Source organism: Neopsephotus bourkii, unplaced genomic scaffold (assembly GCF_033783945.1).
Source record: "Neopsephotus bourkii isolate Nb327-2 ecotype Australia unplaced genomic scaffold, CSIRO-AGI_Nbou_v1 NB_1388, whole genome shotgun sequence".
Classification (NCBI taxonomy): Eukaryota; Metazoa; Chordata; class Aves; order Psittaciformes; family Psittacidae; genus Neopsephotus; species Neopsephotus bourkii.
The window spans coordinates 298,806-369,878 of NW_026901866.1; the positions used below are offsets into that span (position 1 = coordinate 298,806).

The 71,073-nt window shown below is 40.7% G+C and overlaps 3 protein-coding genes across 4 annotated transcripts; all 3 read left to right on the top strand.

Moving 5' to 3' along the window:
• Window positions 1–6,400: 6,400 nt before the first annotated feature.
• On the top strand, window positions 6,401–36,685 carry SNX6 (sorting nexin 6). Of its 2 annotated transcripts, none has more exons than XM_061367592.1 (14): window positions 6,401–6,565; window positions 6,723–6,773; window positions 12,402–12,506; window positions 13,252–13,362; window positions 14,980–15,101; window positions 17,105–17,228; window positions 18,229–18,324; window positions 19,681–19,786; window positions 22,129–22,204; window positions 23,506–23,545; window positions 24,725–24,811; window positions 25,727–25,886; window positions 26,934–27,019; window positions 34,809–36,685. In XM_061367592.1, exons 1-14 carry the CDS (start codon window positions 6,560–6,562, stop codon window positions 34,860–34,862), a joined length of 1,224 nt encoding a protein of 407 aa, XP_061223576.1. In that variant the 5' UTR covers window positions 6,401–6,559; the 3' UTR covers window positions 34,863–36,685. The 2 variants fall into 2 exon arrangements, with proteins under 2 accessions (XP_061223576.1, XP_061223577.1); XM_061367593.1 differs by having other exon boundaries at window positions 6,726–6,773.
• A 247-nt stretch (window positions 36,686–36,932) lies between these two features.
• Window positions 36,933–43,127, top strand: EAPP (E2F associated phosphoprotein). The gene is made up of 6 exons (XM_061367579.1): window positions 36,933–37,051; window positions 37,511–37,692; window positions 39,054–39,152; window positions 39,496–39,619; window positions 41,024–41,140; window positions 42,529–43,127. The coding sequence occupies exons 1-6, from the start codon at window positions 36,978–36,980 to the stop codon at window positions 42,791–42,793; spliced, it is 861 nt and encodes a 286-aa protein (XP_061223563.1). The 5' UTR covers window positions 36,933–36,977; the 3' UTR covers window positions 42,794–43,127.
• Window positions 43,128–45,715: 2,588 nt separating this feature from the next.
• Window positions 45,716–49,417, top strand: SPTSSA (serine palmitoyltransferase small subunit A). Its single transcript, XM_061367600.1, has 2 exons — window positions 45,716–45,898; window positions 48,916–49,417. The coding sequence occupies exons 1-2, from the start codon at window positions 45,796–45,798 to the stop codon at window positions 49,017–49,019; spliced, it is 207 nt and encodes a 68-aa protein (XP_061223584.1). The 5' UTR covers window positions 45,716–45,795; the 3' UTR covers window positions 49,020–49,417.
• Window positions 49,418–71,073: the final 21,656 nt, after the last annotated feature.

Sequence of the window (71,073 nt, forward strand, 5' to 3'; positions counted from 1 at the left end):
TTGGCTGGGACTGTTGATCTCAGGAAGGCTGCAGAGGGATCTGGACAGGCTGGACTGATGGGCTGTGTCCAATGGTATGAGATTCAACAAGGCAAAGTGCTGGGTCCTGCATCTGGGCCACAACAACCGCATGCACTGCTACAGGCTTGGGGAAGAGTGGCTGGAAAGCTGCTTGGTGAAAAGGGACCTGGGGGTGCTGACTGATGGCTGCTGAACATGAGCCAGCTTGTGCCCAGGTAGCCAAGAAGGCCAACAGCATCCTGGCCTGTATCAGCCATGGTGCGGCCAGCAGAGCCAGGTCAGTGATCATCCCCCTGTACCCGGCACTGGTGAGGCTGCACCTCAAATACTGTGCACGGTTCAGGGCCCCTCACTACAAGAAAGACATTGAGGTCCTGGAGGGGGTCCAAAGAAGGGCAGAAAAGCTGGGGAAGGGTCTGGAGCACAAGTCTTATGAGGGAACTGGGGTTATTAGAAAGCTCAGGGGGGACCTTATTGTTCTCTACAGCTACCTGAAAGGAGGATGGAGAGAGGAGGTGGCTGGTCATTTCTCCTAAGTAGCAAGTGACAGGGCAAGAGGTAATGGCCTCAAGCTGCACCAGGGAAGGTTTATACAGGATACAAGATAAAATTTCTTCACAGAGGTGATGCTGAGGCATTGGAACAGGCTGCCTGGGAGTGGTGGAATCACTGTCCCTGGAAGTGTTCAAAAAAAATGTGTAGGTGAGGCCATCAGTGACATGGTTTATTGAACTTGGCAGTGCTGTGGTAAAGTTTGGACTTGATGATTTTAAAGGTCTTTTCCAACCTAGTTGATTCTATGATTCTATGATAAGAAGACAGTGAAGAGCACATGAGAAGAACAGAAGACTGAATGTAAGACTGAGAATAAGAAAAGACAAAAATGTAACGAGCTGGGACTGATTACAGAGGACCTGAAGGCTTGGGAGTGAGGGGAGGGGTGACATTTTTTGATGAGCTAGAGAGAACAGTTATACTCAGGCAAGACCAAAGGAAACTGGGGCAGGGAGTGGGGTGATCAAACAAAGAGTAAGGAAGAGACAAGTTGGAAGGGGAATGAGAGATTAGGAAGGGAAAATGCTAAATAATAAAAAGAGGGGAAAATAATTGAAAAGCAAACAAAAAAGTAGTAAAAGGAAAGGAAATAAGATAACAAGGAGCAAAAGACAAATAATAATGACTAATAGTCCCCAACAATAGGTATCTACTGAATTAGGCAGAAAGTGTCATTCAGTCTGTTCTGGCAAAATAAGCAGCATTGTGCAGTCCTTCCTGATACCCATTATTGTACCAGTGACAAGACATGACAAGAGCTGCTTTGTCTGCCCCGCCTGGCGCTGCCCTGCTGGGGCAGAGCTGGCCTTTGAGGAATGACGTGTAAGAGGTCAGTGTTAGCAAATCTGCTTTTTATCCTTCTTGGCCACACTTTCATCAACAAGGCCTTATTTATACTGAGGTTTTTTCCTGAATTGATTTTACTATTCCCTAGCCCTGACAAGAATCATCAGTGCTAGCACTGTAAATGGCCTTCCATATTGTTACCTCAGACTTGTCCACATCTGATGTGACAAGATTAATACGACTGCTTTGGGGAAGTTCCCCATAATGCTCCTACCACTGCAGTTACTGAGGCTGGTGATGTAAACAGAAAGGTTTTTGTTTCTGTTGTAATAATAAATTCTGTTGAAATAATTTAAAGAATTTTGTGCCAGTACTTGGTGCAAGCAAAACCCTTAGACTGAAGCAAAGGTGAGGCCAGTAGTTCTGGCTTTTTCTTGAAGAAAGACGTATTAAGAATTGGGAAGAGTTTATATTGGAGAAGGGACTGGAGTTTAGGAAGAGATGAGTTCAATGGCTTTAAGTCCAGAGTAGGCAGCTGAAATGCTGATCAGTCTGTGAGTTTATTTGTAAACATCTTTGTGCATCCCTGTGTGCCAGGGAAGGAGAAAGCTGCTTTATAGGCTCTTTCCTAGACAACCCTATAGGGGCTATGGGAGATGCAGTTTCCTTGTGCACCCATTTGCAATGAAGTATTTGTGTAGAGCAATGATTGCCTACAATCTGTTTATAGAAATATGACAGGTTAATAACAATATGCAATCCAAAGAATGAAAAAAAAAAGGTTCAGAGCTCAGAATAAGAGATTTTTACCTCTCTTAACTGGATAATATATTCTTCCCCTTACAGCTTCTCGGCATTAGTTCATGGCTTTGGTGAAAAATGAGGCTTTACATAGTTCAGCTTTCTGCATCAGTGTAGCTGTATACGGGCATTAAGTCATTCATGGCAGACAAAGACAGAATGTGTCTATAATGCCATGCAAATGAATTTTAAAAAGGCAAAAAGAAAAAATCTGATTCTTTAGTAGGGAAGAAGTGTGCTGAATTGCATTACAATCTCTATGCATACGTATAGTCAGCATCTGGTACAAGGAGGCCAGGATTTTTAAAAGTGCAGAGTGAGCCTTTTCAGGGTCCCTGCAGTCTGAATAGAAACCCACACATCCTTATTATTTGCATATGGCCCCATTATGCTCTGGAATTCACAGAAGTCTATTCCACACTGGGAAACAGATTATTTTTTTTTCTTTCTGATGGAAATTATTGTTCCTCAGAGTAGCTAGAAGTTACTTGGCACATAATGTACTAAGCTATATTTTGCTTTCTTCTCTAGAATATCATGATTATTTTTTCCCCTCTCTGTTCTTTTAATCCTACAGCTTATATCCTCTTTGTGTTTCTAAAGGAATGTGATCGCTTTGATAGTAATTTTCTGCTATGAAGTGATCTATCTCCATATAACTGGTAAAAAGCCTCTATTGCTAACTGATCTTTTCAGACGGGTTTTATAATAAGGTTTTGAAGCCTTTTTCTCCTTCAGTCTTAATCCTCTGAAAATATTACACTTTAAAGCTCTATTTTTCAACAGAAGTAAGAGGTAAATATTGATTTATCTTTTTAAAATGTAATTATCTGCTCTGCCACAAAAAGCCTTGCAATGTGGCTTTAATATGGTTGGTTCCTTAATACAGTTTCAGTTAGCAGCACTAGAGAAAATTTAGATGAAGTATGTAAGGGAATAAAAATTTTTCATTTCAAAGACAAGAAAGGAGGAATCAATCTGGCACAGATACAGGAAAGCTGGTCCTGCTGACCACAGTTTGTCTGCAAGATGTTGTATTTGAGCTCCATATTAACAACACATGACGTTGGTTGAGGGAAACTGAGAGTTAATTAGGTTTAGAGGGGAAGGTCGAGAGACTTCTCGAAAGAGAAAAGTGCATGGAGAATAGTTCCTCAGGCTTTTTAGAGATGCATATCAGCTAATGAAATATCAGAACTACAGCACTTGCAGGCATCAAATGCATTTGTTGAATCACTCCATAATTAGTCACACAGTACAGGTAGTGCTATATGACGTGATGCCATGGTGTGGAAAGCCTTTAGATTTCTGCAGTGACTCTCTGATAAAAGCCAAAATATTAAATTGTGTGGCTTCTGGGTTTCCAGGGATATCACACTCAAACACAAGGGAATACTACTTGGGTAAAAAGCCGGGAATCATTCCTAAAAATATGTATATAGCACCATCTACTGACGTTATGAGTCTTTGCAGGAGAATGTTTCTAAACCTGAAGACCTATGCATTACAATAGCGCAGCAGTTTTCCCCTAATTGGTGCAGGATCAGTCCCTCTTTCTGCTTTTGTCTCTGTAAACTCACATTAATTACAATCCCTGCCTCAAGAGTTTAGCAGCTAAAAAATGTGATAAAATAAAGCACAGCAGCTGGAAAGAAAAAATGAGGAAAACATGGAGGAAAAAATGAGACAAAAGATGAGTAGCCAAGTGAATCAGAGTATGTCATGGGGCAGAATTTGGTGTTGCTGCTAAAGGGAGTAATTTCTCAAGATGTCCTTTGAAAGTCCCACAACTTTCCTTTCTTCTGGCTTCAAGCTCCTGCATCCTCCTCCGAGCCAGGGCAACTCACCATCAAAACACCTTCATTCATCCCGTGTAATTTGTCTGCTGGTGTGACAGACTGACTGGAGTTGGGGGCTGCTGAAGACCAGAGCTGGTGTAACGTAGACAGCCAGGTGTGTGAATAAGGATGGGAGGAATGTGATGGTACCAAAGTTCTGTAAAGATTGCCTCAGTTACAATATGCAATTTCATTCTTGCTGGGTTATATTTAGTTCAATTGACCTGGCTTATTATTGTTATGTGGACATCAAGGTCAGTGTGTAAACAGCCAAGATGGCAACTCCTTAGGTGGGGTGGGCTCAGCTGTCAAAGGAACCTAAATGTGACCCTGCAGCCTCAGAGCAGGCTTATTAAACTGAGTGTTGACCAAAAGAGCACTGAGAAGAGGTAGTGCTCATCACCCAGCTACCAGTTAGGGTGTCCCCATGGCATATACGACCTATCTACCAGCTGCCGAACCAGAAACAGAATGCAGCTAGCATTGCTCTGCCAGTGGAGAGGAGCATGGGGACAGAAGTAGGACAAGACATGGAGCTGGGATAGTTGATCAAGGCAGTATGAAAGATTAGGATCATGGATAGTATTGCTGTTTGGCAGTTTTGGTATCATTTGGTACAGAGCACCTTTAGAGCCACAGCACTGCTGTTGTTTTGGAGTATGTCCCTCCTGAGCCATTCAAAACATGACTGAACTGATCTCAGAACCAACTGGACACTATATAACCTTATTTTTTGTAGATGCACCTCAAATTGTCATCCTGCCAGATTCCTGCACATCAACTGGATTACCTAGTTGTTCCCTGGAAGAAGGACTTGTGTCTATTACTTGTGAATCCTTTTCTCAAGTCTTTGACTTAGGTTGTTTGGTCCTACAAAAATGTATTAACAATAAATAATGAACGTTAAAAAATCACACTCATTCTGTCGCTGATTTTAGTTTTCCTAGGAAAGCAGATGCTTGCTAGATGGAGTGGTGGTACGGTATTGAGCCCAGGCTGTGCACCGAACAGGATGCTAATGCATGCAGGACAACCCCCGAAATAATTTCCTGCTTGCCTCTGTCTTTACCCTTCAGCATGACAAGGTTGGTGTTTAAACAGTGGTCACACACTCTTTCTCAGAATCTTGTAAAGTATTTTTACTTCTCTTGACCAAAGTAGTAAGTCAGTACTTTGGAATGTGTTGTCTGTGTCTGTATCAAGCCAGAAACAGACTGTGCACATGAAAATTGTTTAAAGAACAGCTTTTTTAATCATTTACAAAATGCATATTCAAAGGCCTCTTTCCACAGCTGTATCAAGAACAATTTCCAAGAGGCAATTTCCATTTCTGAATTCCAAAGCCCACTTCTAAGCAGTACAACGCTGAGAAAGCTTTCCCTTCTCTTATCTTGAGGCTGCGTGAGTAGCATTTCTCAAGGTGTAGTTTCCAGATCCCATATAAATCAATGGAGCCACTGTGGCAGGCAGTGGTCCTGTTGTCCCACTAGCGCTTGCACAACTATGGGCTTGTCTGGATTATGGACCTGACTGATGTAAACTAATCATTTGTTGCAGGATTAATGTGCAGCTGGACCGATGCCCTTGCCTGTCTACTGTATGCCCGCGGGAGTGCGAGTGTCCGCACCTGTCGCCATCTCTCAGCAACGGCACACGCTTACATCAGTTTATGCTGATCATTAAACCTCACCCTGAGGCCATTTCTCGGCTGTTCTATCTCTGATTCACAGAAAAATGCTGTCCTGGGCTTGGACTCCCTGCCCTCCAGGCTTATGTCCGGTTTAGTCTGCGGATGCTGATGTTTTCCACTGTCATTAGACAAAAGTGGCATTTAGCGGCTGTTCCTTAGCCTGAATGAAAGGCATCGTCAGCCTTAGTCACGTTAACTACCCATAGACCCAAGGCGTATTATAAACCACTTAAATTTCTAGCACCGTGTAATTGCACAGTCCGTTTCACACACATGCGTGTAAAACTGTACGGGGTGAATGAAGGGCTGGTGCTGGGAAGCCCATCTCTCACAGGGATGATTGATGGACAGAAAAGGACAGCACGTAAGGCGCCGGTTATGCATACAGCTCAGGGATGGCAGCAGAGTTCTGACTTGTTATGCACGTTTTCAGAGGTTCTGCGCAGTTGCTGTCGGTGTGCAAAGCACTCGGGGTTTGCACACATGAACAAAGCCGCTCTCCGTTCTGCAAACCGCACATGACAAACACCCACCACTGAGGCGCGGACGCACTTTGAAGGCCAGGGTCTCGGTGGCCGCCACAGCCACCGAGCAGCCCCAGGACCGCGGCTGCTGCAGCGGATCGAAAGATAAACCCGAGGCGGCAGCTGCTCCCTCCTTCTCGCCGCGCCGCGGGAAGGCCCCGACTCCCGCCGCTGCCCGCCCCTCAGCAGCCGCCTACAGCCGGCGCAGGGAGGGGAGCGCCGCTCCCTCGCGAGAGGTGCAGCTCGCCGCAGCCCCGCCCCGCCCCGCCTCGCCTCGCTGCCGGGCCGCGGGCGGGCTGTCGGGGGAGGGCCGGCGGGCGCGCAGCGCAGCGCGGCGGGCAGCCATGATGGTGGGTCTCAGGGCGGCCGCGGTGCCGGGGCGGGGAGGGCGCGGGCGACCGGGTCGCTAACCTGTGCGCTTTGTCTCCCCCCGCACCGTCCCGCTGCTGGCCGTGCCCCTCCGCGTCCCCCCGGCCCGCTCCGCCTCCTCCTCCTCTTCGCCCCTAGCAGGAAGGCTCGGACGACGGCCCAGATTTCCTCTCGGAGGAGGACCGAGGTGTAAGTGCCGCGGGGAGGTGTTGGGGACCCCGGCGCTTGGGGGCTGGAGGGGGGGGAAGGCGGGTTGGCCCCTTTCCCCGGGGCCCAGTCTCTGCTGCCCGGCCCAAGCCCACTGTTGGGTACCCGGAGGGAGGTGGGATGCCTGGCGGAGGCAGGCAGCCGGGGCACGGGGTGTGTGTGTCTCCCGGGGTCTGCGGACGTGGGGATAGCACGGTCTCCCTCTGGGTCTGGTGTCCGTGTGTCTCGCTGTGAATTTTTCATTGTTCTGTCACCCAAGTTTTGGAAGGGCAGTTCTTCCTTGCTTCTGTGGGGCTGGCTTGGGAGGGGATGTTGTGTCTGTGATGAAGATTCACGTCCTTCCCTGCTCTGATGTGGGCCCTCTCCCTCTGCACACCCCTAGGTTGTCCGATCCTCCTGACCAGGCTGACCAGCCTGGTGGAGAGCACCAGGTTCCATCTTTATTCGTGAGCTAGGGCCTGTGTGAAATAGCCCTGCCCTCTCTTCTGTCTTTAGGCCCTAGAGGCTCTCCCATAGATAACAATGGGACATTTACAGGCACACACTGCATAATAAACTCTTTATTGGAAAGAAGTTCTGTCGCTGGGACAGGATGCCACGATTATGTTCCTTACTGAGAAAACCTTTTCTCTGCCCTGCTCTTTCTGGCCTTCATTTCTCTTCCGACTGCTGCATCCATCTTTCTTTAACTTGTCTGCCTTACTTAAGCAACAAATCAGCTAATCTAGTATAATTTACTCAGACTGATTGCCCCTATTGGTTAGAATCTTAAGAAAGAATGACTGAGCAAGGTAGGAGAGCAGCTTCTGGGTTGCCTAGGCTGTTGCTGGTTATTAAAAGTGTCTGCATCTAGTACATTGCCAAAAATACAAAATCTGAAAAAAACACTATGTTGGTATATCCTGTTGCCATGCATGCCATACTCAAGCATCAAATATAATGTTAAGTATTAAGCATTTTTTGACTGTATGTATGTGGTAGGAGATCAGTGTGTTTTATGTTCAGCTTACGGACAGAAATTAAAAAAGAAATTCAGGTATCGTGTTAGGCCAGTTCAAGCCGCTGTAGAGCTTTTGTCTTTAATTATACAGCTATTTAGTAAGAATACTGGATGAAAAGAGAGAAAGAGGAAATTGTTGCCCTTTGAGCATCTTCAGAACAAGGACTGAAGAACTTGTTATTTATGGAGTGGTATTTTACATAGGTCATCCCCGGTGTATAGGAACAGACACTGAAATGCACAGTTAGGTTGTCTTTTTACCTGAAGGTGCAGGTAGAACATAACAATGCAGATCTGGTCCTGTGTGAAATGTGTTTGTTTGCTTGTTAGGTTGTTAGTTTTCCCTCTAAGGCTATAGGTAGTCAGAGTGCACAAGGTACTTTGAAAGCCTTAAGAAATCTCTTAGCAGTCTTGTTTATGCTGTTGGACAACTTACATCATCTCAGTTGGCCAAGTGCAGCTCTTCATTTTCCTTCCCCTCCCCCAGCTTCATCCAGCACTGAGGAATTAAACAAGAACAGTGTCCTCCTCTTTTCACTAATTTTTTTAGGTTGCTTATTTTCAGTCACTGGGGTTTTAATTTTCTCACTGCTGTGTAAATCCCTGGGGTTAAAACACAGGGTATTTGCATGATTTTGGTAACAGAAGATCTAATCAAAAGCAATACTGTCAGTCTGTTAATGAATGGAGTTGCTGTACTTTAATCTTCAAAACAGTAACTTTTTCTTAGCCGTAGTAAAAATAAGGAACTCTTCATAAAGTGTTTCCCTCATTCTGATTTGTTGCCTTTCTCTGTTTGCAATTAAAAAAGGAGCAGGTCACGCCTTTATTTGAAGGCATGGATGGCAAGTTAGAGTAATAGAGCGAGTAATAGAGTAATAGAAAGAGTATTCTTTCCTCTCTAGAATTCAGATATTGCTATGATCGTATGCTTCTGATTCTTCAGAATCATTTTGGTCAGCTACAGTTGTGTTAAGTTTAACATGGGGCAGTGGGATAGAAGGTGGGCTGGAAATTATGCTGATGCCACATGGAACACTAATTCTCAAACAATTGTATGATACCATATGGAGCCTTTTCTGGAGAATTGTCAGAGCACTGCGAATCATCTTTGAGGAAGTAGCAGTGGGTGGTCTGTAGAAGGAACTTACTATAAATGGTCTGCATAAAATGAACTTGCTGGAGTTGCTTTTCTGAATCTCACTTAGGAAGATACTGTTGAGTTTGCTTGGAGTAACTGTTCCTGTTGGGGTTTTTTATGCTCTCTCTACTGTAAACAATAAATGCTTTGAAAGGTGGTATAGTGTTGCTCTACTGGTATTGTCCTGTGTATTTTATATAGATGTAAACTTAAGCCGGCTTGGCTAATGCTCTTGTCTAGTCATTCGGGGAAAACGAGCTACCCCTTGGAACAGGTCTGCTAGGAACTTAATGGTGTGAAGACACTGTAATCTCTTGTTGTAAAAGTATTGTTTGTTTCCCTGCCTTGTGTATTTATCTGCCTGTAAAGAACCCACTGAAGGAAGAGTCCTTTTTCTCTTAACAGTTTTGAAAGAACTTAGAGTACAGAAGTTACTGTTGTTAATGGATGACATTACCGAGGAATGTAGGGTTTGGTTGTTTCCCTTGTCTCTACGAGCTTCCTTTCATTACCATTTGAAGTGTAATTGATGCTTGAGCAAGAGCTAAATCTTCTCCCTGCATTGTGTTCTTTTAGTACTCTAACATTGCTTAGCCCTTGGCTTCTTGTGTTTTCAAGACTCTGAATAAGACTGAAACTTTCTTGGTATTGCATAGGAAAGTGTAAAGCACCTAAATTAAGTTAGCTTTTGTTTTGCAAGTTGTTCAGCATGGATGTAGAGTACGTATCTAAGCAGTTGTTGTATGTATTAGATTGGGAGGGAGGGGCAAGATGCAAAGGGACTGTATCCCACCTCCATTTTTTCCTGAATTTAAGGTACTTCCATTTCAGTTTTCATCCAGATCAGATTTTTCATCCAAATCAGGTTTGGTAGCATTTTGTATTTTCATTTTCTGTTCTTTGTGACTAGAAAACCATGGTGGCGGTTTTCTTGTGGAAGTAGTGGTGAAGAGATTGCTTAAGTTTGTTGTGTGATGATGTTGTTTGTGAATTTAATTGCTGGTAATACAGTGTGAACCATTGTGTCACATGAATACATATAAAGTCTTTCAACTTTCTGATTGTCTTTGACACCTTTCGTAAATGCTTCATTACCATTGCAGATGAAAAGGTTCCCTGTTGGCAGTCAGGCTACACAGCATAATTTAACATATGATTAAACTCTTCAGAACTGTTACAAACTTAACTAGTATGACTCAAACAAATAGTCCTTTACAGTTGTATGTCATGAGTGAAGTTATGGTCTTTTGGTTCTGATTTTCTCAGCACTGGTAAGCATGTTGTTTCTGGAGTTGTGAACAGTGCATATGGCCAGGGTGCGCTGCGCTAGAGACTGCATACACACTAGTGACAAACTCAAACAGCTGTTACACTGAAACTTAGAATTTTGTATTGTACGACTTTTAAAAAAAAGGTGGAAAAAAAGCTATTTGAGTAGAAACTTTTGTGACCTGTGAAAGGCTAGAAAATCCTTTTGGATAATCCAGATTATTTGCTGAGATTATTCGGTTCATGTATCTGGGGGGACTGGTGAAAAACAAACAGTACTTCAGACAGTGTGGCTACTGAAAACTTACTTGCAAGCTGAAAAATGTGGAGTCATGACATAAGGCAGACATTGGTATGTCAGATTATATTTTTCTTTCCTAAATTAGATGGTAAAGACATTGGAAATTTAGTAGGAGCTATGAGATTCTGCCTCTGAGAAGTGATCTGCAATGGATCGTTGCATGATAATATGCCTTTGTGTGAGGCTGTGACCCCCTAAACCTTGGAGGAACAAAACAAAAAGCGATGCCTGAATCACGTGTCCGTATATGTTACTATGCAGTGGTTTTAATGATTTCCAACTTTGTTGTTAGGAAAAGCTATAACTATTTGTGTAATAGCTATTGAATTCTTACATTTTGCTAGTTTAGCAGAATATGCTAGAGTGTATGATTTTGGTTTTACTTTAATACATTAATTCTAAAATATGCTAGTCTTGTTGCTGCTACATAAGCATTGAGGTTAACAAGAAAACTAGAATGGGTGCTGACCACTGTGATTTAAGATGAGGATTAAGATAACTAGTGGAAAACAAGATGTGGCAGTTGATGCTTCTCTTTAGTGCTGTTCAGTGCCTTGCAGAGTTACCTTCTAAATCTGCTCGTTTGTAACCTTTGTACTCTGTGTTGCCGAGACTTAACGCGTTTTTGTACTTGAGTATCGACTTCAAAATGTAGTTCTGGGAATGCCTGGGAGGAAAAAGTCTTTGTCCTTGTGTATCAAGGTATTTTTATGCTGTAGAATGTAATGTAGAATTTCTAGAAAAATTGCAGCACAGAATAAAACAGAGGGTGTCAGTGAGGAGTAGGCCTCATGAGCATGGCATTGAAACTTCTTTTTTTGACACTGAGTGGAGAAGATTTCAGAGTTAGCCTTACTACTTATAACAATATTCTGAATGTCTGTTGATCATAATGATGAAATTGTCATGGGACAGACTGCTCTAGAACAGTGAGGGTACAAAGGTGAGCGGACTCAAATTCCTGGTTGGGATCTAGACGAGATCAGTTCCACCAAATACTGTTGAATTCTTTTGTCCAGTTACTGCCAAACATTGCAGTGTTCAGTCATCTTCAAATTTTTCTGTGTTTGACCATTGTCTCTCTCTTTTTTTTCTTTTTTTTTTTTTTCCCCAATGTGACTTTAAGAATTATTGTATGAGACAGTTCAGGTTTCATGTCTTGTGGAGGAAAAAGAGTGTATTCCTTGCACTTTTGCCATTACTCATGCTGTTTTTGAAGAGATTGAAATCTTAGTTTTAGTTTTTGTGTTGGGGTGTTTTTCTGTGTGTGGGGGTTTTGGTGGGTTTTCAATATTTTTTTTCCCCCAGAGGAATATTTCCAGAGAGATTTAGGTCTGGGAAGTTCAGGATATTTTTTTATTATTATTATTTTTTTTAAGCTTTTTCAGTATGTCATGGGAAATGTTAAACAAAAGAATAGTGTTAAGACTGTGAGTAAACCATGTCTTTAGTAGCTCTTGCTTCTTTGGAATATAGGACCACTTTTCTCCCATAATTACCTTTACGAGTACATTTATTTACAGCAGGTTGTCAGTTTGGGAGAGTAGGGGGGATGAAGAGAGAAATAAATAAAAACACCTTCTGAACTTGCTGCTGTCTGTAAGTATACTTTGACCATATCATTACTAGCAAGTTAACAATACACAAATAAAAATAGTATACTAACAAGGAGTATGGTAAAGGAAATTGCTTGTATTATCAGGTGTGCTGTAAGGAGTACTACTGGATTTCTTTTTGTGCTGGAAACTATCTTTTAATGTTGATTTTTTTTTCTTTGTAATCTTCAGTCTTTTATGGATGTTCAGCATTGCAGGATCAGAGTTTTTCTCAAAGGAAAAATATGGGAAATATAATTAACTTTTTTTTTAAATTAAGCTGAAGAGATTTTTCTTTGTTTAGCTTAGAGCAATAAATGTAGATCTCCAGACTGATGCTGCTCTGCAAGTGGATATCTCAGATGCACTCAGTGAGAGGGACAAAGTGAAATTCACTGTCCATACAAAGGTAAAAGCTTGGGTTTGTACACTGAACAACTTCTTAATTATATAGAAGAGAAAGTTTCTTCATGTATTGAAACAAATGTAGAACAATGCAGGTGAAGTGAAAAGGTAGCTTTATATTGTTTTTAAGAGACTGTGTAGCTGCAGTGCTAAAGTTGGCTAAAATTTAAGGGGTTAAAAACTGTTTAGAAAAAAATGACATTCCATGCTTATAAATTGGCCTGATTGCAGGTAGAATCTTTAATATATCTTAATACTTCAGTGTAGGTTTTTTTTTGTTTGTTATTTTAGATTAGCTGTGGTTTCAGATATTAAAATGTATTTCATAATGGAATTACATGCAAGAATATTTTTATGGCTTTTCTTTCTTAGATTTGAATGTTTATTGATTGCAGAATCATAAAATAGTTGAATAAAATTTCTGGGGATCATTTAGTCTCATCTCCTCCCTCCCTCCCATCACTAAATTGGGTGGACCAGAGCTCGTTGCTCAGAACTTGTCCATTTGGGTTATGAATATCTCTGAGGGTGAAGACTCTATAACCTCTTTGGGCAGCTCATTCCAATTGACTGCTGCACTAATAAAGATGGGGGTAATTACTGTTGTATGAACTTTGCTTTTGGTCAAATCAGTACTTGGATGGTTGGATTATTTTAATTTTTACAGGGATATTCTGTTGTTCCTTTACGGTGTTTTTCCTGTAGTAATGGAAAACTTTTCATTATTCTTCTTCCTTTTTCCTTTCTAGAGTTCCTTACCAAATTTCAAACAAAATGAATTTTCTGTTGTCCGGCAACATGAAGAGTTTATTTGGCTTCATGATTCTTTTGTTGAAAATGAGGACTATGCTGGCTATATCGTAAGTATTGCAGTTCTTTTGGTTTAAGTGCACTGTTTTCTGAGGGCTGTATCTGAATTACTTGTGGCTGCTTTTAAATGCAATGGAAATGGCAGATGTTCATTCCTTCTAAAATCAGATCAGATGCTCTAATAGTTCATTTTATGCAGTTACACAAAATTAATGGTTGAAGCAGGGTTGGAGGAAAGTTAATGTAGTTGTCATACTTTCTTGCCTTTTTTTTCTACAACGGACTGAGTAGTTTAATCTGTATCCAAGTATATCTTCAGTCCACCATGCTAAAACTGTGGGGGATAGGTGAACTATGTAACTTGGTGGTATTGTTTTTGCAAGCTAATGTTTAACCTAGTTTCATGTTGCCTTTGTTTTAGCTGAAATGGCAGGGTACAGTAACTGAGTTCTAGTAATCACACTTTTCCAGTTTTCATGATGAAGATCAGAATCATTTTACCATAAATCAGTTGAAGGGGGGGGGGGAAGCAAGGCAAATACCATCTAGAACTACAGAGAACCTTAATACACAACTGAACAATTTATGTTTTGAAGTTTATTTCAGGCCTCCAGGGAGCTGAGGTCACAAAATAGCCACCTTACAATGCTACCTATTAAAAATGAGTGCTGCTGTTCATACTTTAATTACAAATAGTAATTTTTGTCATCTTTATGTGAAAGTTAGGTATTAATTTTGTTTTGGGGAGAGCGTGTCTACTGATTCACAAGGTAAACGTATTTCTAATTGATATGGGGGTACATTATGATGAATATAACCTGTGATGTGTCATACCATTCTTGAGCTAGTCTTTTTTTTTTTAGTCAGAAAAACTTGTTTGAAGTGGCTAGACCTTCAGTGTGGCAATAACTAGTTTCAGACAGTTGACTACATTGATGCCAGGTTTTTCTTTTTTTTTTGTAACACGTTAATGTAATGGACAAATAGCGGTGACATAAAATTTAAGCATAGCTTAATTTTGTTCTATGTCCCTTTTCTTTCGACAATTGAGGATTAGTTTGAATGCAGTATTTTCTTTTTCTATCTTAATATGCTGTACTACAAGATTAACATATGGACTTCTTTACTGTGTGCTTTGTTATTTCAACAGATGTATCTTTAATGTCAACAGTGCTGCAAGAAAGAACTAGTGCCTGCAAACAATATGGAATGGGTTTTTTGGTTTAAAGTTTGGGGGGGGGTTATAAATGGATGGTGTGGAAACAGTTGTGAATTTATTTTTATTTTTTTCTTTAAACAAGAAATATTCTTACCAAATAAGCTAAACCAAAACCAAGTAAAAAATAATGATTTCAAGTTTTAGTTTGTTGTCATGAGAAGGCTTGTTATCTAGGTATTATTTAGTTTCTCTAGTTATTAAACCATTGAAGCCATGAATACATTAATAAAGTATTAACTAATACTTTCTTAATCTTCAAGAACACTTGGCCAAAATTGGTATGGTAATGCAGCATGTCTAACTCATGAATGAAGTACTTTATCCATGAATGCTGTAATGACTGACGAAAAAGAGCGCCGTGTATTAAAAAGCTGCAGGCAATCCACAGTTGCTGGGTGTTGTTTGACTGAGAAGAAGAACAATTAAAAGAAAATTGATTTAATTCCAGATTCCTCCAGCACCACCCAGGCCTGACTTTGATGCCTCAAGGGAGAAATTGCAGAAACTTGGAGAAGGGGAAGGATCGATGACTAAAGAAGAATTCACCAAGATGAAACAAGAACTGGAGGCGTATGTAAACTTGATTACTACTTTATTCTCTTTTTTCCTGTATCTATCAACTTTTAATGCTGTCTGCTATTTCATGTTTCTGATTTCACTATAATGGTTCTCTGTGAGTTATAGGCTTGAGAATCCAGTTGCTACATAACCAGGGTTATCTTACTGATCATGATCAGAGCCATTAGGAAAATTGTAGAAATTTCATGGAAGATCTTCTGAAGCAGGAAAAAAAAAATCAGGCTATTCTTGAGCATTCTTTTATAAGAAAAAGACTACTTAGATCCCTTTCTTCACAGAATATGTGCAAAAGCAGGAGGTAACCTGTATCTTAGTTCTGGTGTTCCACAGTTTATAAGCAGAGTGAGACTTTAAGGTTTATACATGTAGTGACTGAACTAGGGAGTTTTGGATGTGGTTGGTACTGTAAATGTGGATGCCAACTTTCTATTCCCCCAAAAATCTGAAGATTACTGGAAAATACTTTTTTTTTTTTTTTGGTCTTCTGGCACTCCCTTTTTCTTTTTTTTTTTTCTTCTCTTGCACAAGGAGAATGTACTTCCTGAAAATAGTATTTTCCTTTACTGTGAATTTAATGTGTATTGAAATACCAGCTCTAAGGCTTTTTGTTTCATTCTGAATTACACAGTGAAGTGTCTCCTTGCTTCATTCACTTCCCTTATCATGCATTCACTTCTTTGATCTTTTCCCTGTCATTGGTTTCAGTTTTCAAATGTATATTTACACTGCTTCTAGACTACTGCTATCAAGAGCTCTGAATTGGCAAGAAAAGTACATAGAACTCTTAGAACTGCTGCTTTCTCTCCAAACTCCAACTGCTGTGAGCGTTTTAAAAAGCTCTATTACTAGTGTTACGTACACAACATAATTTATAGCAGAGTAGATATACACTTCATATGCAGAAAACTGGAAATTAGCAAAACACTATAGATTTTAAAGAATCTGTGGTTTTCCAGCGGCCCTGATCATGATTCTCTTGTGGTCTGGTTAGGGGTTGGATAACACAGAAAACTTTGGGTTTCTTCTACTGCCACCTCCATCCTCTGCATCCTCCTTTTTTGTCTTCACTGAATGACTACTACTCTCACTGAGATCAAACATCTCCCAACACTGGCCCTGCTGGTTTGCTGGTATGTAAATCTTAACCTCCTTGCACATAGTGGAAGCAAAAGTGTTAATTATCATTTCACCGTTTGACTTCAGAATGGGGAAAGAAGCCCCTTCCTCATTTCTAGACAGGTTCTATCTTACTGAATTTCCAAAGCAAAGTGAATTCTAGCAAACTTGTATTGATAAGAAAGCCTTCCCATTAAATTACAAATGCTTTAATCCTGAGTTGGCTCAACTGGGCAACTATGTGATTGTCATGGTTAAATGTGATTCCTTTGATTTTTCTTTTTTTTTTTTTTTTTGGTTGTACCTGCTAAATGCAACACTTAATTTCACTTTTAGAACCACTATGAAGCAAGACATCCATGTAAGCTTTGTCCCCAAAGGCTAGGTGCTTTAACATGGAATGAAAGACTTCCATCTAAACAGCTAACAAAACTACAAGAACATTTAAATAAGTAAGGAGGGTGCAAATAGGCAAGGGGATGGAGATGGGGAGGAAGGAATTTGCACATCAGCTATATTGTGCCTAGTGACTAATCTGTATCTCAGTTTTTTTGGTTTTGGGGAGTTGGGGAAAGGACTATCAAACGAGGTTACACTTTCAGCAACCCTATGTTAGCTAGCCCTAAAAATTAGAATGCATTTCTTGTGCTTTCATTAAAAGCCTCTCTGTAATGTGTTCAGGCTTCTGATTTCCCACTAGTATTAACATTGTACTATTTATTTATCCCTATATCAAATACTGGAGTGATAACCTCTACAACATCAGCTTGTAATTTTGTAGCCTTACTGAGGATCCTTTAAAGATGCTCACTAGGCTTACCTCAAGCTTAATCGCTTCGTGTTAAATTCTTATGTTTTGTCTTGTTTCTTGTTTTCAGTGAGTATTTGGCAATATTCAAGAAGACAGTTGCAATGCATGAAGTATTTTTGTGTCGTGTGGCAGCACATCCTATTTTGAGAAAGGATTTAAATTTCCATGTATTCTTGGAATATAATCAGGATGTGAGTATTGAAAACTGAATTGCTGGGAAGAGAAATCAAGATGTACTTTTGTGGTAGGATGGAAAATTGATTAAGAGGGATTTACCTCCTGGAGTAAATGGCATCAATTCCTTCATTCCAGACATACTTCTGTCATAAAAGGTAGAAATTCGTTTAGGCTGTATAAGTTCATTTTCCTGCCCCCTGGGGAACCAAATGCACTATGTGCTCTAACCTCAGCTTCAAAAATACTAATGATAATTCAGTATGTTTTGGGTTATTTGTTTTTTGTGGGGTTGCTAACAAAACTAGAGATGATTTCTAATGAAATGTTCTGATAAGTAGAGCCTTTTTGATAATAATGTAGGTGAAAATTTATTCCGTTTTTTTTTTCTAGATATTGGACTACTGTGGGTATCTGCATGTTACATACTGAATTGCTATCTAATTTTTGAGTTAATGGAGACTTACTGGATTCATGATGACTGGTGTCAGTTAGTGATTGCTCATATCCTGCGAACAGTTCTTAGTTGCTTTTTAAAAATCGCAGAAATTGGCATTAAATGTTGAAGAAATCATTGGAAAGACTGGCTCAACTGAATACATGCGTAACTTCAAAATATGTTACAGGGGATCCTCTTGTTTCTTGATGTAGAAATGCTTACTGGTTCAGGAACTCAGTTTACTTAAATTGGGCAAATTTAGATAGGAAGAGTCTGAGACTGAAACCAACATCTTCAGTGCACTGAGGAGTAAATGCTTTCAGAGAAAGTCAAAGATCTGCCATTTGATAAATACTGCATTATTGATAACTGAAATGTACATCTTGTACATTGGTATTATTTGTAGATGCTAGAATGTTGCTGGGTTTTATGATTTTTTTGTTGTGGGTTGTTTGGGGGGGTTCTGGTGAGTTTGTTGGTGTTAATGCAGAGTGTAAGACTATCTGTTTATTATTTTTTTTAAAGCTTCTGTTGCCTTCAGAAAATGAATCAACTTGATAAATGAATTTGTTTTTCAGTTGAGTGTTCGTGGGAAAAATAAGAAAGAGAAACTCGAAGACTTCTTTAAAAATATGGTTAAATCAGCAGATGGTGTCATTGTTTCAGGAGTAAAGGTGATTACTGCTTAATTTGTCAAGATTTAAAATATATTAACTTTGTTGTGCGCCTTTTTTAATGAAGCAGAATTTTACATATCTATATGAAATGGATTTTTCTAACAATGTCTAACTTAAATTTTAAGAGGCAGAGTATGGAAAGGAACCTGTAGCCCTGGATGCAAAATAAGTGAGAACTATCTGAGGGCTTTCAGTACTCTTTCCCCTGATTCATAAAATTAAGCAATTTTTAAATCCATATAAAATTGATAATCTGGGTGGGTTTTTTTTTTTGTTCTGGCCTGTCATTTTATATAGTCGAAGAGCTTTCCCAACTGCTGCAGCTCAGAAGTTACTAAAACAAGTGTGCATTTTACCAGCCTTGTAACATCCTTCTACTGTTTCAAAAGTAAGAGCAGTGATAAAGCTGGCACTGTTTTTCCCAATAGATACAAGCATGTAACTGAGACCAAAAAAAAAAAAAAAGCCAAAAAATAATTTTAATGAAAATTCTGTTTCATTTTGACTTTTCCAAAAGTGGAAAGGTTGGTTTTGTAACAGTCATAAATTCTGCAGAAGATTATTTTGATCTCCTTTCTTCCTAGTGCTAACTTTCAATTTACAAGCCAGTAAGAGGAGCTGAAGTTCCTAGTTGTAAAATCTTTGAGTTTTGGAGCTGCTGGATAGTTTCTGTAACTGTGAATTGTGACTTGAAGGAAAATACAAAGTCCGAATAATCAGGGGTTTTCATAAGCACGTTGTTCCAAGCCGTGTTGTAGGCTGTTCCGTGGTAATGAGCATCTATGCTATTTTAGAGGTTTTAAAAAATAAATATAAACTAAATATCTCCAATTGTAATAGAGAAAATATTAATTTTTACCTCTATTACCAACTTGAAAGAAATATGTCATCAAGATCAGCGTTCCTGAGCTAGAAGTTCCTATTGTCTCTGCTGTGACTTTAGCATCTGTGCAACTGGGTGTCTCTCTTTCCCCTGTCCCCCTTCCCACCCCCACCCCCATTTTTCTAGGTAGGTGTCCTTTTATTAAGTACTTGACATTTATTACATTTTTCTGTCATGAAAGTGGTAGTTAGCAGATAAGCTATTTCCTTCACTTTAGGTTTAGCTATTTAGACCTTTAAGACAATTAATATGAATTCTTACTGAGTTCTTATTAAATTCTGAATAAAACTTCAGATCATAACAAAATAAGTGAAGAAGAAATCAGTTTACATAAATGGTGTTTCAAACACAAAAAATAGATTGCATTTCATGTCACAGCAACAGCAATATATGCAAATTTAATCTGCAGTTGCTCTGTACAGAGTGAGTGGAATCCTGGTTTTTTTTTAAGTTGTTCTTGTTTTTTGTAGGATGTGGATGACTTCTTTGAACATGAAAGAACATTCCTTGTAGAATATCACAATAGAGTCAAAGATGCTTCTGCCAAATCTGATAAAATGACAAGATCACATAAAAGTGAGTTCTTTCTCCAGGGTGAAAATAATGCTGGTTAAAATGTACAGAAGTGGTTCATGAGGAGTAGTAAGTTTTAGGTTTTGGTTTGCATGTAAAAAGTGAATTAATTTCTCCAAATGTCTTCAAAATGTCTAAAGAAGTTTAATCTGACTTTCAAAGTTTAGCTTTTGTTGTAATAGACTAAAGGGAGTAAGAACAGCCGGATGCAGCACTGAAGATATCTTAATGCTTCATGTTGTCCCTCTGGAAGAGAAACACACTTTCAGTAATATTTTTTCAAAGTCTGATTCTTAGTCTTATATGTGGAGGTCTGCAATATAGCAGTATGTGTGATTTTACTCCCAGTGAAGTTGCGCTTAACTGGATGAGCTTGCATTCATCAGAGCACAATTTCTTGCCACACTAAGCACTGCATTACCTTGCTGAGCAACAAATTCCTATTTGGGCTATTAGTTCTAGACTGGGAGTCAGGTTTCCATTTTTCAGCTTTTTAGAATGGAGATGGGAATGTGTACATGCAGTAGCTTGATTTCCGTGACACCTTTTCTTACTGAGGCAAGATTTTCCACTTAGCTTCGTGAGCTGAGTGCTAGCTAATGTGATTTCTGGAAGCTCAAGATAGTCCTCTAAAGTGCAGTGCATTTATTTGCAAAAATGGAAAGTCTTTGTTTCAGGATTACAGTGGTTTGAGAAGCTTGGAAAGAAGCTGACCTTTGAGCTTTTAGTGTTGATAAATCAGAATTGAACAAATTCCATCTACTTTCTTGGAAGTTGTGTCTGATTCATAGATTCCATCTTTGCTATCTTTTGTAACACAGTTCACACAAAACCAGGCCACAAACCTTTTGTGAATCTTCGTTGGTAAGGGCTCTAAATGGATATTGAATGAGACATTAAACCACGAATTTACAGAGCTCTTCAGATGTTTCTCTTGCTGTTTCTCATTCATGAAGAATGAGTCTTCTGTAACTTTAGTGTTTACGTTAGGAGATGGAGAGAGTCACTTATGGCTTAATGAATTACTAAGGGACCTTGTGTCTTCATTCAGTTCCCACCCAGTGTGGCTTCTGGTGTATTGTTTGCTTTCTTGAAATGAAAACTGAACTTCATTTGTGGTAGGTAGGTGCCAGACTTTAGGTAGTGAGAGATTGTTTCACCTTGGTTGTAGAACCAGGAAAATGGTTAGAATTTAGGTTGTAGAGGATGTGATGGGAAAGGATTGATTAAACTCGTGACAAAGCTGTACTGATTTTCAAGCTCAAATCACCTAGGATGTTTACTGGTAACTTCTATCAAACTGCAGATTGAGAGAAAGGGCCTCTTTAGAAATTCTGGCTAGTGGAGTAGAGCAATGACTGGGAAACCTGTTTTGGAAATGGGCAACCTGTAGTAAAAATGTAGTAAGAAAACCCCCCGTGTAAGTGTGGATAACCTATTGGCAGAGAGCTGCAGGGCTTGCAAATACCAGCTTCCTATTTCCAGCAGAAAATCTTTTTTTACATTTAAATGGGAGGAATAGAAGGGGAGATTAATGGCTTCCTAATACCATTCTGCACTGTAACCAACTTCACTGATTCCCTTGGGATCTAGGGAGTAATGAATTGGGAGGCAGGAGACCCACTCAATCTGTTAAAACAAGGTTGTGTTATTAAAAAAAATGATTTGCTTGAAGGCATATAAACTTCAAAAAAACCAAGCCAATGTATCTTCCTGTTCATTGCTTGGATCTGTTAACGTTTGCATCATCCACTGAGTTTATACTAAGAGCTTTTCAAAAAAGCCATCTGTGCAAATATTTTATGTTTATGATTACTGTATAGTAATACCTCACTAGTCAAGTTATGCAGCCTTCTTTATGAACCCTGCTTCTAATTTCATTGAAAGTGTTGTGCATACAGCACTGTATTGTGGTAGTTAGGAGTCCGTATTCAGTTTACTGCTCTCAAGCACAGAGACTTACTCTTCATTATTGTTGGACAGTGATTATTTTTTATAATAGTTTTAGCCTTCAGATTCAGATTTAAATTCAGACTTTAGCCATTGAGTTTGTATATCTTCCACCAAAATAAAACCTAAGTTGCGCATAAATTTACCCAGCAGCTACTAGTTGTATTAAATACTCCTAAATAAATTACAGACTTCACTATTCAATGGGAGCGCCATGTTTGTTGTGTGAAGTTATTCTTCATAATAAATGACGTGATTGGAATTTTACTTCTGCTCTTCTGTTATAGCATGTTCCTTTTAGGAAAATATCTCTGCCTGAAGAAAGAGAGCAACTTCAGAATTTTCAGAGAGAGGAGGAATGAAATAGTAAAACTAGTGCTTACTTGTTTTTCTAGATGTGGCGGATGACTATAATAGAATTGGTTCTTCATTATACGCGTTAGGAACACAGGACTCCACAGATATATGCAAGTAAGATATTGTTAATAACTTACGGGGGAATTTGCTAAGTAGCGGTCTAAATGGTGGCCTGCTGGGATCAGTAGTTCTCTTGTTATGAGAAAACCAGAATTTATTATGGTTATATCACATGAAGAGATTTTCTTCTCTAGTATTTATTTTCTGTAAAGACTGCTTTAATATTTTTGCTTTACTCTTTGTCTGGAAAAAAAATGCTGGTTTTTGCAGTTTGTAGAAAATAACACAGATGAGATGGAAAAGTTCTCATAGAAAAAGAAAAAAAAAACACCACCAACTCACCAGATTTTTTTTTTCCTAAACGTTTTAAGTGCTTTGACATGTGCAGCAAGAACAGGTCTTGGGCTGAGTACACTAACTTTTGTGGGTGTTTCCTGCACCAGCATCTTGAAAAGTAGTTTTGCTGTTCTGGCAAATTTATTGCAACTTTCTTGGAAAAGAAAGGGATCTACAGAGATCACTAGAACTCTGAAAATAGAAGAGGGTCTCTATGTACAGATGTTTGTCCTTTTATCTCTCAGTGGTTTACCTGAGTATGAACTTTGATGTATCTGAAAGTAAAACTTGGTTCACTAGCTTAAAAATGCTGATGCTTGTGAATGTATATTCTTAGTAGAGTCAGTGTGATGACAGATAGGAGATCGGTATGAAAGGTAACTAACTTATTTTCAGTAATTTACCTGAATTACCATGATACAGTTCCAGATCTGGTGATAGCTTACATACCAATTACTTTGATGCCAGTACTGAGATTTGATGGGGTCTGTTAGGAATTGTGTATGACTTGTATTGAAACAGTATGGTTTGACTGTAATTGAGTCTGCCGTCACACTGAACCCTTGTATTGTCTCCTGTGATAATGATGTGCCACATTGTTGCTCAGCCTCGCTGAATTCCAAGTCAGGTGTGCATCATGTTTACTGCATGCAAAAAAGCACATTCAAATCTAAGTGAAGGACACTTGTTAATAGTATAGGACCATTAACCAGTTTGGTGGTGGTTGGGGTTTCATTTACAAAAGCATGAAGAATCCCTGAGGAGCTGTGCAATTATTCTTTTTTAAAATATATCCATCCCTTACGCTTTTTGTCTTTTATCTTTTCTTAAGTTGTACAATTCCCAGATGTTTGAAGCACTACAATTTGAAACCATTATGTTCTCTGAGTTCTGTGAATTACAATTCTGAGCAGTGCATTTACAGACTTTATTGCCAGATACAGATTATATTTTGAGTTCTAGAAAGTAATTAGGCTGTTCAAATTAATGTTGTAATATAAGCTGTTTCCTTTGTGCAGGTTTTTTCTGAAGGTATCAGAGTTATTTGACAAAACAAGGGTATGTACTGTGAAACCTTTTTAGATACATTTTTTGTGTATGTCCTGCAAGTGGCAGGACATCTTGCATCAACTAGACGTTAGTATGTGGATGTCTTATGGATGCTTCTATATGAAGCATTTAAGCAGCGTGTGGTAGGATGTGAAAAAGCATAAGATTTCTGTCATACATTTTGTAAGATGGTTGATCTTTAGGACTCTTCAGGCTACTACACATTTCTAATCAGTCTTCCTGTTTTCTGTGTAATACACTAGTAAAGCTGCTGTTCTTTTAAAATGCTTCAATACTTGTTATTGGTTTCAATACTTGTTACTGAGTTATCACAGAACTTGCTATGGAAGAAAAAAAAATCAGGAATGCAATCCTTAATCAAAAAAATGGTAGTCGTGCTGCTTTTTTTTTTCTGGAGCCAAGATCTGTTTCTGCAGTTCTTTGACTGAAAAATACTATTGCTGATGCTCCTAACTAAATTTTCAAATATCTTATTTATTAGCCTTATTTGTTTGGCTTAGTAGAGCAGGAGATGCATGCTATGTATCAGGAAGAATTTCAAATAAAAAATGTGTGCATTTCCTAAACACAAGCAATTGTACCTGTATAAGTACATACTTTAAAGAAAATGACATTAACAGAATTACTTGCTTTGACCTAAAATGTTGCCTTCTTGATTAAAAATGTACTTGCAAGCTCCGTTTCTAAATTCATAGAAATGTGTTTCAAATAAAAGCAAATAAATGGTCCAAGAGACCAGTGAACTTAATACACACAGTTACACAACTAGTCTGCAAAGGTGCCTTAAAAATTTGTTTTCCTTTGATCTCAAAAACAACACAACTTCTTGTGCAACTCTTTGTACTAGGTAAGTTTTTGTTTCTCTGCTGTCTTTCTAGTATTTGATACGTGCAGTTGAAATTTGGAGGAAAGCATTCGTTAAAATAGAAAGCTAGTTTTCAGTTACTGTTCATAAGGTTGGGTTTTGCTTACGTTTTAATACAAAATCTTAATATTGCCTCTCATGATGCATTTTTTTAAGTACTCTGTCACAAATGCATCATCTTGGTTTTTGAAAAAGACAATCTGTCATGTATTATTGTATATTTTATGTTTATTTACATCATACAATTGAATACCCAAGGTCTGGATGTTTTAAATTGATGCTTTTACTTATTGTTTTTCCAGAAAATAGAGGCCCGGGTATCTGCTGATGAAGACCTTAAACTTTCTGATCTTCTGAAATACTACCTAAGGGAATCTCAAGCTGCTAAGGTGAATTTATGGGCTTTTGTTCAGTGCAATAGTATTTATTTAAAAAAAAGAAAGGGGGAGGGGGTAGAGATAAGGGCTCATCTTGAGAAATACACAATAGGTGGGTTAAAATGCTGCCACCTCTAGCCTGCAATTTATCCCTTAAGTGTAAAACCTGAATCTGCGTTGTATATAAGGCGTAACAATGCATTTGCTGACTGGGACCGCTTGGAACTGTGTGATCCACTTATGAATGCCAAATTGTGCAGTATAATTAAAAACAATGGAAGAGCTGTTGGTGAATTTTTCATGTGTTTGCTGCTTGTAGTGTAAGCAATTTATTTTTTTTAATATTAAAAGTGTATGTTCCAGATGATATGCAAGTGCTGATATAAAAACACGTGGGCCAAAATTGATATTCTATACCTAGAGAAAATTTGATTCTTAATGTTATTTGATGTAAGGTAATTAAGTAATATGACAGAATTAGGAAGCATTTGACAGAAAATTTGTGTAGCTGGAAGATCACAGCAATAACTGTTGCGCAAAAAGTGGTACTACTGTTTCTTGGGCCCTGTGTATATTTCAAATACATAATCTAAATGTAATTGGTTTCTAATCTAAGAAGCTGTGAAATTTCCCGTGATTGCCCTTTCTTAGACTTTTTGGAGTATCATCTAAGCCATCTGTTGCTAGCCTCTGTCAGGCAAGATGTAGACCAAACAATATTAATGTTGCATGTCTCATTCGGTATGGACATTGCTGTGACTTGCAGGGTAAAAAATTGAATGCAGATAATTCAGTAGGAACTGAAACACTGCAAGAAAGACTAATATTAATCTGGTATTTTCATATATATATATTCAGTATATACCAAAATCCTTGGGTAGATTCTTGTAAACTCTGTATAACGTTTATATGCTTTTTTTTTTGTAGGATCTCTTATATAGAAGATCTAGGTCACTAGTGGATTACGAAAATGCTAATAAGGCATTGGATAAAGCAAGGGCAAAAAATAAAGATGTACTGCAAGCTGAAACTACTCAGCAAATATGCTGCCAGAAATTTGAGAAAATTTCTGAATCTGCAAAACAAGGTACTTGGTGGTCTTTAATTCTATGTTACTACTTGAAAATTAACAGATTTTAGAATATGATTAGTGAGTATTTTTTTGTTCTGTTTCCTAAGCAGAGCTATTATCTTTCAGTCAGTATTTACTTATTTTAGGAAGTTAAAATAATATTTTCCTTTGGCTCCTCATAGCGCCATTAGGCAGAGCAAAGTCTAGGTGCAGATTATTTATTAACCACTTTTTTTTTTTTTTTTAATTTTTTTTTTAGTATTTATGCATGAGATAGGATACAAAATGGTAATTGCTAGCAGTAATGGCAAACCTCATCTTTTAATGTATCATTGAAATTCCCCTTTCGGTTTTATGCATTCCACTGCAAAGGCAGCAGTCTGTCACAGAGATGATACTACATACATGATAAAATGCTACTACATGATAAAAAAGGGAGAGACATGAAATGAGATTTCACTGAAGTTGCAGATTTACAGTGGCTCTAGAGAAAAGGAACCTTATTTACGTGTTGCCCTTTTCCTGAGAACTTACTCCTTTTTTAGGCTGAAATTGTTTTGAATTAGTAGTCATCTAGCTCATTTATTGTGGCAGATTTGTTAAAGGCTTAAAGACCATGCGCTTCTGTTTTTATCATTTAAGTGTTGTTTGACCCTGTAAATCTGACTAACGATTCCTATAAATGAGTGATCCTGTTAGCCACAAAAGTATATGCATAAAGCATACGTGCTAATCTTAGCTTATTGTCTTCACTAAAGACTTTTACATAAAGCCTTGGAAGGCCAATGCACGTGGAATAAGAGAATTAAATGTTTAAAAGCACCCACATTTCAGTCTTCTTTCAAAAGAGCTTTGTGTCCACAAAAGGTTAGCTGGAGATGAGGAACTGCAATGATGATTTGCTTTCATCCAACAGTATAGCAATATCTTTAGCCTGGAGTGTGCTTGGGTTTTTTGCCTGTTGCTTCTCTAACCCTTTACTTATCCATCCTGAAGAAAGTCTGTCAGCAGTTCAGGGCACTAGCATAATACTGTTAATGAATACATTTTTATTTTCTACAGAACTGATAGACTTTAAGACAAGAAGAGTTGCAGCGTTCAGAAAAAATCTGGTGGAACTAGCAGAACTGGAATTAAAGCATGCTAAGGTAATTGTAATCTTTTTTGGCCAGTACTTAAATTGATTTTAAATATTATATGCTTGGATAACCAAAACAGTTACATTTATTGTGTGATATGCACTTCACTTTCAGGAAGGGGAATTCAAAGGTAGGCACCATCCAGAAAGGTGGGGAAGTATTCTTGAATAAGGAGGGCGGTGGGGAAGTACATAGGTGAAATATCTCTGAGGAACTGGTGTGCTTGAGGTGCATTTGGAAAACTCATCTCCTTGAAGACAGTTTTGCCTTCAATTTTATGTTTCTCTAGCTGTTTTGATACTTATAGAGGCAAAGTTTGAATACCTGCATATTTTTTAAACCCCATCTTGCCATTTTACTGTGAGATAAGAAGTGATTTATCCTGTTATCCAGATGTTGGGGACTTGGTGTATAGGATAGCCTAACTATTAGTATGAGATTACACAGGAAATACCTGAAGTCAGATTGGTGTTACTCTGTTTTTTGAACCTTTTTCCCTTTAAACTATAAAATGCTAACAAAAGAGGAATGTTGCAGATAGCCTTTTCGGTAAATTACATTTTTGCAGGAAAAAACTTAAGGGGCGGGTACTGTCCTTAAATTTCACAATGTATTTGATTCTTCTAATCCATATGGAATTATTGGTTTTGGTTAAATGGGGTTAACTGCTCTGGTTTCATAGACAAGTACAACAGTCTGTTACTTTGACAGGAGGCGGCTTTCTTTTAAAAAGGAAATTCTTTAGTGTTTCTCATTATGATCACAAATCTGAAAGTGTGTTGACTACCAGGCTTTGAATTAACTCAGAATGTATCTGTTGAAAGGACTAGGTAACAGTGTATAGTGTTGCTGAGTTAATTTGTTACTGCTTCCCACTCCTTTCAGCAGTGTTGGCAGTGTCATTCTTCGTTCTGCCAAACCCATTGTTTGTAAAATTAATGCACTATATAAAGGGTTGTTTTGGGGACACTTTTTTTGTCTTTGTAAGTATAAGTTCAGCTTGATGGGATGTTTTGCTGGTAATCAATAAGGTTTGGAATACTCTAAACCCTGTTCATCTGAGAAAGGAATTATATGCTATATCAGAAATTCAGCTGTATTTCCCCTAGAGTTTTAAAACTTCTCGTAATACTTGGCACTGTTCAGCCTTCCTGCTTCTCTGTGTGTAACAGTCGTCTTTATCCAGCCCTGAGTCTTCCGGAAATCCCCGTGTCTGGTCACGAATGTAACAGTTACGTGTTTTAGTGAAATTAATAGTCCTAACAGTCATACTTGCAACAGTTTTTATTGATTTAGTGTATCATGCTTTAATAAGGGAATGAATCCACACCACTTATGTCTTACTTCAGTTATTGACTCTTCATCATCTCTTGTAACTGACCCTTGCTGAAGTCCCCGTGTGCCTTCAAGGAGAATGTTCTAACAATGTCTCTATCTTCTGAATTATCCTTAAAGAATCATTGTGTTAACTTTCTTTACAAGTCAAAATCTCATAGCAATATTCTCTTGGATTTTGACAGCCAATAACTGCGGAAGGCAGAGGGAAAATGATTAATTTCTGTAGCTTTCAACTTCCTTGATACATGCTTCCTGATGTCCTTAGTTTACCTGGAAGAGCTTGAATTTTTTTTTTAGCCATTCTTCATTTGTCACCACAGTCCATGTTTAAGATGGAGGTCTTTAGATAGTCTGTCCTGTCTCAGTCTGCAGTGAATTTACTAACAAGTAGTATATAAGGCTATATTAGAAGTTTTGAACTGTAGTCCTGGTTTTGAAGGTGAACTTTTTATTGAGCCTTTTCACCTACTTTGTTATGGAGCACTGTAAGATTCACTAGACAGTTTTGAATATTTAAAGCTTTACAATATAAAAGACCACTTGGACTAAAAGTGATGCTTTTTGAAATGTTAACAAATGTTGAATGAAAAGATATTTTGTTTCTCACTAAGTTTGAAAGTTCTGTGTTTCCCAAGCCTGTGTTTCATATTTATTCAAGGCAAGCTACTACAGATAGATCACTTTGGTTGCTGTGCTTTTGTTTCTACAGATTCTGAGTTGGATTATTACAGAATTTACAAGTGCAATAGATCGTATTTTTCAATTTTATATAATGGGAAATTTTATTATTAACAGTATAACCAGTGTATTTGAGCACAGTCTTATGGATGGGTTTTTATTAGTCGGTACAGAGTATTGAAGGATAAAATGGTTTGACAGAGGCTTTCTGAGGTAGTTCCATGAAAGGAACAGAGAAGATATGAAAAGACTCATGGGTTATTTTGAGGTAGCATTGTGCCCTGATGTGTGAAGAGCAGTGTTAGGGGAATATGAACGTTTCTCCTTGTCCCAGAGAGGATGTTTTTACAGTTATTGCAGTGCAAATCATGAATAGTGCTCCCACTGAAAAGAAAACAAGTGACCCTGGTTTTGGCTGGGCTAAGCTGGGGTGTCTGTAGACACCCGATTCCTCTTGCAATAGAATCAAAAGAGGGCTGGTAGAAGCAAAAAGAAAGCGGTTTTTTTCATGTAAGTAATAAATTAAGACAGTCAATTTAAAAGCTCCCTGCTTTTAAGGTTCTGGACTTTGCTTGATGCTGTGGCAGTCCCTGTCTTCATGCTTTTGCAGCTACAGGAGGCAGGTGAAATTTTAGCAACCCAAAACTGGGAAGTGCTTGTCTTGTCAATGGCATGTGAAGCACAGCACTCCCAGGCTTTGCAGCATTATCTGTTACTCAGGTGTAAGTGAGCTTTCAGGCAAAAATTGTAACTGCTGAGCAGGGGCTGGGGGCAACAGATAACACTGCTGCAGGTTTTCACGGCAAGTCTTCTGTTGTGGTGTTTTCTTGGTTTTTTTGCTGGAACAAGTACCTCCAGACTAGATGTCATGCAGAGGCATCTGTCTCTGAAGCAGTCTGTCTTCTGGACTTGGGAGTTGCCTAGCACAGAAAGCATGGAGGTGAAATCTGATGCAACAGTGGGTGCTGGAACTCACCTGAGAAGCTGTCTTTGGGAAGAACTCTGTTCACAACGAAGGCTGTTACATGGTTTGCTGTTAAAAGTTATTTGCTCTGTACAGAAAGAACACAAATCTCAAAACAGAGATAGCCGCAGCAAAAAACTCAGAATGACCAGAGTATCGGCAGAAGGTTCAGAGACACAGCTTGCATATCCCCATTTTCAAGAAGGGGAAAACAGATGACTCAGGGAATTACAGACCAGTCAGTCTCACCTCTGTGCCTGGCAAAATCTTGGAGCAGATTCTCCTGGAAGGCATGCTAAGGCACATGAAAAACAGCAAGGTGCTTGGTGACAGCCAGCATGGCTTCGCCAACGGGAAATCCTGCCTGACCAATCTGGTGGCCTTCTATGATGGGGCTACAGAACTGATGGACAGCGGTAAAGCAGCTGATGTCATCTACCTGGACTTGCGTAAAGTGTTCGACACTGTCCCACACGACATTCTTGTCTCTAAATTAGAGAGACATCAATTTGATGGATGGACCACTCGGTGGATAAAGAACTGGCTGGATGGCCACACACAAAGAGTTGTGGTCAATGGCTCAATGTCCAGCTGGAGACCAGGAACGAGTGGTGTCCCTCAGGGATCCGTGTTGGGACCGGTCTTGTTTAACATCTTTGTTGCTGACATGGACAGTGGGATTGAGTGCGCCCTCAGCAAGTTTGCCGATGACACCAAGCTGTGTGGTTCAGTTGATTCGCTGGAGGGAAGGAATGCCATCCAGAGGGACCTTGACACGCTTGTGAGGTGGGCTGATGCAAACCTCATGAAGTTTAATGGTGCCAAGTGCAAGGTCCTACACCTGGGTCGGAGCAATCCCAGGCACAGCTACAGGTTGGGCAGAGAAGAGATTCAGAGCAGCCCTGCGGAGAAGGACTTGGGGGTGCTGGTCGATGAGAAAATGAACATGAACTGGCTTCAGTGTGCGCTTGCAGCCCAGAAAGCCAACCATATCCTGGACTGCATCAAAAGGAGTGTGACCAGCAGGTCGAAGGAGGTGATCCTGCCCCTTTATTCTGCTCTCGTGAGACCTCACCTGGAGTATTGTGTACAGTTCTGGTGTCCTCAACATAAAAAGGACATGGAACTGTTGGAACAAGTCCAGAGGAGGGCCACGAGAATGATAAGGGGACTGGAGCACGTCCCGTATGAAGATCGACTGAGAAAGTTGGGGCTGTTCAGCCTGGAGAAGAGAAGACTGCGTGGAGACCTCATGGCAGCCTTCCAGTATCTGAAGGGGGCCTATAGGGATGCTGGGGAAGGACTCTTCATTAGAGACTAGTGATAGGACAAGGGGTAATGGGTTAAAACTTAAACAGGGGAAGTTTAGATTGGATATAAGGAGGAAATCTTTCCTGTTAGGGTGGTAAGGCACTAGAATAGGTTGCCCAGGGAGGTTGTGAATGCTCCATCCCTGGCAGTGTTCAAGGCCAGGTTGGACAGGGGGGGTTGGAACTTGATGATCTTAAGGACCTTTCCAACCCTAGCTATTCTATGATTCTATGATTCTGTGATCCTGAGCTGTGTATGGCTGTATGGCTGTAAAAGACTGGAAGGTGATAGGGAAATCAAACTGTGTTAGTAAATCAAGGACACTGTATATCCAAATACTAAGCATACTCTCTCTGCCCAGTTATGTTTATAACACTTCCTTATAAAATACTTGCTAATATCTTCTTGTCCTTTCCTGATTGCAGCTCCAGCCTTTTGAAAAAGCTAAAGGTTAGACTGTGGGTTGACATTGCTTTAAGTTGATGCAAGTGCAGACTGCTGCCAGGAAGGATAATGATGATGCATAACTGTTCCTTTCATTTATGCTGGCACTATTATGTGTGCAGCTGTGTAGTAAGATGGAGCTAAAAGTTGCTGTGTTTTTTTCTGAGCTTTACTTTCAGCCTTGTTTTCACAGCATCCCATGTGTCAGAACACACAGTTTTGGCTGGGAGGGTCTGGGATTAAAAGACAGCTGCCTTCTTAGCAGCAGCATGTACCCTAGATTTACTTAAAATAGCTGTCAGACTGCAGCTTCAGGTTCTGCTTGGTCTGTGACCTATACTAAACAGATTGATGTTTCGTTTTCTATTAGCTATTCTATCTATCTATTATCTATTATTATTATCATCTATTCTATCTATCTGTTCTATTTCTATTATCCCCCTCGGTAGTGTTTAGCTTCTGTGTTGCTAGCTCTGTGTTTCTTTGTGGCTTCATGCAGCTGTAGCTAATGTAAGACATGATTAAGTGTTTTGATATTTACTGCAAAAGCTGCATTTAAACCTATTCAGTATTTTAAATGGTTGGATTTTGTGGAATTCCTGTGTTGGACTTCATGCTCAAGAAGGGAGGTTTGATAGTTGGTGAAACTGCTAAGGCTATAATCATATACTTAAAAGCATTTGTAGCCATGACTATACTTTTAGAATCTTTTGACATCTGAATTGTAACTGAGTAAAATAGCCACTTCCCTCAAATAAAAAATTCTCTTTCCAAAAATATTGTTATATGTGCTCTTGCCTTTGTGGGGTTTTTTGGAAAAAGAATTAGTTGTGCTATACTTGCAACAGATGTCTGTTTGGAACTGACGGAAGAATAGAGTAAGCAAAATCCAGTGCTAAGGGATTTGGTTATATGCTTTGCCAGTAATTCTTTCTTTCTAGAAAAGAATGTTTCTGTCACAATGGGCCAGTAACTGTAATATGTAGAGCGTAGGAGACTGAGTTGACAAGAAAGGCTTTTCTGAGTCTGAATATATAGGACTTTCTTGAGCCATGTGATGTAAGTCAAGTATATCAGGTTCTGCAGCCAGGAAGAGTAATAGCTCACAGCTTCTATTTTCCTTGATTTATTTTAATTTAAAGAAGGTTGTTCTTGTGAACTTTGTACATTTGGTCTAATGAAAGTGAATGATGTGCCTGTTTGGAAAATTTCAGTAGACTGGTTGGCTGAGTCTAGAAATGACTGGTATGTAAAGGATGTCCTGGTACCATCTTTTCTTTAGGGTGCTACCTAGTGGCCTGTGAACTGCAAATATACTTCCTGCTGCTGCTGAGCTCTAAAGAGATGGCTGAAAGATCACTGTCATGCTCTTGTTATAGGTAACTTGTGCGTGGTCCACAGGTGTACTTCAGACTGAAGTATTTCATTTGAAGACTGAAGACTTCAGACTGAAGTATTCCTTTTTATTCATTATAGCCACTAACCAGCTTCAGTAACAGAGGCCTTAGATTTATGCATCCTCTACACAACAAAGATGGGCCACCAAGTCCCCATGCATTTCACATACATTGAACTTGTTAATCTCACAGAAGCTGTTGAAGCCATAACTGAAACTGATGTCTTCTGTATAAGACCAAAAAGGATTCAGTAGGCACAACTGGGAATCTTCTGCTTTGAAGCCTTTAATTTAGTTAATTGCTTAATCTGGATTATAGGAACCTTAATGGGGAATTGAATTACTATTTCTTACCTTTTGGGCTGAGGGACAAGTGTCCTTCACTACCACAGGTCATTTGGAATGCTTTCAACTGAAAAAAGTAAGAATGACAAATTCTTTAGTACTTGTGTATGTAGACTGTTTATCAAGGCCTTGCAAATCACAGCTTTAATGACATGCTTTTGTCTGTTTGAAGTTTTGGATACAAAGACTTTTTGGAAGGAAGCAATTTCTTCTGTGTACATAACTGGGCTGTTATCATACCTGTACTGTTCATTCAGACTGTTTTGTTCCTGCATTTTATCTGAACCTGATAGGAATTACTCCTCACGCTGTCAGCAGCCCAACAGTGTTGCTTACATAGAGCTTTCAGATTTGGGAACCAGTCTGCTACAGCTATTTCATAAAATTATCTAAGCATAAATGAATGCATGAAACAATGTGAATACCTGGTTGTGGGTGTGTGGGTGTGCTTTTTTTTTTTTTTTTTGGCAGGTTTTTTGTTTGGTTGATGTGGTTTTGGGTTGGGGGGGTTGGGTAATTGTTTTTCCTGGAAAATAAATCCTGGTTTACTTGTCAATCACATATGCTCAATCGACAAGGGTATCTTTTTATGTGTCAGTTCTGTAAATTCATTCGGAAATCTGAAAGTCAGCCTATATGTTTTTATGGTAGAATCAGAATGCTTTAAATAAGATTAAAAATTGACCTACAGGTGTCTGAAAAAAAGGGGCAGAACTTGGCCTTAGTGATAAAGCTTAGTTAATGTTGTGATAACTGCTTCGAGAGCTCCAACTCTAATGGCTAAACTCAACTTTGGCTAAATCACCTGGCTGAGCGTGTAGATCAGTCTGTCTTTAAACAAGTCCTTGCCTTGAACAGAGCTATGAGCTTAGATGGATCCTTTCCTAGTGAGGAGATCCAGAGTGCTGTGAATTGGTTAATGCTTCTTGGTGAATTCATACGAAGACTTCTGCTTTGGGAATAATATTCAAGTGACAGAGTAATGGCAATACTGTGTAAAACATGAAGATTTTGTAACTTTGAACTTCATTGCTCAGAGTGTTCTGCAGTCACTAGTTTTTGTGATCAGACTATATCTTTAGGAAGAAACATGGAAACACTGATTTTTGAATCTCAAATTGGCTCCATTTAATTCCAAGGCATAATGCTTCTATGTTCCAAAAACTCTTCAAGATAAAAGTTCCCTGCACAAATATCTCTACATAAGCTTAATGCCCATTAGTTCTCCTTTAGTGGTGTCATTGCTATTTGAAAACCATCTTCTTTTGTCGCAAGTGTAAAAAAGTGGGGAAATGTGGTCACATTTTCCTTTATTTTTACAGGGTAACTTACAGCTGCTGCAGAGCTGCCTTGCAGTGTTAAATGGTGACACATAAGCTACGCTCCGTCCTCCCACTGACAAGGGCTGCCCTCCTCTGGATTTTGTTTTCATGACTTTAAATAGGCATTTACAGTTCCCTGGAGAAACATTTGACAAAGTGCATATAAAGCAAGCTCCTCCTTTCAAAAGAATTAAACACCTGAAAGTAGCTCCAGACTATATAAAGCAACAGCATACTTGTTATACATACATATTCATGTTTATTTAATCATCATATGCTTTCATTGTTCAGAAACCAAATGCGCGTTTTTTGTGAAAATAGCCAATATAATTATGTTCATGTTATGAATACTATGATACGGCTGCCAATCTTATTTACCTTTGTAAGTACTTTCTGAAGTTAACCATTTGAAGCACATTGTTCAAATGGCCTAAATATTACCATTAGATATTTGAATATTGTTACTATAATGGCATTGTATACACTGTCTTTGTTTGTTTGTTTTGTTTCTTTTTTCCATGTACTGATATCAAGAAACTTAATCTTTTTTTTGATTGTGAACATTTCTTAGAAATTTTGGAGAACTTTGTGTAACCTTTATAACTATGATTTAAAAAGAAAAGCAAATGCGTTAGTATGTTTGCCTTAACTTGTAGACTAATCCAATTATTGTAAAATAAACCATGAAATCAATGATTTTTCTAAAATTATGCAGACATTGTATCATCTGTAAGCTTAATATTTTCTAGTAAATCAGATTAGTTTAATTAGCTTTTTCTCTATTCACCCTGTAAAACCATTGAGCAAGTATTGGATTGGTCTGACACTACTCGCCCAGTAATTTTTCACTTGCATTCTCAGGTTTATCTGTTTGTCTGTGACTTTCCTATCCAGTGTACTTAAAATTGTTTTGAACTTGGTGGCTGACTGTAATTTCTTTTGCAGAATTTCTTTGGCTTTTCAGAGAACTTCTTGGGTTTCTTTCCAGAATGAGGAAATAAAGTAGCAGGAAGGAGTTCAGAAAATGGGTAAGGTGTTGATGAAAGGTAATACTGACACACTTTGGTACAGGTAAGGAGCTTTCCTTCAGAACAGAAATGAAGGTACCCAGTGAAGGAGTGCCTGGAAAGGATCTCATTCTGCTAACTGGACTTAAAGCTATCAGTCTGTTTTTTATCTGTTGTATTGCTTTGTCTCTCTTAGTTGAACCGTGAAACTTTTCCAAGAGGTGCTGTTCTGCTGTGTAATTTCAGGATGTTGTAAAATTAGGCTTTACTTAATGAATTGCTCTTCACAGTGGTGTTCCTGCTTCATATGGGTTTGTAGACCTTCTATGGAGCAGCAGAATTTTGGGTGAATGGGATGTTTGGAGGTGCAGATCCATGTAAGTCAATGTCTCTGTGATTACAGACTCCCTGTACTGCCGCATAGAGGTGTGTGGTTTGGGGTTGTGTTGCTTTTTTTCCTGAACAGGGTGAACTGCACAGTGTAGAATGCTTATTACCCTGCTACCTTGCACATCAGAGTTTCAGAGGCAGAGATGTTTCTTAACTGAACATGCTGTTTGCCTTGTGCGTCGAGTTGTGTACGCATAGCCTCAGACTTGATTACCAGTGCCCAACAGCTATTAGCAACTCTCCTGCTATATACAATGTTTTCCAGCAATCGCTACTACACTAATACTGTGCTGTTCATCTTCCAAATATAACAGGTATAATTCCTAAGGAACTCATCTATAAATAGACTATAAGGGACAAAGATTACAATGTACATACAGTTAACAAAATTGTAAATATTTTAATTAGGATGTGGGAACGGTTTTTAGATTAGTCCTCGCTGTTCAGTGTGACTGGCTCATTAAATCTTTTTCAAGCCTCTTGGTATCGGGTGTGTCTCTTAAAGCCCCGCCTCTGTAACTGGCGAAACGTATTTAAAACACTGCCCGGGGCTGTGCAGCTCCAAAAGAAAAGGAAGCGCCCCACCGGGCCGGGCGGCCGCTACCCACCGCGGGAGCAGGCAGGCTGGCTGCGTGACTGTCCGGTAGCCGCTGCGGCCGACCCACGGGACGCCGCCGGTGCGGGCGGAGCTCGGGCGCCGGAAGCTGGCAGAGGCCCCGGAAGAGGCCGGGCCGGGCCTGGCTTCAGCGGCGGGCGGGTACTGTCTGCCGCCATGAGCTGCCTACGGGAGGAGGATGACCCGTACCTGGTGGAGGAGCCCAGCGACGAGGAGCGAGCGCTCAGCAGGTGTGGGCCTGCTCCTGCTTCCCTTCGTTCCCCGCTGTCGCCTGGAGTCTCCTGGCCGGGGTGTGGGGAGCGGACGCGGGCCCGGCGGGGTGGCAGGCCCGGGCCTTGCGATGCGCGGTGGGGCCGCCCGTGAGTCGCGGCAGGATCGTTCCCCGCAACGATCCTGCGGTGGTTGGCTTCCCTGAACCCTTTACACCTGTAACCGTGCAACCGCAGGTGTGTAAACAGCTCCCTGCTCGGACGCGGGGCCGCGCTGACCGGAGCCTCAGAGGCAGCCTGGCAGGCCGCAGCCTGAAGCTGTTCTGCATCAAAACCAGTAATAGAATGTTTTAATATATTTCCTATAAACACATTAGTGCTTCCCAGTGCAGGCACACAGTTCAGGCGTTCGTTCTCGGTGTGACTCAGTGTTGTAAGCTGTTTGTAATAATTTGGTGTGTAACCCTTACATATCTGTAGCTCAGAGGATGAGGTGGATGTGCTGTTACACGGCACTCCTGACCAGAAGCGGAAGCTGATACGGGAGTGCCTGACTGGGGAGAGCGAGTCCTCCAGTGATGATGAGTTCCAAAAGGAGATGGAAGCAGAACTGAACACCACCATGAGGACTATGGAAGGCAAATGGCAATCACCAGAAATGGGTAAATCACGCTTAACATCCACTTGCACGTGAAATTGTAAGTTAAGTGGTGTCCGCTTAAGGTGAATGCATTAAGGTGTGAAGTTATGTATTATTCTTGTGGCTGAAGGGTGGGGTTGAGGGGGTGGTGACAGCTAAGTGCTGTATGAAGCCTACAGAAATGCCTTAAAATGGCTGACTGTGTCTGCAGAAGATACTCACCAGGTGCCATTTCAGTGAATTGAATGTTTCATAGAATGGTTTGGGATGAAAGGGACTTTAAAGATCATCTAGTTCCAACGTCATGCCTTGGGCAAGGACACCTTCCACTAGACCAGGTTGCTCAAAGCACCATCCAGCCTGTCCTTGCACACTACCAGGGAAAGGGCAGCCAGAAATTCTCTGATAATGCAATATAATTGATAATCCAGTAACGCAATTTATTTTACACTTGCCTTTTCTAGCCAAAATAATATTAAGTCATCATAAAATGCCTGAAGAAGTTTACACACGTACTTTAGAAAGATCACTGTTATCTAGAACTTAAAATTATGAAGAGTGTTTGCACAGCATTCCGATTCTGATTCATCCCCTTTTGACTTTGGACTTGGAGTCTTCATTAGGGACTGTAGTGATAGGACAAGGGGTAATGGGTTAAAACTTAAACAGGGGAAGCTTAGATTGGATATAAGGAGGAAATTCTTTACTGTTAGGGTGGTGAGGCACTGGAATAGGTTGTCCAGGGAGGTTGTGAATGCTTCATCCCTGGCAGTGTTCAAGGCCAGGCTGGACGAGGCCTTGGGTAATATGGTTTAGAGCGAGGTGTCCCTGCCCATGGCAGGGGGGTTGGAACTTGATGATCTTAAGGTCCTTTCCAACCCTAACTATTCTATGATTCTATGACTTTAAGTACTTAAGCAAGGCACCCAGGCCAGGATCCTAGCAACACTAAGCCCTTCTCTTTTAATTAATGGAAAAAGCTCTGTGGAAAAAATGTGCCACACCTGTATTTCTTCCTCACGACTGAAGATCTGTGGAGTGTCTGGGATTGCATTGGTTATACAGGGCAAAGGCAGGCATATTTTATGTGGTGTCCTCAATGTCTGAGGGAGTGTACCTCAGGAGAAGCTTGCCTTTGAGCTCTACCTGAGGTTCATCTTAGAGTGAGCAGCTTTGCCCTGAGAGAGCACCTGTAAATGAAATTACATAAACAGTGTGGATGATCAGGATGTGGGAATAAACTGGGAGAGCTATTACTTAACATAACCAAGTAAAGCACAGCACTCCTATATAGAGTAACTTAAAAATGAAGGTTGGTTCTGGGTTGTATACTTGCTGTCCTTTTGTTGGGTTGTTCTTACTACTTCTCTATTTCACACGTAGGTACATCCTCCAGTGCTGGGCAGGCTGGACCTGCTGCCACTTCAAAATACTATGATGACGTTTACTTCGATTCTGATTCAGAGGATGAAGACAAAATGGGTAAATGACTGAGGAGAGGAGAGAGGAGGACATCTTTGCAGTAGCACTCTCAGATCATGTACAGTCCTCTTGAGGCATTAAGGGGCTGTTCACGAAGGTGGCCTTTTGGGGAGAATTACTAGCCTGTATCATCTCAGTGTAGTTCCTGCAACTTTATGATGTATGTATGTATCCCAGTGTATGTAAGGTGTGTTAATCCTTTGGCGTGAGGAGAATGAGCTAGACCCTTAGATTTATTGCGAATATGAAAAAAGAAAAATTAAAAATTGGTGTTTTGATTACTTAAGTAGAGAATCATCAAATGTCTATTGGATGTGACATGCGCTTGCACGAATCTTTCCAGTTGCACAGGACATACGGAAAACCAGAAGACATCAGCAACGTCGGATTCTTTCCAATGATGAACTGCTGTACGACCCAGAGGAAGACAGTAGAGACCAAGAGTGGGTAAACTCACAGAGGAGGGGGTAAGAGACCAGAATAAATACTTGAATTGTGGGATGCTTAATATAAGCTGAATAATGAAAATGGTGAATATGGAGAAAAAGCTCATGCTGTCAAGTCCATTTCGTGAAAATACTTTAACTTAGAATTTATAGCAGGTGAAACTTAAAAGCCTGTAAAATTTTTGTATGTATGCAGTGGAAGTCGAGTGTTCAAAATTACACTAAGTCAAAAGTTGCATTTTTTTTTAAACTCGTGACTTCCTAGTTCTGCGAGCCAGGTTTGTCAACAGGTCTCATCTAAACAACTGTGCAGTGGATGAAAAGGTTGTGAAGTACTTTGCTGAATTATAGAATCATAGAATAGTTAGGGTTGGAAAGGACCTTAAGATCATCAAGTTCCAACTCCCCTGCCATGGGCAGGGACACCTTGCTCTAAACCATATTACCCAAGGCCTCGTCCAGCCTGGCCTTGAACACTGCCAGGGATGAAGCATTCACAGCCTCCCTGGGCAACCATTCCAGTGCCTCACCACCCTAACAGGAAAGAATTTCCTCCTTATATCCAATCTAAACTTCCCCTGTTTAAGTTTTAACCCATTACCCCTTGTCCTATCACTACAGTCCCTAATGAAGAGTCCCTCCCCAGCATCCCTATAGGCCCCCTTCAGATACTGGAAGGCTGCTATGAGGTCTCCACGCAGCCTTCTCTTCTGCAGGCTGAACAGCCCCAACTTTCTCAGCCGATCTTCATATGGGAGGTGCTCCAGTCCCCTGATCATTCTCGTGGCCCTCCTCTGGACTTGTTCCAACAGGTCCATGTCCTTTTTATGTTGAGGACACCAGAACTGCACACAATACTCCAAGTGAGGTCTCACGAGAGCAGAATAAAGGGGCAGGATCACCTCCTTCAACCTGCTGGTCACTGTTCCTGCTAATTTTTGTGTTTTTAGTTTCGGAAAACTTCTGATTTTTAGCAAGCCACAAAATGTTCAGATAAAATAGGAAAAGCACAAAGCTGCTTTACTGAGGGGTTTTGAAGGGTGAAGTAGAAAATGATTGTTGCAGGAAAAGTAAAATTCTCCACGTAAATCTTATGAAAAGGATAATATTAGTATATGTTCCCTGCACTTGAGATACCCACCTTGTCAGAGGAAAGGGTCATTAGACACAAATTCTTGTGCTGGATATATTTGTCTCACCAAATGAAATCCTTCCTACAAAGTAAATGAAAACGTATTGGTATAGTTTTTCTCTGGTTTATATATTCATGTGCTTTGAGTTACTGACAAAGGTGTCCAGAAGGAGACAAGTATTAAGTGACGTATTCTAACATAAAGAAGGCTTGACAGTTGAATTGATGTGCCTGACAGCAAGAGCATGGGGTGTCATTTGTTGTCTTTACTTCCTCCTTGCCTGAATTGCTAGGTACCATAATCAAAGAAGGGTGCCGCAGCAGCAGCAGAAACCTGCAGCTGTTCCAAATAGTGATGCTGTTTTGAATTGCCCTGCTTGCATGACAACCTTATGCCTGGACTGCCAGAGGTAATTAATTAATAACAAAGGGTCTTTTTGTAATGTCTTTTTTTTTTTTGGCGGGTAGTATTTTTAGGGTACTTAATTCGATAAGTTGATTTTAGCATTTCCGTATTGCAAGGTGGCACTAATAAAGAGACGGCATATACACATGAATCACATTTAGGGATGAATGCTGTTTTGTAAGGATGAATCATGACTTTTAGTATGTTGCCTTGCTATTTGGATGTGTGAAATTATTCCAGGTTATTTTTGTGTAAAAGTGCCTTGTTTAGGGGAGAACTAAGCAAAATCAAGATATTGTATTCTAGCCTGGTTTGAGTCTCAGCAGTTGTGGTTTCGAGTATAGTTATATTTAAAAATGCTTGGTAAGCATTTAGGTGAGATCCTCTGTGTTTTGCAGCTCTCCAGTATCTGGCTGCACTGCAAAACTAGTTAGTGCTGTGAACCTGTGCTAAGGGGGGCACTCCTGCACTGGGAGAAAATGGGAAACAAATGTGCAATGAGGAGTAAATGCCTCTCATTTACTGAGTATTTTTGGTGATTGAGGATGAAATTCACAGAAGCCTAAAATCATCAGAGTACTGGGTGCTGTTTCTCTCTCTCCCCTTTCTCCCCTTTGCTGGCTTTAGGTACTGCTTGACCCTGTTCTACAGTTAAGTATTTCAGTTTGCTAAGCTGGCAGCAAACCATATGGTTTTGGTGTCAGACTGGCCTTTTGTGGGTTTAATAAACTGAAATAACCCGGCCTTATACAAGCAGTAAAGCCAGCCAAAGTCGAGACAGGATTTCTGCAGCCACCTGTTACATGGGCTTAGGCTGCTGTAAAACTGCAGCATGAGGGATGTGGTGTTGAATTGAATTGAACTGCAGCCCTGAATTTTGCTACATACTCCACAGTTGTTACACTGATGACAGCTGAAACTGTATTTTATATTTCATTATAGGCATGCTATTTTAAGTGTGGTGTGTCAGTGCTTGGTATTTATAAATAAGGAATCTCAGGCTTGCAAGACATTTTAGGATATTGGTGCCAGTAGTTGAGTCATTTGCACTCACACCTTCAAGATCTTTTGCCTACTGTCAGCTACACATAGCAATGCATAATTCTGTGGTACTCTGAATTGTATCAACCATTGTACTCCGGGGTGTTTATTTCAGCAATAACCACTGTGTTTTTTTAAATGCTTTAAAAACAGGACAGATGGCTACAATTCCATTTTTTTAACGATTTTTGTAGTTGTGACTTTTGTTTATAAAACTTCATGTTTATTTGGTGTTCAGCTCTTTGATGTGGTAGTTGCTGTATTTAATCCCATTTCCAGTGATGATAACAGATTTCTTGGAAGCAGAGTTTTACCAATGGTATGACTTGTATTTTCTCCCCTTCTCCATAGACATGAATCTTACAAAACACAATACAGAGCCATGTTTGTGATGAACTGCGTTGTTAATAAAGAGGAAATTCTGAAATACAGGAAGAAGTCAAAGAAAAGAAATAAGAAAATGAAGCACAGCAAAGAAACTACCTCTCTACAGTCAAATCAAGAAGAGGAGGAAGTGTATCATCCAGTACTGTGTACTGAATGCTCAACTGAAGTGGCAGTACTGGATAAAGATGAAGTTTTTCACTTCTTCAATGTTCTAGCCAGCCACTGCTAATGTGCAAAAGCAGTGGGGAAAAAACCCTGCACTGCTGTAAGACTGTGTTAGAAATGCAGGCATGTTAGCCTTTTTAAGTACGATCTTCTAAGTGTACATTTTCATTGGAGAACTTCTAAACTTTGTGCAGAGTTAATGAAGGGAATACAGTTCACAGCGTGCATTTGAAGGCAGTATTCTTCCACTCTGTCAGGCTGTTGCATCATTGGGGATTTAAAATTTTGTAAATATATAATGTAAGTTTTGTATGTTATGATCATTCCCTGTATATATACACTGTTCATTAACTCGGTATATGTTATAACTGCTGCTTAGAATAAATACTGTAAAGTAACTTTCTCTCTATATTCATTTCTGTGGTACATGGAGAACAACTTTCAGGGGATTTGGCTTCTTTACATTGGTATTCCTGGTAGATCTGTGCACAGGTAGGTTTGATAAGGAATTGTCATATTTGGATTTTTGGCCTATTAAGATCTCAAAAATGGAAACTTTCATTTATACAGAGTGGAAGATAGCTTATGTTGAGTTTGCTAGCATGGGTAATTTAAATCAAGTATTAATGCTTAGTAATGCAGTTAAGAGCGTTAAACGAATATATGTATATGAATACTTGACCTTTCTTTCTTGTGTCCTTTTTCCTTACAGTGACACATTCTAAGAAGAAATTTATGGTCAGATCTGTGATCATAGAGCTAGTTCATATGCTTTTTCTGTTTCTTTAGTACATTTACATCTTTAGGGAAGCATAAAGAGCTTTTGCTACTTGATATTTACGTATCATGCTTAGTCTTTGATGCCAGTGCAATGTTAACAGTGGACCCTTCCCTCTTTTCCTCTGGGCATGCTCCCAAGAGGTAAACTCTTGGGGTTTTTTATTAGTAATGTTTCCTCTTTATAGGCTGATACTGTTTTAACACTTTGAGCAGGTCTCTGTCTGAAAACAATCTCATCTTTATGCTTTTAATAGTACTAGGAAGAATTTGTTACATGTGCTTTGAGGAGTAGTCAGAAATATTTAAACTTGGGAGGTAGCCTGAAGAACATACTTCCTCTGTGCCTGGGATGATGAAATCATGTGACTCTGGTTACCTTTTGTCTCAAGTGTTCAGCAGCTGCCTCAACAGTTCTCCGTCAAATGTAGGTTAAGTTTCTGCTGCAGGGCATGCTGGCCTCTGTGTAGCTGTCTTCCCATTCCAGGTGAAGTGTGAAGGCTCTGTTGTAGCTCCAGGTTAAGGGTCTTCGCACTTGAGCTACTGGAAACGGGAGCATGTGGGAATGTATGTAGTTCAAGGGCTCAAATGTTGATGTGGGTGGTAGCAGGAAGAACTGTACGTGATGGCAGTCCCTAAGCAGGGGCAGAATGGAGCTGGCAGAGGGGAAACTATACAGAGGAATACTGTCTTCTCAAGGGGCTAACTAGCAAACTTGTCTTGTATGTGCCATACTGAAAAGGCATAAGGGGCCTGGTGAGATTTTGAAGCTGGCATGGTTCTAGATACTGCCTTTCCTCTCATCCCTTTCTTGCTGTTTCTTGCTTTTCATTTGAATTGCAGAGCTTCTAGTTAGGAAGCCCAGGAGAGGCAGGACTGGGACCCATTTGCCCCACCGGTGTGGATAATGTTCTTGCAGCTTTGAATGGGAGTAATGCTTTAGTTGTGCTGAACACCCCACCTGTCCTTGAACTTTGTACTTGTTTATATAGAAAGGAGGCTTTCATGATTACTGTATTTTCAAGCAGCAACAGTAATACAAGACTTCTCCAGCAGCACTTGCAACAAGCAGCTAGCAGTCTTGGGTAGGGACTGTGGCTCCTGTAGCCAGTTGCTGCAGGGTATTAACTGTGTGAATGCTCTCCTTTCTTCTTCTGCTGAAGTAAGTCTGAATAGGTGAAGTGTGTCTAAACGTCTTCTGGTTGAATTAAATCTCTTTTCGGATTCTGCCACACAAAATACTTTTTCAGTTATCTGCTAGTACCGTGGTTGTATTTTGCAGCTGTGTAAGTAATATCTGTGTGCATCCTCCTGTGACTCTTATTTCCTTGTTACTCATTGTACTAATGGCACAGCTGAAGATAGGGGTGGGGGGGCTGCAAGAACAGAATCACGCAGCACAGTGACATAATCATGCAGCACAGTGATGTAATCACAAACATTTACTATCTGGGGCGAGTATCGATACCAGTTTCTAATCTGCGGTGTGCACGCCTGGCACATGAGGGCCTTCATGGGGGCCAGCCCTGCTTGCCTCCTGCTGTTCTTAGTCATGGAGCCTGAAGGTTGTGTACACCGCTTTCCAGCAGGCTTCCATCTCCTGCCTTCCAAACTAGAGTGTGACAATATGCTGCCAACAGGCTTTCTAATCATGCAGTCCCAGGCCAGGCTCTGGGACTTTCTCCATATGAGGCTGATCAACAGCCAGGGCAGGGCATCCCACACCCTCTGCTTTCTGGCCCAGGTGCCCTAGGGAAGAGCCAAGTTAGCAACAGTTACATTTAACAGTTGATCTATGGCATCCTTATTCTTCCTGCTCATAAGGGATTAACCTGGTCAGAGTTGGCTGAATGTTAAGGTCTCATTTATCTCAGCCATGTTTTTGGGTGGGTTTTGCACAATGAAGACTGCCGCTGAGCAGTTTCACCATGCTTTCCTTGTGCCCCACAGAGCACAGTCTCCGGGCTTTCGGTACTCCCAGAACATCAGTTTAGATTACACAGGATGAGGACAACCGGCTGCAGCACCGTCTCCTAGGCCTGACTCAGAGAGGCGGACCGCTCGGGCTTCACGGCTGCCATGTGATTTAACGAGGCCGGGTCTCACGGCTCCCCGCAGGGCGGACAAGTCCGCTGCCACAACCTCCGCGCCTCCATTTCAGGGGGCTGCCCGGGCGCGGGGCGTGGCGTGGCGGCGAAAGGGCGGGTCTCGGGCTGCCACCGCCCCGTCTCCGGTCGGCCTGGGCCCGGCGCACGGCCGCTGGCGGGCGGGGAGAGGGCGAGGCGCGCCATGGCGCTGGGCTCGGCGTGGAAGCAGATGTCGTGGCTGTACTACCAGTACCTGCTGATCACCGCGCTGTACATGCTGGAGCCTTGGGAGCGCACCGTCTTCAGTATCCTTTCGCCGGCATGCCGTCCCCTTCCCTTGAGGCTACCGGCTGGTGTGGTGGCCCCGGCGGCTGCAGTGCCGGGGAAGCGGCAGGGCCGTGGCCCTGCTGAGGGCGGCTGGCCGCTGGCGGGGCTCTCCGGGGCTGGGGCCCGCGGGCCGGCGGGAGGGGAGCGGGGCCCGGCCGGGGAGCGGGGCCGTGCCGTGCCGTGCCGTGCCTGGGGCAGCTGGCCTGGGGCGCCAGTAGGGGAGCGGCAGCCTCCGCCCGGCACCGGCGCTTGTTCCCTCCTGGCAGGCAGGGCTCCTCACGGTCACAAGCTGACGTTGGGGAGTAACCATCATGCTGGTGTTCCTCATCCTGTCGCCGAGCATAGGTTTATATCTCGAAGTTACTTCTTGAATTTTCCTTCTCTGGGGTTATAGTAGCACTTTCTCGTGTCTTTTGCACTGAAATCTCAAGCTTTCCGTTAAGCACTGGTGTCTTTTATTAATTCTTTTGTATTTTTGCTTATTGGAAGGTAAACATGCGCGCTGCAAAACCTTGTAAGCTAATGTTTAAGCTTATGGCGCTTTGTCACATGGCTTGTGTTAGGTGTGTGTTTAATTCTCCAACTGGTAAGTTTGCTTGGCTCTTTTGGAGTGGAAGAACTTGATAGATGCTTACATGAAGGCATGTGTTTAAAGACTGCTTACAGGTTGGCTTCTTTACCCACCCCTTTCAGACAGGCAGTATATTCTCCCAGCTGTTGTTAAGGCCTCACAAGTATTTTTTGTCTTAAATGTGGTTGTTTTGATCTTGACTTAAAATGATGTCTGATATGGATGACCCCGAGCCATCTCCAATTAATGTTGAAAGGCAAAGAGAGTAATTAACCAGAACATCAACGAAGATAAGGGTATAAGTAGTAGTGAGAAGCTGTTTTTGCTGAGATACTGGACAATTTTGTAAAGGAACTTGCATTTATTATATAAAAGTGGTTGCTCAAGTTATAGCTGTGTGATTTAGGTTTTTCTTTTACTGTGTAAAGTCAGTAGAAGTGGAGATAACTTCCTCTCTTTTCTGGTATTTATAGCCTGTGCATAGTTGTTTGGGTGGGGGATCTTACCTTCAGGCAAGTGTTCCTTACTATCTTCCTCTCTTTATGCTGTGTCTGTCACCGAGGAAGCTTCATCTTTGCTTTCCCTGCAGTTACATTAGTAATGAGTTTGGTTTTTTTGTTGTTTTCTCTTTGTGTTAGCCATGGAGCATTTTAATTTGTGCAAAGTATTTAGGTAAACTAAAGTGTGTGTGCATGTTTACTGTTATAAAATGCTTGTGTTGCAGTGAAGTAATTGCCACTTAGCTTACAAATGTGAGTGGCACAAGTATCACTTGCCATCCCGGGTCAGCAAAGCAGTTTTGCATCCTCACACTGGATGCTTTCGCTGTTGGAGGGCCAGGTCTATGTGAGTGCAGCACGGACACAGTGGCCTTGGGAACTAATGGTGTGTGGCTCTGTTGCTGTGTGCCTCATTGCTGCTCATGCTCCAGAATCAGGAGTGAGCGCTGATACGGAAACAAGGATTTATGAGTTGACCTTCATTTTGGCATCTCTTATTGTATAATCTTCTGGGAGTAAAAACACACCAAGCAGTTAGTATGCTCTAATAAGCACAACTAATACCTCTGCTCTGCCACAGGGAAGTTGGTCACAGAGCATTTTACGTGTGTGCTGTGGTGACTTGATTTCTTGAAAATGTGGAGCTCCTCTGGTTTCACCTAGGGAAATCGAGTACTGCTGTCCAGTGTTATCATGCTTGTTAATCTCTAGTGCTTTTTATAGTGTTCCTGTCTTAAGTTTACTGAATGCACGTAGTTGGATGAAACTAACAGTTTATTGTTAATTTTGGGTACTTTGAATTTATGTAGCCTTAAACTTTGAATGGCATTATCTTTCAGTAATCTGATGCCGTAATTTCTGTAGATAAAGCTGCAGGAACACTAAAGCTGGGCAAAGGTCCAATTGTACATACACATAAGCTGTCGTCTGACTTCTCTATGTGTGTTTTACAGGAGGTCCCTGTTAGGAGTTCAACTAATAAAGTAGTCCTCTTAAAATTGTTTAGCTTCATGTGAAGCTTGTTTTGCAGTGCGATCTTCTAATGAGTGTCTGTTTACTTAAGCACATGACTTGAAGCCATGCTGATGCTGAGGCTTTGTGAGTGAAATAGTTAGGTGCATGTCACAATGTTACTCATACTTTTCACTTCTCCTGGGGTTTCTTTTTCCTAAATGCTTCCAAACAGCACATAAATTGAGGTGCTTGCCCACGAGAAAGGGTCTGAGTACAACATGTAGGTGGAGAAATGAACCAAATAATGTAGTGACTTAGAGCCTAGAGGACACTGGCAGCTAGGAGTGGATGTGAGGTTTCCTGACTTCATTGTGCTAACGGTACAACTTTCACAGCAGATGTGCTCTGTGCATCATGAATTAAATTTATTAGGTCATTCTGTTCCAAGAAGCTGAGGTTGTTCTCTAATGCTGTGTGCTTAAAAATGAGTAGGACATGCACAAATAAAACCTCTTACTCAGTACAGCTACTCCTATTATTGTGTTTTTTGTTTGGTTTGTTGGGCTATTTTTTTGCAATGGTTAACTTTTTTTCTGCTTGGCTGCATGGCACTGTCTTTTGCAAGACTTGCTTAGCACCTAGGAAGATACATGTAAGAAGCTGTGTATTGTCAGTGCCCGTTTTCTCTTCTTCCGTCACGCTTCCCGTATTTTGGCCTGTCCTCTTGTGTCCCTGACAAGGCAGTGGATAACTTGCAAGGCATCATTCTGTAATACAGCTCATTGCTGAAACCAGTGTTCTATTTTTTTCATGTTCAGGTGGTTCTTCCAGTCTTCAATTGCTAAATACAGTTGACCCCATCTGATTTAAACGTGTAGTCTTGTAAGATAGTTACCAGGAAAGTTTTAATGCTGTGTGATGTCTAATGCACTTTCTATTTCAAATTCTCTTTTCCTCAACTGTAATTCAGATTCCATGCTCGTTTCCATCGTTGGAATGGCACTGTACACGGGCTACGTGTTCATGCCTCAGCACATCATGGCAATATTGCACTACTTCGAAATTGTGCAGTGATGAAGACCATATTTTCAAGAAGTAATCAGGCTTTGAAATCAGGTCTGCAAACAAGAAGAATGAACATCTGACTTTTAACAAGACTTCTATGGATGTCAGAAAGGCACAGTTATGACTCTGAAGACTAGCAAACAAGATATGTAGAGCAGGGACATGAGATGTCCCCTATGTTGTGTTCATTCCTTTTAGTTTTACAGGATAGGCCCTTGTATAGTAGTTTTGTCTACTTTAACATTGTGATTGTACTTTGATATCAGTATTTTCTTAACTTTGTGACAGTTTCAATATTGCACTGTGAAAGCTTTTCTTAATTGTAATTTTGAGTAAATCTTAATTGCCTTCTATTTTTAATCAGAAACTCATCTTATTAAATGGGGCTTAAAGCTTTTGCTATTGTATGGTATGTATTTGCCTGGATATTTCTATTAATGCGTTTTGTAATAAAATACATTTAGATTCTTATTAGAGACATGAATATATTCGTCTGACGCTATTTACAGAAGTTAGTTTGTACAACCGAACTCAGGTGTACTGTTTGCAGTCCAGACTTTGTTCAAAAGTATATGTGTTGAGTATCACTTACATTTGGAATTAGCAATTGCTTCAAGTTTCTGTATGCTGCCTGTTGGAGGAGGGAGGGGAGATGAGGCATTGAGGCAGGACGAAGACTGTATTCGTTATGTTTGGAGTAGTGCTGTGGTCTGGGGCTTTATCTTGTGGCGGGGAAAGTACTTTTCTTTGCTGACATAGACCCACATATGGCTTTGGGATAGCACTTTAAATCAACCCTGTTTTTCTAGCTACTAATTCAATTGTACTTTTACAGGATGCTTTATTATGTCCCAGTGGTTGTGGTTTCTGCTAATGTTCACTCAACAGTGTAACTATGTCTGGGTTTGAAAGGGGTTTTCTATTGCTGCTAGTGTTCCAAACATGTTCTTGCTACAAATGACCAAAACTAGGGGCTTAAATGGACTTGAGTTACAACTACAGCAATAAGTAGCTGAATACTTGGCTGAAGTCCTGTCTTTTTTTTAACAGGGATTTTTTTCAGTTTTGTATCCTGAAATGTAAGATGGTGGCAACTTTCCTAAGTACAGGGGTTTTTTTTTGTTGTTGTTTAAAAAAATAAAAGTTTAAAAGCAGAGCTTTGATGCAGAGGTTTCTTGGAGAAGTTAATGTGTTCCTGAATGCTGCTTGCTTTTTTCAGAACTTTCCAAGAAGGGGTAAAAGATAATTGACAAAGGTCTTTTAGGTGTATTTAATTTTCTCAAGTGCATACTTAAGAGACAAGAGTGGGTTCCCCCCTGTATTTAAGAACTTCATATGTATTTGATTAAAAACTCCATTATCATCTTGGGAGCTGTAAGTTTCTTAGGTGAACCCTAGCTTTACCAAAGTTGGTAGGAGTCTCCCAACTCCCAGTAAGTGCCTTTGCTTATTAAATAGCTGGATATCTAAACATAGTAGGTTTTTGGGGTGGTTTCTTATGTGAGTATTTTAAGTATATATGAGATAAAGATAGGTTAACATACTCTTTTTGAAATAATGTAGCATAAATTCTTGCTGCCCATGGATCAAACTGGTACTGTGATGTTTATTTCTTTTGAACTACTACTGTGATTGATACGCATCTACTGCTGAGAAAGGGTATTAGTTGTATGTGGGGAAGTCCTTCTGTGTGGTGGCATTAGGAACAGTAAACATAATTTTTAATTGTGAAAGGTTTTATAGAAGGGCTTTGATATACTGACTTATCAGCCATCTGCTTTTTGTTGAGAGGGGGAAAAAAGAGAAACCATAACCTCCAATTGTGTTACACTGGCATGGGCTTGATCGATATGATACTTGAATTCAATTTGTTAATTTCAGTGCAGTCTTTTTCAGCATTTCTGTTTTTAATTATAAACCAAGAATCTCATAGTGTTGGGGTGTTCTTTTAGATTCTGGATACTTTGTTAAAGATGGAATATTTTCATCAATAAAATACTGTATGTTACTGTAGTTTGAATTTCTAGCAGAAAGTTTCTTCAGCGTGTCCTTTTCCTAAAGTTGACCTAGCGAAGTGATGGTTCAAGGAATAATAATTATGAAACAGAGTAAGTTTTCTTTTTTTCAGGTAAGAGTGTTGATAGGGATTTAATTAATTATTAAATTTGAGTAATAGATGAATCAAGGCTGCCAAATTGTTTTCCCACTGCAGTCTGCTTTATTGTCATGTTAGTTGGGGGATCATATCTACCATATGATAGAAATGTGAGCTTTTTCTGTGCAAACTGGAGGTGGAAGGCAGCTTAAATACCATTTGGTAGAGGTATCTGGTCAATTATGCTGCTGTTTAAAGAGGGTGATATTAATTGAGCCATCAGTAATTTAGATAAAGTTGGAAAAATAATTGTGAGAAATGAGGGGAAAAAAATGGAGTGCTCTGCAAGTGGCTTTATACTAGTATTTTGATACCAATAGCTCTTAGAGTTTAGATTGAGTCATCAGAAATACATTAACTGTGTTAACAGCATGACTGAGCATACCAGCTTCATCAGTAAGCCCCTGCCTGGGGCTGGCAGAAGGTGTGGCTGGGACACCTGCTCAGTGGGATGACTTGCTGTGCTGGTCGCCCTGGCAGGGACCCCTGCATAGGCTCTGACCCCGGTGGTTTCCCGAGCCAGCTCTGCAGGGGCACCTTGGCTGGCATCAGGGCTGGGTGCTGGAGAAGTAATCATTAAAAACCTTTGCAGTAGGGGCTACCTTAACCAAAAGAGGAAACTGAGGCATAGTATTGCAGAAAGTCAGTTTGGAGATGGAAACAGACCCAGGATCTGTGTATGTATGTGTGTCCTTGGTCAGTTTTATATATATATATATATAGATAGATAGATAGATAGATAGACACACAAACAAAATATACATATATACACACAGATGAGTAAAACCAGTTTATTTCTTGTCAGAAATTATTATGTCATAATTAGAGACAGGCTGTGTTACTGTTTTGTTTTGTTTTCTGGTTTCTTAACTACCCTGTGAAGGATATCACCAGAGAATCCTGAAGTGAGACTTTCTTGTCAAAATTTAGCAAGAAAGCCATTTGCGCTTTTGTGTTAATACTCAATATGAAAAAGCAATAGGTGTGAAAAGTGCATGACGTTGTAAAGATGTCTTACGTTACAGATGTGCACTGTAGTAGTGCAAATTGGTGTAACCGGTATGGTGCGAGGTGTTGCCCTGTTTCATTCAGATGCAGTAATGAAGTGTGCATTATAAATACTGAAGAAGTGGTATCTGCTTTTGGCTAATGACTGAGGTGAAGAGACAAAACTTGGAAGAGATCTGATATCATGGGGCTAGTGGGCTGTGCATAAAGCTGTGGAGACAGCAGCTATCCTCTGAAATGCCAGAGCAGCATACTCTGGACTTGGGACCTCAGTAAATGTTTTTGGTGCCAAGAGTTCCTTTCATCTAATTTGCTCATGGTTTCTGCAACTGCTATTGTAGGAAGTTTCTTCCCCTCTTGCTGACCTGTTACCCTGACACCAGTGTTTGGGTTTTTGTTTGTTTGGTTTGTTTTTTTAAGACAAAATCGTGAAGCTTTCTGAGTGGCTGGTGGTGTTTTCTCCGTTTGGTCTGCTAGATTAGCCTCAGACATCAGTCATCACTGAGCACAAGAGCCGCTGCTTTCTCTGCCTCGTGTCTGTGTAATGGTGATTTAAGGAGAAAATCTGGCATTGTAGTCCAGAGCTGGATCCAACTTCCTCTCTGTGTAAAAGGGAGAGATTAAATTCTAGATCTGATCTCGATCACAGTGTGGAATTTCAGCAGAAACCCATCTGTTTTTTGTAACCTGTCGTCACAAGATCCTCAACCCATCTAAACGGTCTTTGTGTGATTGAAGACTGAGAAATTACCAGTATCCACTCTCCCTGAGAGTTTACCTGTGTAAGAGTTGAACAGGCCTTGATGTAAACCTGATTCAAATGCTGATCTGATTTCTAAAGCATTATTAAGGTTGAGCTTTTTCTTCACAACAGTTTTGCAATGGCAGCAGGTGTCTCTCTCAAATGTTGCAAGTACTTACAGTTAAGTAAAACAGGGAATTATGTTATGCAATACCTTATCACTAAATGTTTAACACAATATACAAAAGCTGGTAGGCGGCCTTGGCTGAAAGTCAGACTATGCTGAGGTTGTGTTGCTGCTCTGCCTCCTTGCAGTGCTCTCGTGGATTCCATGAGCCATCCAGCATGTACGCGTAACAAAATCTATCTTTTTGTTGGTGAACTTCTTGTTGTATTAAAAGAAAAAAAATAACCAACACCCCCAAAACCGAACTAAGGCACTGGCTAGCACTTTATTTTGTAGGTGGCACTGCTTATTTTAATAGTGAATAAGATGATGGTATAGATGTACAATTTATAAGCTGCATCTGTTTATGGATCAGGTGTTTAGACTTTATAATATGAATGTACAGAGACATGCTTTATTTTGGAGGGAGACTTGTCAAGTATCAGACTCCTGTTTTATACTTACAACTGTTCCCTTTGTTTTGCTGTTGTTAAGATTTGTAATCCCACAAGCATGTAACTGCTTGACATTTTGAAGTCTGTTACAGATTATACTTTCTTGTGTGGAGAAGACCCTCTCTTAATGGCATTCTTCATTCTTCAGGAGTTTTTAAATGAGTTTCAGCTGTATAAAACTTTGTCATTATGTAAAATCGAAGGGAAGGTGCATACAAGTGCAATTGATACCAAAAACAGACTGGAAATTAAAATTTTGTTTATCTTTGAGCAAGTGACAGGGTGAGCTGAGGGATGAAAACTCTTTTACAAAGCCTCTGGTTTCTGTGAAAGTTAAATCTTTTATAAAATTGTTTTTTCTAATGTTTTGAATAAATGTAGGAGTTATTTCTTTAAACAAAGTGTAGCTTTGTTTTTAAATCTGAAGCTGATCCCTGTGCTAAGCCCCAAAACTTACTAGACAAATGAAAGTATATCATATAAACATAATGGTTGCCAAGCTAAAAGAGTTGGTTTAAGAGTGGATAATACTACCCTGGTAATACAGCTGCATATTTAGGCTGTGTAGTTGGAATGTGTGGACCCATGGGTTTTTATCTAGGTTGGAGAGCCTTTATGCCAAAAAGGCACCTGCTAGCACGGGTAGGATGTGACAGTGATTTATATATTTATTTAGAGGTTTGGAGTGATGGAATTTGGGATTAGAGACTAAGTAATCATCCTAAAGGCTTTACTATTATATCTTGTGTTGCGTAAACGGATGTTTTGATGAAATAAACTGATAGAAAACCCTGCAGCCTTGACACCTGTCTTAAGCTAGACAGATAATTGTGGAGCAGTAATCACTAAATTGGATATAGGACATGCCAGTTGCAGACAGATAATCATGGAGCAGTAATCACTAAATTGGATATAGGATTTGCCAGTTGCAGCTACACACCAAATGTACGAATCTTGTAAAAGGCCGTGTGTCTGTGCAGGGAACAGCCATCCTTCGTGTTGGTGATTTTCTGTCACAGCCTATTACTGGCTGAAACGTACTTTTACAGGTTAAAGGAAAACTATCTTTTTGGTTTTTTGTTCCTCTTTCTTTTAAGGGTGTGTGCTGTGTACAGTATCAATCTTGTCACAGCAGTAAGTTTTGGTAGGCTGTATTATGTTGAGGGTGTTTTAACAGTACAAAGGTGTCTGATTTCATAGATGGCTCCTCTAGTCTTTATTGCTTGAAATAAATAGCAATAAAGACTTGTAGTCTTTAATGCTTAGAAATGAAGCATATGATTAATAAACAGCTTACTACTATCTTCCCACAAAAAAGAAAAACAACCAAAACCCATAGTATTTTATTTAATCCTGTTAAACATTATCTGGATAACTGCTTTAATAAAGAAGCCCAAGATTCACTTTATAGTTGTAGCTGGTTGCTTTCTCATTAAAACTGACAGTACATGGATGTAAATCTTCATAAGCCTGCATGTTCCTGTACGCGCTCCTTGCTCTAAGATAAATCTCATGGTTGGAACTAATAGATGATCACATTTCACTAATATTCATACGATTACAACATCATGTCTGCCACCTCTGGTTTTTATTCATGCACACATCTGCAGGTGGAATTGTCTTGTCATAGCTTGCATTTTCTGCTTCCTGTAATCTGAGATGGACAGTATATCTCAGGCGCATATTTCACAATGACAAGAAGATGTACTATGAAGCTCCCAAAAGAATTCTTTGAGGAAAAAATCGTCTTAGCAGTGACTGATCTATATTGGCCTTTTCTATGAAGTTTGTTTGCTTGCTACCTTGAGAGAAAAATAAGATCAGATCAGATAAGAATTTAAAGCAAAAATCCTCTGGTCAAAGTTTGTGTTCCTCTCCTGCTTCTTTAATGGTTAGCTGTTGTCTGCTCTTTGTTTTTCCTTCAAGCTATTCTTGCTTCGTGTATTTCAAATAGCAGGGGATTGATGCCTCAGAATACATTTTACAGTGTTGCTATTTAATACATACCAGTAAGGTTACAAAATGCTGGAAGATGTCTTTGCATAATATTTTTGCTGGCATAATAGGATTGTGCTATCAGCTCATCTGTGGGGTTACCAAAAGCACACTAGGTCTGATTTTGAGTACTGTCCTGGGTTTGGCTCCTCGAGAGAGAGGGAGGAAGGAGGGAGGGAAGTGAGTGAGCAGCTGCGTGGTTCTGAGTTACTGGCTAAGCTTAAACCGTGACAAGTACCTAGTTACAGGTGTCAGACTTGTGTCAGCTTATTCTTTTGCTTATGTTACTGGCTCAAAACTAACATTTGGAGAGAAAGCCCCATGTATAAGCAAAAGGCTTACTGATGTAAACAAGGTGCTTGTTAGTGAACTAGAAGGCTGAAGAAGAGCACACAAGAAGTGTGAAGAAGTAAGGACAGGCTGTAGAGGAGATGTGTAAAAGGATTTCTTAGACAACCAGATGGCCTTATATGATTAAGTGACAACTTACGTGGATGAGGGCAGTGGTGGATGTTCATGTACCTTGACTTTAGAATGGTTTTTGACACAATCTCCCAGAGTGTTTTCATTTGGACCAGAGGAGGTATAAGTAAAGTGAACGAACCATTTGGTGGCTTGAACTGGCTGGACCACTGGGCTCAAATCAATTGCTCGTTGTTCATTTGTAAGGTGGCTAAAAGTGGAATACTCTGTAAGGTGATACTGGGTTTCATGTTTAGTATCTTTACTAAACATCATCTCTACTAGTATCATGACCCTGATTGTTACAGCATTCCTCTATGAGGAAAGGAATTAATATGCTGAAAGACAGAGCTGGGGTTCAAGATTCAGCTGATAGAAACCTCATGCAGTTTGATGAAGTGCAGAGCTCTCCACTTTGTTGAGAGAGATGCTGGGAGTTACAGTCGCATGTGCTGAATGTGAGTCAACAGTGAGTTTACAATCCAAATACATCAATCTGTTTGCATAGGAAAACATGGCCATCAGATCAAGGGAAATGATTATCAGTGCTTTTGAGGCTGTAGCTGCAATACTGTGTCTGGTTTGGGGCTCTTTTGTTCCAGAAGCATGGTGAGAAACTATCCAGAAGAGGCTACAAAGATGGTTAGTAGTCAGGAACAAGTTTCTTAAGAGCAGTTGTGAAACCTCTGTCCTTGAAGGTTTTCAAGACTTGGCAGGATAAAGCCATGACTAACCTGATTGGAACTACTGCTGGCAGCAGTCCTGCTTTCAGTGGGAGGTTGGACTAGGTGATCTCTAGAAATCAGTTTGAACTAGCTTTTCTATTATTCCTTAAAGACTAATGAAGTCAGGTGAAGTAGTGATACCAAAACATTTACATGGATCATAATGACAACTGAAGCAGTAGGCATTAGGAGAATTATACAGGACCTGAAGTATTAGGATCTCTCAGGATGACAAAGTACAGGAAATGTGTGAGATGACAATGGTGACATGGTCCCAAGATGACCTATACAGCAAGATTGTATTTCCCTCAGTTCTAGTATTAGCCAATAAGAAAGTTACAGCTAATGAGACTGAAAAAACTAAAGAACACAGAGTGCTATTTTCTGAGCTTGAAATGAGAAAAAGGATCAGGAGGATCATGTGCTGCAATGTTTTCAAATCTGTTTCCTATAGAACTGAACGGCTTATGAACTGAGCAGAATTACTTACCTTCTGATGAGCTGTGTTTTCAGAATAGGTGTCTCATGGACTTACCCCATGCCTTGTTGTTAGTACGTTGTTAAAGTGATCCCCCCCCACCCCTGCAATGCATGTTCCGAGTTGTCTTCTGGGCTTAAACGTTGATTTATCCATATCCACAGCTGGGGACTTTTATACTTGAAACTTAGCATGTCATAGTCATGAGTGGCTGCTGTTAAGAAATCCAAATGTCTCATTTCCATTTTCAGTATTGTTTGTGGAAGAGAAATTTAGTTTGAGGCTGTTCCCTGTAGAACTTGAAGATAGCTTATTTATGGGAGCTGGTTGCTCTTATGAAAGGCCTGAAACTGTAAACCAGGGAAAGCAAGTCTGGTTTTGCAGTCAGTTTTTGTGGGGTAATTTGTTTTCCTTCCTTTTGGTTATTATAGAATTGCTGTCGATGTGGTTTTGTGAATTCCCAAACAATGTGTGGTTAAGAAGAATTGTTAAAAAGGAATGCTGTCTTGTCTTCCAGTCCTGGATCTTCCTCAAGAAAACCCCCCACTTTGTAAAGAACCTTTTTATTTGTAGGTGTCAGAACACTAAAAAAGTGCCACTTACGTGCCTTCAGTCAGAGACTAGACATTTATTTGATGTCCTTTTGCAGTAGTTGAAAAGGGTGGAAAGGAGCTTTTGCTCTTGCCTAATTTTTAGCTTCTTTGGATTATACGGGCTCTGAGATACTGACAAAACGAGGATCTTAATTTCTCTTGTCAGTATGTCTGTCTTAACTGGTACAGGATATGGATACCCTTGGTAGCTGAGGTTAACACCAACTTTACTTAGGTAGCTAAAATGCAGTAGTATGGTGACACACCTGGGGGAACCCGGCTTCTCGTCCTTGGTTTCACATCCAAATGAATTTAGGAGAGCATCAGGAAGACTGTTACATCCTTATTAGCACATGTCCATGCTAGGTATCCCTTGACCCACTGTATGTGTTTGGCACCAAATGCTTCCAACTTTGCTTTACAACTGAAAGACGGAATATTTCACTCTGGGAATGAGACAGATTTCCCACTGACAACTGATGTATCAGGGTAACTACATGATCCCTGCAACACCCCTGGCAATAACTCGAAACTCAGTGACTTGTTTTGAGTGACAGCACTCAAGGAATTAGAGCTTACCTCTATGGTATGGGTGACGCTTGTGAAAATAGTCCCTGCTCTCCATTTAATTAGCCTGTTTGTCATACCAGCTTGAGGTACTGGTATAACAAGCCAGAATGTCAAGTGGATTACAAACATCAAACAACTGCTATGCTTTTAAATAAGCTGTAAGTTTAAGCTTTGTAGTCAAATCAACCTTCCTGCAAAGCCATCAAGCAACAACTACCCCCCAAGAATCACCCTTTGCTGAGAGTGCAGTTAGTGAGCAGGGAGTTTACACTAGTGAAAATTAAACGTCATCCGTCTGTCCGGAAGTGCCTGATTCCCCAGCTGTTCCCAGCTCTGTGCTTTTGCAAAGCTCTGTTTGAATTACAGATTCATTTTGGGAGCTGCTAGCACAGCAAAAAGCAGTGCCTGGCCTTGAAAAGAAGGCAGTCTTTGTGATCAGTGGGTCATCTCCAGTTTTGGGAGCCAAAAGATCTGGTTGTTCTTGTCCTTACATGTCTTTTCTTGTCCTTACATGTCTTTTCTTGTCCTTACATGTCTTTTCAAGATACTTTTTGCATGCATCATATGCTTGTACAAATAAAGGAACAAACTAGGCAATCTGTTTGTGGGGTGGGGCTGTTACCCTTCCGATTATGAAGATTTTCCTCATTTCTAACCACAGTTCTGCTCCCATCTAAGCCTGTCGCTACATGTCCTGTACACCGGGTGCAAAGATGACTGATTGTTCCTTTTCTCTTTGCAGCAGGCTTTTAGATATTTCAAGGCTGGAGGGATGAGGCACCTATAAGCTTAAGGTGCCTCAAATCTTTTCTGAAACTGGATGTTATCTCATCTGAAGCCTTATCAGTGCCAACTAAAGTGGAAAAATTGTATCCTGAAAGACACATGAAATAATCCTGTTCATACATCCCTGTCTGATGTTTGCCTTTTCACAGTGGAGTTATATTGACTTGCCTTCCACTTGGTATCTATTGCTTTCCCATCCTCTTAGGGCTGTTACCTCACCAGATATTTCCTGTCCCAAAGTCATTCCGTTGGATGTTGCTATGAAAATGTAATGCTTGATGTAAGCTTCTGCTCCATTTTTCTCCTTTTCCCAAGTGCTTCTCCAGTTTGTTTATTTTGAATTCTGTTTGCCATCCAGTATACTTGCAGTTCTCCCTACTTTCTCATGTGCAGATTTAATAAGGTTTATTCCATTGTCCAAATTCTGAGTGAAAAGACAATGTAGCTGGAAATGGTGCAGTTATCCACCTCAATGCATCTTTCCTTTTTGACAGGGAACTGTGGATAATTACCCCTTAGGAACAGTGTCTGATGACTTTTGCAGCCATCCTATGGTGGTTTGATCTAATTTTTGTTTCTGCACCTTGCTTACAAGATTGTCATCTTAGGTGACATCAAAGGCCTTTACTGAAATCGAGTTTTGGTATCGATTGCTTCTTCCCTGTCCATAGGCCTGTTGCTCTGTTGTGAAAGGAAACCAGATTGGCTTGGTGTGATTCATCCCCTAGCACTCATCTGCTTTAGTACCTTTGGTGGGTTTGCAGATGGTATGCTTGATTCTAGTAAACATTCTGGTAATTCAACATAGCAGGTTTTTAATTTCCAACTCCTCTTTTTCCTCCACTGGTTAGAGGTGCTGTAGATTTTCTGTCTGCCAGAAATTGTCTGTGAGTTCTCCAGGATGACCATCAACACTTCTGGGATTAATTCCTCTGGTTGTTGTTGGTTGGTTGGTTGGGTTTTTTTGCTTATTCTAGAACAAAGAACATTATAGGAACAAATATGTAAAGGATGGCCAAGTTATCACAACCTATTCTTCTTATTGGGGCTTTTGGGTTAAAAATTGTCTTGGACTTGTGCCATTTTTGGATATTTTTCTTTTCCGAATTCCTATTCTGAATTTCCTGTTCTTCCAGTTGCTGAAGAATTTGTGTTAATGTCCCTTTCTAGTTACCATCTCACTTTATCTTGCCATTCCTGATTTTGTCCCTAGGCACTCCTGCTATTCTCTGTCTTTATACTCATCTTTAGTAATGTGACCTAGATTGTTTTCTGTTCGCTTCCCTGTTTTTATCTGAGGTCGATGAAGAGCTTTTTATGATTAACTCCTGATGCGATCCAGACCTCACAGCATTCTCAAGGTAAAAGGCAGAATCTTTTATTCTTTTTATCTTACCTGTCCTTCCAGAAGAAATACTGCCCATTCACATATATGCGATAGGGCAAACCGATGGCCTGTGGATGAGTACCTCCTTGCTCCTCTCCTGTATGCAACATTGGCCTGTACCAAGGGATGTGAGGAGCAGATGTAGAAGGAATGAGGTGCAGATCAGTTATTAAGTGAGGATATGTGTTATAAGGCCACTGAATATGTAGCAAAGAAGGTCATGTGGCCTAATCAATTACAAGTCTTGATCATTTCTGGCTGTCAGCACTGCAGCCACTGGTTGGCTCATAGGCACCCTTCTTCCCACCCCAGGAATGCTTCTTAGGCATCTTAGCAAACACCTTGTATGCAATGTCTGAAGAGGAATAAAGAGTGACTGTGAAGTATGTTTGGGAAGAGATAGTAATACCCACTCCACCTCCAGAAAATACTCTTCTTTCCCAAAATGTTGTCCTTCTTGGCAGCTGTAAGAAGTGTGCAGCATTTGTGGTTGGTGAAGCTGCGAGAGGGCAGAGCTGAGGCTGAAGGCTCCAGAGGCTGGATGTGTTCTTTGTGGAGCAGGGGAGAAAGAACTGGAGATGGAAAGTGGTGGTGAAAGATAAGGAGGGCTGGCTGCAGGGAGGGCAGCAGGGCATGCTGATCGAAACCCTGGGCTAAACACATTCTCTGTAGGGCTCGTCTCCGACGGAATAAATGAGGCAGTTCAGTGTTATTTAATGCAAGCGTATCTATCCAAGGCTACCTGATACAGGTAATGAATCTGAAGGGAGATAAGTGTCACAGCATGTCAATAGGGCTGGTCTTTGAAGTGGAGAGCAGAGCTTTGCACACTGAGGCTGGGAAAATTGAATTTGAAAAAGCCAACAGCTTGTACAGAAACCCTGGGTGGTTTTCTGATGCTCAGTGGTGAAAGCCCCCTTCTTGGTGACTCAAGGGAAAAAGAGTAATGAGAGAGAAACAGGGGTGTAGGATGTACATATTCTAGCAGCAGATAATAATTTTGTAATGCTTCTTTGTCTTTAGAAGATTTTGTTTGGATTTTCACTGGGGAAAATGTAGCTCGTTTTGAGACTGTGCTGAAGCTGGCAGTGGTACAGCCTATCACTTCAGCTGCTCCTAAGAAATGGTGAAGCCCATTGCCTTCACTTGGCCCCTTCCACTTTCCACTTAGTGTGCACTTACAGCAGGTCCAGTGCCTTGGCTGCAGGCTCCGTGGTGCTGCGGTGAGGAGCATCCTGGTTTGGACCTCCTGAGCCCCACACCTTAGTGGTGATAGCATAGCGACAAGCTGTGAGTGGAGGACAGGCCTCTGCTTGTCTTGAACCAATGCTCTTCCTTTCCTCCTCAGTTTCCCAGTTGTCTTCAGATAGATAGTGCAGGGATTAGGTGACGCTGGTGTCACAGTACTAATTCACCTGGTCAAAATGCTGGGCAGTCCCAGCCACGTTCAAGTCAGCGGGATTGGTGTCACTGATGCGCCAGGTATTGTGATTTCACCTCAGTGTGTCTGCTACCTTGCTGTATTGTGTGCTGAGTGTAGTGCATTTACCATTTATTTGTTCTCCCTCTGTAAGTGGGTACTTAAAATTCAAACCTTAATCCAACTAAATCCAGTGGAGCTGAATAGTTGCAAAAAGCTTGTATTTCCTTGCACTCACAGTAAATGCTTCTGTAAAGTGAACTTGGTGCTGGTGAAGTGTGGTGTCTGACGGCTCTGAAGTGAGAGATCTCTATCCTCAAGGCAAATCAACAGGGAACTGCTGATGCAAAATCCTTGGCTGAACAGCTCCGTTCTGCACGGGACTGACTACAGTATGGGGCATAGTTCAATCTGTGGCAGCACAGAGAAGATCCATGTGAGATTTTTTTTACTTCTTATTTATGGCAGTTAGGTACATTGAACTACATTGAACTTCAGTGAAGAATAAAATTAAAATACATTTTCTGATGAAAGTCCATTTGCTGCACTTTGCAATGAGTGTATCTCTGGCAAACTGCCTAAAAACCCTCTCACGGTTTAGACTGCACTTTAAGCTGTACTTAAGACATTTGGGTGGACAAGGCTCTTTGCCTTCCCTTGAGAGATGTTCAAATAGGACCTACTTACATTAACTTTATGATACTGTTTCAGACCTCTCAAAGCCTTATGAAACCCTACCTCATCTTCCGGTTGCACACTTATTGCACTACCAGCTCTATGCTACACCACTGGTGGTGGTGTTATCATCTCTCATCAGCACCAGAATGTGATGGATGAGACTGGAGAGTGCCCTGAAAAATTAGGGAGAAAGGTTTCCACTGCTTACCATCTTTTGCAGATCGATTCCCACTAACTTTAATGGCGAGCTTGGCAACAGCTGAGGAAGTGGAAGGTAACGAGGGATAACAGAAGGAAAAACATCAGAGATTTTCAGTTCCTGCAGACATATAGTGGTGCTAAACGCAGTCTCTCTTGGCATAATGAAGGGCTGAAAAGGGGGTAATCCAATAATAAAATCACAGAATGGTTTGGGTTGGAAAAGACCTTAAGATCATGTGATTCCAACTCCCCTGCCATGGCAGGGATGCCTCCCACTAGCTCACATCGCCCAAGGCCCCGTCTGGCCTGGCCTTTAAAACTGCCAGGATGAGTTTCATGCCTCCTTTCTGCCTGCTGATACTAACTGTGTTCCAGGTTGGGTTAAAGCTGGAACCTCAAGATGAAGAGTATTCAAAACTTTACTCCAAGGAACAGGCATTTCTAAAGGATGGAATAAATACGGATACTTCGTGTGAACTTATCTGTCATATGTACTTCTTGGCTCTTATTGGCCTGTGGAAATCCAAGTATTAAAAAAAGAGGAGAAGAAAAAAAAAAAAGGCATTTTCCTAATGCATTATATTTTGGAGATAGAAATAAAATTTAAAAAATTATCAAAATGAAATTAACAAAATTAAAAGGTTAGTTTCAGAATTAACCTCTTTTATCATAATTGGTGAGTGATTGGCAGCGGTAAACATCCATACATCTTAATTTAATCTGCCTTTGGTAGAATGATAGGATGATTCAGTCCTGACTTGAAGTAAGGACCATTTTATATGGTAGTGTCTTGAAAAACTGGTAATAACCTGAAAGGTGGGATTGCCTGGTATTGGACGTTCACGTGTTGCTCAGTGGAAGCTCGTTATTACACCAGTAGCACAAAATGTCGATTATTAATTATTGTTTTTATTAGAAGCCACTAGATAGATAATTGCAATGGCCATCTGTGGCTGAAGACAACAGGAAACTGGATTAAACCGAATTCTGGCTCGCAAAGTGTTTCTGAAGGGAGATGGAGCCGTGCATGAGGCATTACTGACTCCTGCTTCCCAGAATCTGCTTCTGAAGGCTGTGGCCTGGCTGGAAAATGGGCAGCTGAGGAGGTGGGTTAACTGGATGTGCTGGGTAAGAGCCAGGCCTGTTCCCATCAGTCTGTGCTAGAGGGTGTGTAGATGTCCACAGCATCATGCATTGCTTTGAGAACTGGGGCACTGACTTTCTGATTTGCACTGGCTTCTCAGTGTGTGTGTGTGTATTTTGCTGTTGTTTGTGTTGTTGATAAGTAATTTTTGCACTCTGTGAGTGTACTACTATGTTATATCCTACCAGGTGCCTGTGGAAGAAAGCAACTTTGCTGTGTTCTGGATATCTTAAATCTCTTCTTATACTCAAGAAGCTGAAACAATTCTTTGTCTTTAGGACATTACTTCTTATCTGAGTCATTGCCACCACCACCTCACTCACTGTTCCTCATCAGCCTCAATTCCTGTTTGTTTTCCAGAACTGGCTCCAACTAATCTTTGGAGACTGGGAAGCATCGTTCAGTGTCTGTGCTAGCCTCTGCAGCTCCCAACCCTTGGCCTCAGAGCCAGACCTGTAGTGATGTTTTCCTGACGTTTGTGAAGGGTGAGAGATATGCTGCATACCAGGGTTGAGGGTTAGAGATCCTTTTATTATGGATGTAAGTACTTGTGGTCAAACTTTTGTAAGTAAGCGCTAATGAGAGCCTAGGTAACAAAACAACAGCATAGAAGTACATAGCATTGCTTGGTAAAGAGCAGTACTGAGATGAAGAGTAAAAATCCTCACTTCTGGACTGTGAGTTCAGGCACAGAGGTTTTATATGCTGTCCTTAATTGTGCTTTTATCTCTGCCTCTGAAAACCTCAGCAGGCAAATATGGAATCAAATAAAGCTCTTGCACTCTGAGGGTGGTGGAGCTGAGTGGGGATAGCTTGTGCCCACAAATGTACTCAGCATCCCCACAGTGGAGGAGTGTGGTCCCTGGGCGCTTTCTTCTTGTGATGCACAGAGACCGGAAAAGGCTATGATTGTTTTCCAGCTTGTGGGTTTAATGAAAGCTTTGAAAACATAGTCTTGTTTATCTTTACTTAAAGCTGACTTTCAGACACTTACTTTTTGTTTTGAGAGGTTTATCTGCATGGAAAAAAACTTACTATGTTACAGTGGGACAAACCCATACTTTAGGTGGATTATGTTTCAAGTCAAATCTGGACACAGCTGCAATGCTTAAAGGGTAAGCCTGAAGGTAAGTTAAACACAGTATTCCTTCACGTCTCTCCCCTCTTCTTGATCTACCATAGCTCTTGCAGTTAAAAAGGAGGCACAAGGATGACTGCCTGGGCACAGCGCTGAAGGAAATACTCTCATCTCATCACCACCTCCATTTTGCAAATATATCCAGAGCACAGCAGTGACAAACTGTTATTTATCCAGTTCCTAATTCCCCTCAAAAATGTGTTACGTGCCAGAGTTTATCTGGAGCCTCCCATGCCTCATTTTAGGACCAGGCATTAGACATGAAGCTCCCCACTGCTCCTAGACCTTCCATGCATCACAGCTGGAGTTTGTTTATATTGCAGTTCATTGCCAAACAAGGCACACCCAAGCCAGGCTCTGCATACAGTCCAAATCTTTAATAAACAAAATGAGTTTAGGAAGATGACAAGACTGTTCTGTTGTCCTCCTGCTTTTCTTCTGCTGTTGTCCCTCTTTGCTCTGTCTTTTCCCTTTCAGTTCATGTGCTGTTTTAAATTTATGTCCTCTCTGGTTGTACTACAAGTCTCTTTCCTGGTTCATCCCATTTTCTTAGCTTTTGTCTGGTTATATTTTCGTTAAGGCTTTTGAGGCAAGGACATCTGCATTTTAGGTTATGGGTAATATAGTTTCTGTATTTTATTACCCTACTGTTCTGGTTTTATTTGGTTTTATTTTTAACATACCCTGTGCAATAACAACTCTTCCTGTTTGCTTACCCAGCTCTCTTTGAGCTTTCTCTGCATCTAGATTTACACTTGTGTTGTACTTATTTGCTGAGGTTGTTTTCATACAGCAGCTGTAGATAGATTGGTTTGAAAAGAAGTGTGGAGTGCTAGTTACAGATTACCTAGGAGCTCCCTTAGTGAGCCACAGTCCAGTATGTTGCTCTGGCTTCGTCTGCCGTAAAATTACTCCTGATTATGACCTACTGCTTACTCCAGCCTGCAGGTTTTGTATGCTAATGGAAGTTTCCCCTCATTGTCAGGGAAGGCTTGTACAGAGAGGTTGTTGATCCTTGTTATCAGAAGCATTTGGTATGGGGAAGGAACAAATACCTGCTTTTGTAGATTTCAAAAGCACATGTAAATCATGGCTCTGTGGTGAAACCTGGTAGAAGTATGTGTTTTCACTTTTTTGTTGGCCACCAACAGTGGTTGGCTTTGAAATACAAGGACCAAATGACTTGTACAGCTGATATGCATCCCATTCCATATGGGAAGGCTCTTGTAGGTTCAGCTTTTGCTGTCATACCTGGTATGCAGAGCACAATGACAGCAGTGCCCAGGTGATGCTGTGCTAGTGTCAATTTTCTTTGGTCTTAACAGCCCAACTGTGCAGTGATCTTGGCTTCTCTGGACCCATCTTTAAAGCAAAGTTTTACCAGCTGTGGCTTCCTGATCCTTTGGGATTACTATGGTCAGACTGGTGCTTGGTGTTTTACAGGGCTCCCAGCTGGGGGCTGGTGGCAGTGCTGCCTTCCTGGCAGTGTATGTGGAGGGACCTGGCTGTGGACAAGGTGTCCAGGACCAGCGGCCCCCAGCACCTCTGCTCCTGTCCCAGTAGGTGAGGAAGCCTCTGGCCTGGGTATGGTCCTGCCACACCTCTAATTGCACTGTAGCTTTATGTCTAATCTAGCAGGTATTTTACCGTCTTCTTGATCTTAAGTGTTCCAGCTACTCTTGAGCAATCCATCCACATATTTGGACAGAGCAGACTGGTACGTGATACTGTTCCACCTTGTGGTGAGTGCTTTTGGTGGTGACATGATTTTTGAGCACACTGGCCAGTGCGGTGCCCCTCTTCTGTTTCCCTCTGCTCACAAGTATGGCAATTTACTTATGTTTTCTGAAATGGTCTAATGATCAGTGTACTAATGGTCAAAACCAGTTAGATTGCTGTGAAGGGAATGCAGCACTCAATTCTTTGCACATTTGTGAGTTTTTAAGCAAACAAGATGTTTGTTTTCATGAATAGGGAGGGGGGAAAGTCAAGTCAATGCTAGGATAGCAAAATCTGAGATCCATAGACACGAGGCTGGACATTGCGTTACTCATCTTCCACCCAAGTGCAGGACCAGCTGTGTAGATCAGCAAGCTTCATCTGCTGAAATCTGTCTAACCTGAAAGACCCCCAGTGATGGTGATTTCATAACATCCCTGTGCACCTCCTGGATTTTGTGATGGTCATGGAGAAGGGAAGCGGATGTGGGTGAACTGTGCCTAGAGAGTGCCCACCTTTTGTAGGTCTGTTCTGCAATCCCTGGGGATGGGTGCTGATGCTGCAGATGGGTGGCCCGGATGCAGTGCTCGCATCATGCACCATACAGTTAGCTCTCAGCACTGCGAGGAGAAGATTGAATGTGCACTGGCCAAACTCCATGGTTTTAGGTGTTTGCTGTTTTCTGAACTTAATATTTGAGGGACAGTTAGCTCAGTAATGGTAAATCTCACAGCCTATCATAAAGCTGATGTTCTGGAGGCCAATAGAAAACACATGCAAACTTGTTCCTTGTCAGCATAATAACAATACTGAAAATACAATGTCAGCAGTGTTAATTGAAATTGCAACAAAGCCAGGTATATAAAATACAATGCAATAATCTACAGCCAATTAAGAAGCATTGAAAAGTGACAACTGAGCTACAAATGATTACAAAGCTGCAAAACTGTGTGAGAGGAAGATTAGTTAATTTGTGTTAGTACATCACTGTGTTTATCAGGCTGGCATGAATGGACCATATTTGTCTGAAAAAAACAGGCAACACTTTCCTCAATTTGGCTTTGGTTGTTGATTTGTATCTCCTGAATGAGACCCACTCTTTTCTCAGGTGATGGAAAAAAAATGTATAATATTTTTTGCAGTTTCTCACACGTTTACTTTGCTAAGATTGTGTATATTCACAGTAATCCCCATCCCTAGGTTGTACAGGACATACAGGAAAACACAAAAGGAGACAGTAACCCACAACCTTTAAATTAGATTTATCTCGTATAATTCTTGAGATGTAAAATATATTGCTTAGATGAGGTGCTAAATTTCTGATAGTTCTTGCTCTTTCCCATATATATATATATATAGTCTCCTTTCTGGTCCAGGAGATAATTCAGTCATCTGAAACAGTGCTACAGGACAGAGCCATCTAAATGATGGTGGAAACGGTTAATTCCAGTGTTTCAAGGTTAGCATCATCATGCTTCTGTCTTGATCCCACTAACAGTTCATAAGGATTCAAATCATTAAAAATGGAGCATGACCGCTGTGACTTGTGACTGATATATCTTGGCATTTACCCGGATGAGGAGATTTTTGTGACTCATTCGGGAGCAGGCTGAGTGGCCCAAAGTTCAGTTGCTGTACCTCTGAGACTAACCCCGATTGGTCAGTTTCTTCATGAAATAGGCTCCTATACAAATTGTTCCCGTGCAAAGTCACTCAGCACTTGGGTGACGTAACGAAAATAGCAATGGGGTACTGAGCCCGCTCAGTGGTAGGTGCCATAAAGACTGAGCTCCTCTCTGTTGATGTTCTGCCTCATGTGTTATTGCTAGGAAAGAGTTCCCTTGATAAAACTCCAGGAGACACCAAAACTATTGCTTGTCAAAAATATATGAGTCAGTTGCTCATCAATAAATTCATCTAGACTGCAATACTTGTCATTTCTCCAGAGTATTAACACACCACAGTGAGCAAAATGAGAACAGACTCATCTTTCCAAAGATAAGCCAGGAACAGAAGAGCTCGTCATTAAATGGGCACCTTGGATGGTAGGTTAGCCTCATTGATTAGTCATTCAAGAGGTGAAAAAGAGCTCTTCCTTGTATTGACGCCATTATTTGTCATTGCAGCAAAACTAAAACCGTTATGGAGAAGCAGTGTTGATGCTAGGCAGTTGTTCAGGCTGTGAGTGATCATTAGAACCATCTAATGCTGGTTTTACTTCATTTGAATCCTGCAGATCTTTCTTTTCCCCCTCTTTCCCCAAAAAGTGAAAGTATGTGATTTGACCTCAGGCTTCCGCTTATTACAGCCTTCTAGGCTTTTGTCTCTTTACTTATGAATCAAACTCCATCACAAATATCTGCAGTTTTAATGCTATGGCAGTAGTACTCTTGGCATGTTGTTATAGCAACAGTGCATACTGTATATCTTAGAATATTCCATATTATATCACTCAAATAAAATATTTTGTGCCTTGTCAGGTACACAGTATCTGTGTTTTTTTAAAGGGTATATTGAAGCACCCATCTTCTTTCTTAGATAACAGCCCTGTTTCATTGTGCTGGCTCTATACTTTTCCCGGGTTTCTAATGATCCATAACATTTGTCCCAGAAACACTCCTGTTGCTGATACATCCCTTTTGTGATGGAGCAAGCAGAACTGCGTGTACTTCTCCGGCAAAGAATGAACAATCGATTTATACATAGCAGCAAAGCAACCACTCTTTCCTGGAATAAATGTGTGTAGCAAAATAAATTAATGTTTGGAATTAAAGCTGGTCAAGACCAAAGGAGAGAGAAGCCTGTTTGGGGGAAGATGGGTTGCGTGGCCAGAAGATCCCATTATACTGCAAGTTACTGGGATGGAGCAGAAATGATTGGCAGCACCTCTGGCACTCTGAGGAGGGAAGATGAGGAGATCATACTGGTCCTTCCTGACTCTTCTTCATCCTACAGTGACCACGGGATTTGTTTCTGCTCGGGCTTGGTGGTTTGTTTTTTTTGCAGTAAGTCTCCTGATTGTCAGTCCTGGCTCTGTTAAGCACAACACAGCCCTCTGCTGTGTGTGAGTGGAAACTCTTAGAGCCTGGCCTCACTCCATCTGTACCAGCCCGTTTTTCAGAAGCAGCTTATAGTGATGTTGCCCACCTCTCTCCTTTTTTACCGCAGACTGGTACGGTGTTTGCATGTCAGTTTAATGTGGTTTTGCTTGGATGGAAAAGCAAATATCCACCAGTTGTCTCCAAAACTTCACAGATGAACGCGCTCCTTCACCCCACCAAACACCCCCACAGCAGAGAGCCTCAGCTCACGCTTGTGCGAGCAGATGTAAAGGACATCTCTTAGGTGGGGGCTGGTTTTACAGGCTGTATCAAGGCACCCTAAGGGAAGGATGGGGAGCTGCAAATCGCGTGTTTCCAGTTACAGGAAAAGTTACTTCAAACGTGGCAGTTTCTGGGGGATGACACCTAGTGGAAGTACAGCCTTCTCGACGGTTTTACCATTGACAATAGACTGTGCTAATAGATATTCGAATTTACTAGCGCTTCTTTTGCATCTGCCTTTGCAAGAGGTGCAATCCCTACCTGCTGGTTCTGGGACTTTTCCGCAATGGCACATTCTCTGTTTCTCATAGTACCCCACAAAGACACTTCCTTCTTTTCTTCTGGGAAAAATAAAAAAGAAGAGACAATCTATGGAAAAATTAATGGGATAGAAAGGCTTTTGAGTCCTTTGAAGAGTGTACGGGTGAATGCCTCCCGCCCATGTTCTGCTTTTGCGTGCTTGTAACACAGAGATTAGAAGTCTGCAGAGGAACAGGGGGTGGGCTAGATCACCTGCAAAGGGTCCCTGTCAACCTCAGCATCTCTTTGTTTAAGAGGCATCATGCTAAGAGGCATCATGCTAAAATTGATTTAGGCAATAGAAGGAAGAAATCTCACATGTATGCACAAGGCTGTGGGGGAAAAGGGCAAAAACAAAGTGAAAGTTCCATTTTTTTTTGTTTGCTGCTAACACTGAAGTTAATCAAACAAACCAATGTATACTCCTTGCAGAAATGCGCACAGAATAGGAGACCCTGTTGTTAAAGAGAAATGAAGGGCTGGTTTCCAGCGAGGCACACATATAATAGGGCTTTACTCTCTCCTGAACAACACACATGGCTGTGCTTTCTTCCTAGTGCCTGTCTGAGGCATACTGAACTCTTCTGTAATTCACTTCAACTCTCAGATCTTTGAAAG

Bases quoted from the DNA above. Each gene is read 5' to 3' on its own strand.
- SNX6 (XM_061367592.1), top strand. The intron at 12,507-13,251 runs GTAAAAGCTTGG...TTTCCTTTCTAG, and splicing joins AATTCACTGTCCATACAAAG to AGTTCCTTACCAAATTTCAA. The intron at 27,020-34,808 runs GTAATTGTAATC...TTATTTTTACAG, and splicing joins TGGAATTAAAGCATGCTAAG to GGTAACTTACAGCTGCTGCA.
- EAPP (XM_061367579.1), top strand. From the start codon at position 36,978: ATGAGCTGCCTACGGGAGGAGGATGACCCGTACCTGGTGGAGGAGCCC. The intron at 37,052-37,510 runs GTGTGGGCCTGC...ACATATCTGTAG, and splicing joins GAGGAGCGAGCGCTCAGCAG to CTCAGAGGATGAGGTGGATG. The intron at 39,620-41,023 runs GTAAGAGACCAG...CTGAATTGCTAG, and splicing joins GTAAACTCACAGAGGAGGGG to GTACCATAATCAAAGAAGGG.
- SPTSSA (XM_061367600.1), top strand. From the start codon at position 45,796: ATGGCGCTGGGCTCGGCGTGGAAGCAGATGTCGTGGCTGTACTACCAG. The intron at 45,899-48,915 runs GTATCCTTTCGC...ACTGTAATTCAG, and splicing joins TTGGGAGCGCACCGTCTTCA to ATTCCATGCTCGTTTCCATC.